The sequence below is a fragment of the Caretta caretta genome, chromosome 14 (assembly GCF_965140235.1).
Source record: "Caretta caretta isolate rCarCar2 chromosome 14, rCarCar1.hap1, whole genome shotgun sequence".
Classification (NCBI taxonomy): Eukaryota; Metazoa; Chordata; order Testudines; family Cheloniidae; genus Caretta; species Caretta caretta.
In genome coordinates this window covers 37893728-37965816 of record NC_134219.1, presented here as the reverse complement: position 1 = coordinate 37965816, position 72089 = coordinate 37893728, and the positions used below count along the sequence as shown (strand labels likewise).

Here is a 72089-nt window from a genome sequence, read left to right as displayed (position 1 = left end):
TGTCTAGTCAGTCCTAATTGCCTTAGACAGCTCTGCTGCATGCAGGGCCCTCTCCTCAGGGCATGTGTCAAGCTATGGTGAGAGGAAGCAGCTACCTCCTACCAATGGGCAGAACTCCTGTGAGGTCACAATGGGAGTGCTGGCTCAGACAGTGGGAGCACGTCAGGGCTTGGCCAGAGGCAGGGGACTGGTGAGAACAGAATCATAGAATAGAATCATAGAATATCAAGGTTGGAAGGGACCTCAGGAGGTCATCTAGTCCAACCCCTGCTCAAAGCAGGACCAATCCCCAATTTTTGCCCCAGATCCCTAAATGGCCCCCTCAAGGATTGAACTCACAACCCTGGGTTTAGCAGGCCAATGCTCAAACCACTGAGCTATCCCTCCCCCTCAGGACTTCACCACTGCGCAAAGGATTTTCCAAGGGCCCTAATGGAGTTACACACCCAAATCCCTGTGAAATGGGAGTTGGGCACTTAAGACCCTTAGACACCTCTGAGAATCTCAGCATGGAAAGCTGCTGGGATTCTGTTACGGTAGGTTCAATCTGTGCATTTCCCTTGGAAACAGAAATGCACTGGACTGATGCGGTACCCCTGCTAAACCTCTGAGAGCCGCTGCTGATGTTGTAGGTGCTGCTGTAGCCACCAATGTTGCAAACATGCTGTTGTACAATTTGGTTCTCAGTGGCTATAATTTGGAACAGCGCACAGCTAGCAATAGGTAAGAAATGTTCTCTAGGGTGACTAGAGATCAGAGGAATGGGAAAGTTGCAGCCCTGATGACCAATGGCCAAAGGATAGCAGCCAAAGTGGAAGGGCAAGAAAGGAGAAATGATGATGCCAAATGACTACCCGAGGGAAGAGGAAAGGGAAGTGAAGCTATATAACACTGTATAAGTGGTGAGGAAAGGGTCCTGAAGAGATAAGGGCCTCTATGCATGTAATGAACTGTGGATAGTAGCAGGTGTTGCGGAGTGAGAAGTGGGCAGTTTTCTAAATGATGGCCAGCAGGTGACAAGAGTCAAGAACTGGAAAGAGGCAGCTACAGAATAATCCATTAGAGGAGAGCAGAGTATCAGTCTGTCATGCTGTTAAATGACCACTAGATGGCAGCAGAGTAGTGGGAATGGGAGGGGATGTCAGAAATATTGACTAGTGACCAATAGATTTCAGTAGCCAACACAATAATGGGAAAATTATACTGTTAAATGTCAGAGGGGTAGCCGTGTTAGTCTGTATCCACAAAAACAATGAGGAGTCCGGTGGCCCCTTAAAAGCTAACAGATTTATTTGGGCATAAGCTTTTGTGGGTGAAATACCACTTATTCAGATGCATGGAGTGAAAATGACAGATCCAAGCATAAATATACTGGCACATGAAGAGAAGAGAGTTATCTTACAAGTGGAGAACCAGTGATGACAAGGCCAATTCAATCAGAGTGGATGTGGTCCACTCCCAATAATTGATGAGGAGGTGTCAATACCCAGAGAGGAAATTTGCTTTTGTAGTGAGCCAGCCACTCCCAGTCCTTGTTTAAGCCCAAATTAATGGTGTTAAATTTGGAAATGAATTGTAGCTCTGCAGTTTCTCATTGAAGTCTGTTTCTGGAGTTTTTTTGTTGCAGGATGGCTACTTTTAAATCTGTTATTGAATGTCTAGCAAGATTGAGGTGTTCTCCTACTGGCTTTTGTATGTTACCATTCCTGACGTCTGATTTGTGTCCATTTATTCTTTTACGTAGAGACTGACTGGTTTGGCCAATGTACATGGCAGAGGGGCATTTTTCGCACATGATGGCATAAATTACATTAATAGATATTCAGGTAAGTGAGCCCCTGATGGTGTGGCTGATGTGGTTGGATCTTATGATGGTGTTGCTAGAGTAGATATGGGGATAGAGTAGGCAACAGGGTTTGTTACAGGGATTGGTTCCTGGGCTGGTGTTTCTGTGGTGTGGTGTGTAGTTGCTGGTGAGTATTTGCTTCAGGTTGGGGGGCTTTCTGTAAGCGAGGACTGGCCTGTCCCCACGTTCTGTGAGAGTGAGGGATCGTTTTCCAGGAGACGTTGTAGATCGTTGATGATGAGCTGGAGAGGTTTTACCTGGGGGCTGTACGTGATGGCCAGTGGTGTTCTGTAATTTCCCTTGTTGGGTCTGTCTTGTAGTTGGTGACTTCTGGGTACCCGTCTCACTCTGTCAGTCTGTTTCTTCACTTCCCCAGGTGGGTATTGCCAGAAGTGAAATACAGCATTTAAGCATCATTGTTAAGCTCCAGTATGTCACTAGATGGGGTATGATAGTAGATAAAGAAATGGTCTGATCTGTCATGTCAGTACTCATCTACCAGAGGAATGGGCTATGGTTACAGTAGTTATTGCTCTGATCACGGCAGAGGGAGGTCTACATGGGTACCAATATCCTGTTCTCAAAGTGAGACTCCTGGCACTTGCTCTGAATTCTACATTTAGCCTTAAAATCAGCCTGTAACCAGAAGAGGAAGGGGAGTTTCTGAATATTTATGCAATTAATCTAGGAGACTTGATTGACTTTTGACTCTATGTTCTTCCAATTAAATTGAACAGTTTCTTTTATTATTCCAAGACTCATCCCATGGCAGACAGAAACTGGAGAAACCAAATGGCTGTCACAGAATTTATCCTTCTGGGATTTGGGGATCTTCCTGACCTGCAAATTCTTCTCTTCCTGATGTTCCTAGTGATCTACATGGCAACCTGGGCCAGGAACACCCTCATTGTGGTGCTCATTGTGACTGATTGGCACCTTCACAGCCCCATGTACTTCTTCCTGGGGAACTTGTCCTGCTTCGAGACCTGATACACCTCGACCATCCTGCCTAGGTTGCTGGCCAGTCCCCTGACTGGGGACAAAACCATCTCAGTCAGTGGCGTTATCACTCAACTGTATTTCTCTCATTCTCTGGTGGCTACAGAATGCTATCTCTTAGCAGTGATGTCTTATGATTGGTATTTAGCAATATGTAAACCCTGCACTATTCAACTCATGAATACCAAGTCTTGCCTCCAGTTGGCTGCTGGGTCCTGGTTAAATGATTGTTTGGCTACTACCAACTTTGTCTTATTCCTATCACAGTTAATATTCTGTGCCCCGAATGAAAATGACCATTTCTATTGTGATGCCATCCTGTTTATGGAATTCTCATGAAGTGACACACACTGGTTAGTATTGTTCCATTTCATACTATCCTGTGTATTCACCCTGCCTCCATTCCTACTAACCCTGACATCCTATGCGTGTATCATTGCCACCATCCTGAGAATCCCTTCCACCACCAGGAGGCAGAAGGCATTTGAAAATGCACAGAGCTGACATTGGTAAGGCACAAAATCCACTATCAGAGTAAATCCCGATGTATATCAAAGAATCATAGAATATTAGGGGTGGAAGAGATGTCAGGTCATCTAGTCCAACCCCCTGCTCAAAGCAGGACCAACACCAACTAAATCATCCCAGCCAGGGCTTGGTCAAGCCAGGCCTTAAAAACTTCTAAGGAAGGCGATTCCACCATCTCCCTAGGTAACCCATTCCAGTGCTTTACCACTCTCCTCGTAAAATAGTATTTCCTAGTATCCAACCTAGACCTCCCCCACTGCAACTTGAGACCACTGCTTCTTGTTCTGTCATCTGCCACCACTGAGAACAGCCGAGCTCCATCCTCTTTGGAACCTCCCCTTCAGGTAATTGAAGGCTGCTATCAAATCCCCCCTCACTCTTCTCTTCTCTTCTGCAGACTAAATAACCCCAGTTCCCTCAGCCGCTCCTCGTAAGTCATGTGCCCCAGCCCCCTACTCATTTTTGTTGCCCTTGGTTGGACTCTCTCCAATTTGTCCACATCCCTTCTACAGTGGGAGGACCCAAACTGGACGCAATACTCCAGGTGTGGCCTCACCAGTGCCAAATAGAGGAGAATAATCACTTCCCTCGATCTGCTTGCAGCGCTCCTACTAATGCAGCCCAATATGCCTTTGACCTTCTTGGCAACAAGGGCACAATGCTGACTCATATCCAGCTTCTCATCCACTATAATCCTCAGGTCCTTTTCTGCAGAACTGCCGCTTAACCAGTCAGTCTCCAGCCTGTAGCAGAGCATGGGATTCTTCCTTCCTAAGTGCAGGACTCTGCACTTGTCCTTGTTGAACCTCATCAGATTTCTTTTGGCCCAATCCTCCAATTTGTCTCGGTAACACTGGACCCTATCCCTACCCTCCAGCATACCTACCTCTCCCCACAGCTTAGTGTCATCTGTGAACTTGCTGAGGGTGCAATTCATCCCACCATCCACATCATTAATAAAGAGGTTGAACAAAACCGGCCCCAGGACCGACCTCTGGGGCACTCCCCTTGACCCCTGTTCATTGTTTCTCTGTTAGATAATAAAGTCTTGTCATCAAATTTAGACAGTCTAATACAAATAAAACACAATGGATGACGTGTTGGTCCCGACAGATCATTTCTTATGCCCCTAAAGACACAGTGGAGAATCCAGGAAGAGCTCAGGCCAGTGTTGTCCATCTAAGTGAAAAGACCAGGGAGGGAAGTTGCCATAACTATGTTCCCATCATACAGTTTCGAAGAGGTGGAGTGGAGACAATTTTTGATCAATTTTTATTTTAATAAAAAAGCCATTTTTGATCAGAATTAATGTTTGGACAATGAAAATACTAACTCCTGGTGCAGCATAGATGGGGACGTAAGCCTGGGAACTATGCCACCCCTGAAATTGTGCTTATTGCCATCCTCACCATATCCCCCTGCAAACCAGCTACCACCATTGCACTAACATACGCCGGATGCAAACAGCCAGGCCCCAGCAATGACCTCTTGACACTTCACCAGGAACAGCTTCATCGCTCTTATCTAGGCTAAGCCCAGCTGTGACCAGCTCCAGCAAAGCACCAGCATCGGGCTCACAGGACCCTTGGAGGCAGGGGGGTTGGGCAGACAAAGAGATAGACTCACAAACCAGGGCCACTGGGACTGTCCAGACCCAGCTGGGGGTTTGCTAAGGCACACGTAGAACGCAGGACATTTCTGGGGTTGGGTCTGTCAAACAGCCAGCGAGGAGGGACTTGGCCTGTGGCCCTCAGGGCAGCAGCTGCTCTGCCGCCACCAACTGCACAGAGCAGTTCAAAGGGAGGGGACCTGTTACAATGAGTGTCCCCAAAACTGACTGTAACAAGTGCCCATCCCGAGAGGGCTAGTTCTCAGGGCACCATGTCCAGCCAGCCTTAGGTACCACAGACAACTCATCTCCACGCAGGGTCCCCTCCTCAGGGAATGAGGCAACCTATGGTGAGAGGAAGTGGCTACCACCTACCAATGGACAGAACTCCTGTCATGCCAAAATGGCAGTGCTGGCTCAGTCAGTGGGAGCACGTCAGGGCTTGGCCAGAGGCAGGGGAGCTGGGCACCGGTGAGCCCGGTAGAATTTCAGCACTGCAGAAAGGATTTTCCAAGGGACCGAATGGAGTTAGGCACCCACATCCCTGTGAAATGGCAGTTGAATGCTGAACTCCCTTATCAGGGGGTAGCTATGTTAGCCTGTATCCACAAAAACATTGAGTCTTTAAGGTACCACCGGACTCCTCATTGTTTAACTCCCTTCGACGCCTCTGAGAATCTCAGCCTGGAGAGCCAGTGAGATTCTGTTATGGTCGGTTCAATCTATGCATTTCCATTGGAAACAGACACCACAGCAACAGAAATGCACTGGACTGATGGGAAACCCCTGCGAAACCTTTGAGAGCGTCCACTGTTGGGTGTGCTGTTGTAGCCAGTAATGTTCCATTCAAGCTGTTCTACGATTTGGTTCTCTGTGGCTCTAATTTGGAACAGCGCACACCTAGCAGTAGGTAAGAAATGAGGAAAGATGTGATTATGCCCTGTAGGGTCACTAGAGGGCAGGGGAATGAAAATGTGCAGCCATGCTGACCAATGGCCAATGGATAGCAGTCAAAGCAGAAGGGCAAGAAAGGAGAAGTTTTGTTGCCAAATGACCATCACAGGGAAGTGGAAAGGGAGGTGAAGCTGTATAATGGCATATAAGTGGTGACGAATGGACCTCTAGGTATGAAATGATAGTAGCAGATGTTGAGGAATGAGAAAGGGGCTGTTATACAGGCAGTCCTTGGACTTAAGACACAATTGGTTCCTGAAAATCACATCTTAAGTCAAATCGTCCTAACTTGGAACCGAGAGTTGTAAAGTCGAAACCAGCATTGTAAAGTGGATTTTATATTTCAATTTATAAATGTCATAAGTGCCCTTTGTCTTAACTCAAAGGTCATAAAGTCGAGGACTGCCTGCACGAAATAATGGCCAGCATGTGACAAGAGTCAAGAACTGGAAAGAGGCAGCTATAGCAAGAAGAATCCACTAGAAGAGAGCAGAATAACAGGCCGTCATGCTGGGAAATGAACACTAGATTGCAGCAGAGTAGAGGAAATGAGGGGAGTGGGGGGTTGCAGAAATATTGACTAATGACCAATAGATTTGAGTAGCCAACACAATAATGGACAAGTTATACTGTAAAGTGGCCACTAGGTGGCAGCATGTTATAAGGGTGAGATATGAGCAGCTATTTTCAGAAGTACCCACTAGATAGCAGCATATATTTAATCTTAATAAAGCTGTGGTCCGAGTCCGAGTGGCCAAGCCATAAGAAATAAGAGCTCATCGCTTCAAGCTTGGGCTGTGCTGTAGTTACAGGTGGTGGAGTACATTATAACAGTCCATCGTCTTGGAAAGGCATCTTCCAAAAATATAAGCTCCTGTTTGTTCATCATCAAAATATTTTCCATATAGGATCATTAGAATTAAATAAAATGCAATTGTACAAGTCACACTGTACAAGTCCCATTGGGCATTGTTAGCCACAAAGCTCTGGAGACACAAAACGAACCGTGTGGGAGAAAAGTTGAAGTGGGACCGTATTAAAAAGGGTGAAGACCGAATACAAATAGGAGGGAGCATTTACACTTTGTAGATCGAAGGGGAAGCTCATTTTTCAAACATAGATCAACTGTACGTGCTCATTCCTTCATGTACCTGCAGGTCTCTTCAGTGAGAAAATCCAGTTTCTGCAGAAAGAGGAGAGACAAGAACCTCAGCTAAGGATTCCGAGTCCGAGTGGCCAAGCCATAAGAAATAAGAGCTCATCGCTTCAAGCTTGGGCTGTGCTGTAGTTACAGGTGAGCACCATCCTCCTGACTGCATTTCTATACCACCACCAAATAGGGTCATGAATGTGCTTTGTGAATATTAGAGGGACAAGGTGGGTGAGGTAATATCTTTTATTGAACCAGCTTCTGTTGGTGAATGAGAGAAGCTTTTGAACTACATAGAGCTCTTCTTCAGATTAATATATGTAGTTTTAGGTTCACTTTCCCACAGCAGTGCCAGTCAGCGTTCACAGCAGCATTTCACAGAGAGGGAGCTTGAGATCCATGTCTTGTGACAAGTCCTCAGTTGGGGATCTGCCCCACTGACACAAATGGAGCTCTCTTGACTGACACCAGCTGGGGATCTGGCTCAGTGTGCCCAAGTGGGTGGCAAGTGATGCTAGAATCTTACTAGCCTGGATCACATGTGCCAGATTGTTTCTAGACTCCGAGTTCAGGGACAGCATCTTTCCCCCCCACATCCACCCCCACCCCCAGTGCCTTTCTTGTTCCTGTATTGTCATCCCACAATCATTATGGAGTGCAGAGGGTCACTCCCCACTTAGGGTTGAACATGAACCTGGTTTTGCCCCTTCCTAAGATCCACCCTCCAAAGAGCTGTATTTTATTACTGCACCAGTCAACATCAGGCAACAGAAAAGGCATTGCCAGTCTCTGACAACATCACCATCACACCCAGAGGAACTAAGGGAGAATTTACGCCACTTCAGAATTTATGGCATAACCTGATCTCTTGTGAGGGGCTGAAAATTATTCCTTCTCCGACAGGGCACTGAAATGCTGAATAGACCAGAATATATGGTTAGACTAATTTCCATTAATTCTAACAGAAGATTGTGCCTAAGGATACTAGACTGCACTGGAAATCTCAGTCCAAAGTATTGGTTGATGTATTTATTGATTTTGACTCTGGTCATTGCCAGAAGCGAAATACAGCATTTAAGCATCATTGTTAAGCTCTAGTATGTTACTAGATGGGATATGACAGTAGATAAAGAAGTGGTCTGATCTGTCTTATCAGTACTCGGCTACCAGAGAAATGGCCTGTTATATTAGTCATTGCTCTGATATGGCAGAAGGAGGTCTACATTAATACCAGTGATGTGTCCTCGGACTGAAACTCCTGGCACTTAGCTTTGAAGTCAACATTTAGTCTAAAACTTTCAGCCTGTAACCAAGAGAGGAAGGTGCATTTCTGAATATTTATGCAATTAATTCACAAAACTTGATTAATTTTTAACTCTATGTTCTTCCAATTCAATTTCACAGTTTGTTTTCTTGTTCCTTGACTCAACCCATGGCAGATAGAGACTGGAAAAATCAAACAGCTGTCACAGAATTCATCTTCCTGGGATTCGGGGATCTCCCTGATCTGAAAATTCTTCTCTTCCTCATGTTCCTAGTGATCTACATCGCAACCGTGACTGGGAACATGCTCATCACTGCACTAGTTGTGACGGATCAGCACCTTCACACCCCCATGTACTTCTTCCTGGGGAACTTGTCCTGCCTGGAGACCTGCTACACCTCAACCATCCTGCCCCGGATGCTGGCCAGTCTCCTGACTGGGGACAGAACCATCTCATTCAGTGGCTGTATCACACAACTGTATTTCTTTTGTGCTCTGGTGGCTACAGAATGCTGTCTCCTAGCAGCAATGTCTTATGATCGGTATTTAGCGATATGTAAACCCCTGCACTATTCAACTATTATGAATACCAGGTTTTGCCTCCAGTTGGCTGCTGGGTCAGGGTTAAATGGTTGTTTGGCTACTGCAATCTTTGTATTATTCATGTCTCATTTAATATTCTGTGGCCCGAATGAAATTGACCATTTCTATTGTGATCTCATCCCATTGATAAAACTTTCCTGCAGTGACACACACCTGATCATATTGCTGGATTTCGTACTGGCCTGTGTATTCACCCTGCCTCCATTCCTACTAACACTGACATCCTATGTGTGTATCCTCACAACCATCCTGAGAATCCCTTCCACCACTGGGAGGCAAAAGGCCTTTTCCACCTGTTCCTCTCACCTCATCGTGGTAACGATTTACTATGGAACCTTAATGATTGTCTACATGCTACCGAAACGCGACACATTAAACATCCTAAAAAAAGTGCTCTCTCTTTGCTACACAGTCCTGACTCCCCTGGTTAACCCACTCATCTACAGCCTGAGAAACAGAGATGTCAAGGAAGCCTTGAGCAAAGCAGTCAGTAAATATGTGGCTTTCACAAAAACAAGCAGAGAATCCAAGATTATAACTTAGCCTAAATCACCCAGGCAGCTTTGAAAACCTCAGGCTATCAGCCTCCACTGAAATTCATTTGAAATCCCCCATTGAAATTCTCACCACTAATGTGAAAAAAATGGAGATGATCTGTATGGAGTCACTGAGACAGTGTTGGCAGTCCCGCACTGTCTCCATGTAACAGAACAGAGAGGAAAGTGAGATTGCGGACAGCTCTGTCACGCTCTCATGTTCACCACTGACACACGCAGAATGATGGTATTTTTCTCCATAGTCTTGTCTTAACATTCACCCTCTGTGAGGAGCGTGTACAGCGTCTGAAACTGCACAGAGCTGACATTGTGTAAGGCACAAAGTCCACTAACGATCAAAGTAAATCCCTGTGTATATCCGCTGTTCATTGTTTCTCTGTGCTAGATACTTAAGTCTTGTAATCAAATTCAGACAGTCTCATACAAACAAAACACAATGGGTGACATCTTCATGTTTCTTGCTGCAGACCGTTTCTTATGCCCCTAAGGACACGATGGAGAATCCAGCTGGAGCTCAGGTCAGTGTGGTCCATCTAAGTGGAAGGACCGGGGGAGAAGTAGCCATAACCATGGTCCCATCACAGAGTTTTTAACTGCGCGACAGACAGAGTGGAGACTGCGCAACAGGCAGAGTGGAGACCCCTATCTTTCTGTCCTTATCTAGGGATTTTACTATTAGGTCATTTCCCCCCATTTCCTTTTCCTGCCCTCCTATTCTTCTTCTGGTTCCAGAGAATCTACGCTTTTCTTTTTCCTTGCTTGCATCCACTCTTCTTCAGTGCTTCCTCTATCCTCACGGTCTAGCCTGGTTTCAGTTCATTTATCTCTTTCATCTCACACTGCCAGCCAGCCAGCAGCTCCTCTGTCAGCCCATGTGATAAATAAAGGTGGGAGGGAGTAGCTTCCTTTGATGGACACCCAGCCAGCCAGTTTGCTGTAAAATCTCTCTTGGTAGCTGTTCTTTACTTGCTTTACCTGTAAAGGGTTAAAAAGTCCCCTAGGTAAAGAAAAAAAAAGTGGGCACCTGACCAAAAGAGCCAATAGGAAGGAAGAGCTTTTTAAAATTGGGAAAGAAACTTTCCCTTTGTCTGTTGTTCTCTGGGCTGGAGGGACAGAGCAGCCATGCAATAAGCAGCATAAGGCAGGTATGATTGCAAATGACCAGATCATGCCCAGAACTACTTACCTGAACTCCAACTCTGTAAGTAGATCAGAATGTTTAGCTAAACGCGATTAGGGTTATTTCTTTAAGTTCTTATTGGCTTGTGAACTTCTCTGTGCTAACCCCAGATGCTTTCGTTTGCTTCTAACCTTTAAGCTGACCCCTCAAGAAAGCTATTTTGGGTACTTGATTTTTGGAATTGCTCTTTTAAAATCTAGCCAAAACCTAAGTTCCAAATGTATTTTCTTTCTTTTTGTTTTTAATAAAATGTACCCTTTTTAAGAACAGGATTGGACTTTTGGTGTCCGAAGAGGTTTGTGCCTGTTGTTTGATTAGCTGGTAGCCACAGCTAATTTCCTTTGTTTTCTTTCTCAGCTCTTCCCCAGAGAGGGGCTGAAAGGGCTTGAGGGTCCCCACAGGGAGGAATTCCCAAGTGCTCCTGCCTGGGTTCCAAGGGGTTGGGTTTTTTTGCATTTGGGTGGTGGCAGCATTTACCAAGCCAAGATCAGAGAAAAGCTGTCACCTTGGGAGTTCAATACAAGCCTGGAGTGGCCAGTATTAATTTTTAAAATCCTTGTGGGCCCCGCTTCTGCACTTGGAGTGACAGAGTTGGGATTCAGCCTTGACAGCCCACAATCACCACTGAGACAACCCCTCTTCAGACCTTAACCACTTCCTGCCACACCCCATGGGCTTATATAGGGTCAAGGAGCCAATCAGGGATTGCTAAAACCACTGTCAGTCAGATCACTTGAGGCGGAACGTGCCATGGTGTTCTACCACTGCAGATTGCGTGCTGTGGGGAGTAATCAAATGACAGGTGGCAACGTTGGTTGCCTGGTCGCCCTATAGACCAGGGTGAAAGTCCCCCCAGGCCTTAGAATCATAGAATCATAGAATATCAGGGATGGAAGGGACCCCAGAAGGTCATCTAGTCCATCCCCCTGCTCGAAGCAGGACCAATTCCCAGTTAAATCATCCCAGCCAGGGCTTTGTCAAGCCTGACCTTAAAAACCTCTAAGGAAGGAGATTCTACCACCTCCCTAGGTAACGCATTCCAGTGTTTCACCACCCTCATAGTGAAAAAGTTTTTCCTTATATCCAATCTAAACCTCCCCCACTGCAACTTGAGACCATTACTCCTCGTTCTGTCATCTGCTACCATTGAGAACAGTCTAGAGCCATCCTCTTTGGAACCCCCTTTCAGGTAGTTGAAAGCAGCTATCAAATCCCCCCCTCATTCTTCTCTTCTGCAGACTAAACAATCCCAGCTCCCTCAGCCTCTCCTCATAAGTCATGTGTTCTAGACCCCTAATCATTTTTGTTGCCCTTCGCTGGACTCTCTCCAATTTATCCACATCCTTCTTGAAGTGTGGGGCCCAAAACTGGACACAGTACTCCAGATGAGGCCTCACCAATGTCGAATAGAGGGGAACGATCACGTCCCTCGATCTGCTCGCTATGCCCCTACTTATACATCCCAAAATGCCATTGGCCTTCTTGGCAACAAGGGCACACTGCTGACTCATATCCAGCTTCTCATCCACTGTCACCCCTAGGTCCTTTTCCGCAGAACTGCTGCCTAGCCATTCGGCCCCTAGTCTGTAGCGGTGCATTGGATTCTTCCATCCTAAGTGCAGGACCCTGCACTTATCCTTATTGAACCTCATCAGATTTCTTTTGGGCCAATCCTCCAATTTGTCTCGGTCCTTCTGTATCCTATCCCTCCCCTCCAGCGTATCTACCACTCCTCCCAGTTTAGTATCATCCGCAAATTTGCTGAGAGTGCAATCTACACCATCCTCCAGATCATTTATGAAGATATTGAACAAAACCGGCCCCAGGACCGACCCCTGGGGCACTCCACTTGACACCGGCTGCCAACTAGACATGGAGCCATTGATCACTACCCGTTGAGCCCGACAATCTAGCCAGCTTTCTACCCACCTTAAAGTGTATTCATCCAGCCCATACTTCCTTAACTTGCTGACAAGAATACTGTGGGAGACCGTGTCAAAAGCTTTGCTAAAGTCAAAAAACAATACATCCACTGCTTTCCCTTCATCCACAGAACCAGTAATCTCATCATAAAAGGCGATTAGATTAGTCAGGCATGACCTTCCCTTGGTGAATCCATGCTGGCTGTTCCTGATCACTTTCCTCTCATGCAAGTGCTTCAGGATTGATTCTTTGAGGACCTGCTCCATGATTTTTCCAGGGACTGAGGTGAGGCTGACTGGCCTGTAGTTCCCAGGATCCTCCTTCTTCCCTTTTTTAAAGATTGGCACTACATTAGCCTTTTTCCAGTCATCCGGGACTTCCCCCGTTCGCCATGAGTTTTCAAAGATAATGGCCAATGGCTCTGCAATCACAGCCGCCAATTCCTTCAGCACTCTCGGATGCAACTCGTCCGGCCCCATGGACTTGTGCACGTCCAGGTTTTCTAAATAGTCCCTAACCACCTCTATCTCCACAGAGGGCTGGACATCTCTTCCCCATTTTGTGATGCCCAGCACAGAAGTCTGGGAGCTGACCTTGTTAGTGAAGACAGAGGCAAAAAAAGCATTGAGTATATTAGCTTTTTCCACATCCTCTGTCACTAGGTTGCCTCCCTCATTCAGTAAGGGGCCCACACTTTCCTTGGCTTTCTTCTTGTTGCCAACATACCTGAAGAAACCCTTCTTGTTACTCTTGACATCTCTTGCTAGCTGCAGCTCCAGGTGCTATTTGGCCCTCCTGATATCATTCCTACATGCCCGAGCAATATTTTTATACTCTTCCCTGGTCATATGTCCAACCTTCCACTTCTTGTAAGCTTCTTTTTTATGTTTAAAATCCGCTAGGATTTCACCATTAAGCCAAGCTGGTTGCCTGCCATATTTACTATTCTTTCGACTCATCGGGATGGTTTCTCCCTGTAACCTCAACAGGGATTCCTTGAAATACAGCCAGCTCTCCTGGACTCCTTTCCCCTTCATGTTAGTCCCCCAGGGGATCCTGGCCATCCATTCCCTGAGGGAGTCGAAGTCTGCTTTCCTGAAGTCCAGGGTCCGTATCCTGCTGCTTACCTTTCTTCCCTGCGTCAGGATCCTGAACTCAACCAACTCATGGTCACTGCCTCCCAGATTCCCATCCACTTTTGCTTCCCCCACTAGTTCTACCTGGTTTGTGAGCAGCAGGTCAAGAAAAGCGCCCCCCCCAGTTGGCTCCTCTAGCACTTGCGCCAGGAAATTGTCCCCTACGCTTTCCAAAAACTTCCTGGATTGTCTATGCACTGCTGTATTGCTCTCCCAGCAGATATCAGGAAAATTAAAGTCACCCATGAGAATCAGGGCATGCGATCTAGTAGCTTCCGTGAGCTGCCGGAAGAAAGCCTCATCTACCTCATCCCCCTGGTCCGGTGGTCTATAGCAGACTCCCACCACTACATCACTCTTGTTGCACACACTTCTAAACTTAACCCAGAGACACTCAGGTTTTTCTACAGTTTCGTACCTGAGCTCTGAGCAGTCATACTGCTCCCTTACATACAGTGCTACTCCCCCACCTTTTCTGCCCTGCCTGTCCTTCCTGAACAGTTTATAACCATCCACGACAGTACTCCAGTCATGTGAGTTATCCCACCAAGTCTCTGTTATTCCAATCACGTCATAGTTCCTTGACATCACCAGGACCTCCAGTTCTCCCTGCTTGTTTCCAAGGCTTTGTGCATTCGTATATAAGCACTTGAGATAACCTGTTGATCGCCCCTCATTCCCAGTATGAGGCAGTATGAGGCCTCATTCCCAGTATGAGGCCTTACATCACCCCTGTTGGCAGTGCTGCCCAGCCAGTTTCTTCAGTAAGGATGATTGTGTGCTTAGCAGATAAGGGAAGCTTGTCTATAAAATCCAACATAATGGCCACCCAGGGCTGAGACAGGGTTTCTGAAGGTGTTAGGGTGCTGAGGGGCTCCTCCTTCCTAACTGAATGAATAAGGGACAGGAGGCCTTGGGGAATAGGACACCTGGTAAATTATGGGGCTTGAGGATGTATGTCAGCTCTGTATGGGTGTGGTAATGGTCAGGGAGGTAGTCCCCTTTTTGGGACAGGGCATTGGTTGCCTTGTTCTGGGCTCCTGGGTGATGGAAAAATAAAAGTGTGTGAACAACGGGGCCTCTTGAAGCTGTCTTTGGTTCAGCGCGTTTGCCCTATGGAGATACTCCATATTTTTATGATCTGTGTATACCTGTATCAGGTGTCAGGCGCCTTCAGGGTGGTGGCACCATTCCCCGAAAGTGGCTTTGATTGCAAGAAGCTCCATATCTAAAATATCATAATTTTGTTCTGCTGGTGTGAGTTTCCGAGAATAATAGGCACAAGGGAGCAGGTGCTGTTGGGGGCCAGATCTTGGGGAAGTATGGTCCCAATTGTAACATTACATGCATCGGTCTCACCGACAAAGGCCCATGTTTGGTCAGGATGGATCAGGACTGGAGCACTGGTGAAGGCCATCTTGAGTTGGTCCAACACCCGTTGAGCCTCTGGAAAGGAGATGAAGGAGGTTGTTTGCGGAGCACTGTCAATGAGGCTATCTGGTCCAAAAACCCAGGCATGAAGTGCCTATAAAAATTAGCGAACCCAAAGAAGCACTGCAGCTCCTTGATGTTCCAGGAAGGCCACCCAGGTCCGAACAGTGTTCACCTTCCTGGGGTCCATCCAAAGGCTCTCAGAGTAACACAAGTACTCCATGGAGTGCTGGTCAAAGCTGCCCCCCTTTTGTTTGCAACATGGGGAGTTCCATCTCTCAACCCATTCAGGTGTACCTCGCACCCCTTGGAACATGCTAGATAGGACCACTGCCTCCATGTCCCACAAGGACAGCCTTCTGCAAGTGTTAGGGGTGGTCCAGACAAACTGTCAGGATCCTGGACAAAGGTAGGCAGGAGTAGTGGCAGGAGCTTGGGGTCCCAGTCAAGCTGAGGGTCAGTGTCAAAGACAGAGTCAGGAATTGGGCTGAAGCTGAATACCAGGTCTTGGTGTCCCACTCTAAGGTTCCAGGGGTCGATCAGGAGTCAGAATCGAAGTCAGAGCAGAGGTCAGTACCGTGCGTTCAGGAACAGAGAGGCAGGGCGATTGTGGCAGATAGCTGGAATCCATGTTGTTCCCTGGACACTTCCTGGTGCGCCCCATGGGCACATATGGGAGTCAAGACCACTGTCAGTCCGATCACTCGAGGTGAAGCTTACTGTGGCACACAACCACTGCAGATTGTGGGCCACAGGGAATAAATTAGGTGCAGCTGCTGGCAGGTGGCTGCGTGGAGCTATTAGTTACCTGGTAACGCTACAGGTTCAAGTCCTGCTGATACTTACAGCCACTTTGGGAGGCTTCCTCAAAGGTAGGTAAGGGTTATATTCTGCAGGAACCCACACGTGGTAGATGTAGACAGATCTCAATGGTGTGGTGCTCAAAAGGACAATCCTAGGCAAAGTCCCTTGGGGGAAATGCATGAACCAATTTACTAGAGAGACAAGATGGGTGAGGTAATATCTTTTATTGAACCAACTTCTGTTAGTGAGAGAGACAAGCTTTTAGCTACTATACTGCATGAACCAGTGTAGTCAGGTTCAGACGCCCTTCTCAACCCCCCAGGGGACCTTTGGGCAGGAACCCTGAACTAAGGGACTTTGAAGTGGATAAAAAAAAACAGCCTGTGGCTCAAAGGGTTAATGTGATGCTTGGATATATAAACAGGGTAATCTAGAGTAAAGAGGCTATTTTACCTCTGTATTTGGCCCTGGTGTGACCACTGCTGGAATTCTGTGTCCAGTTGTGGTGCCCACAATTCATGAAGGATGTTGAAAAACTGGAGAGGGTTCAGCGAAGAGCCATGAGGTTGACTAAAGGATTCAAAAACCTGCCTATTTGTGATTGAACTCCTTGAGTCTATCTGTTCAGCTGAACAAGGAGAAGGTTAAGGGGTGGACTAATCTCGATCTGTAAGCAACCATGTGGGGAACAGAAATGTGATGATGGAGGGCTCTTCAACCTAGCAGAGAAAGGTATAACAAGATCCAATGGCTGGAAATTGAAGCTAGACAATTAATACTAAAATAAGGCACAGTTTTTATCAGTGAGGGTAATTAACCATTGGAACAATTTACCAAAGAGTCATGGTGGATTTCCCATCAGTGGAAATTTTTAAATCTAGATTGGGTATTTTTTTTCTCAAGGGTCTGCTCTAGTTCAAACAGGAATTAATTCAGGGAAGTCTCACAGCCTGTGTTACACAGCGGTTCAGACTAGATGATCCCAGGGACCCTTTCTGGCCTTGGAATTTATGAATCTATGAATAAGTGGGGAGAGATTCTGATTGGGGTGTCAGACTGTCCAGAGGCCGTGACTGCAGGGGGAAATCTGCCTCATTGTTCTTGGGGGTGTACCTGGGTTAAGTGGAACCTGCTTCAACTGGCAAGGAAAGGCAGTGTTTCGATAAGACAATATGTGCATAGGATTTTATTGTTTTAACCCTGTTTCCCTCTGCTAACTATGTTTCTGTGAACCAATTGATCACACCTGTTTTTGAAGAGTCCATCCTGAGTCACTAGAGGTTCACTTTGGTCACAGTGTTCCCGAGAGGATTCCATTGAAGGGAACAAAGCCAATTGTAGCTGCTGAAGATAAATACACCTGGTGAAACAGGGACGCTGTAGCCTGCAGACCCATAGCACCCATTCTATATACGTGGGAGATAGATAGATGGATATACAGCTGATTACTTAAGAAGTAACAGTAACACACATTTGGATAAACTTTGTCATGAGAAGAGACATGAGATGACATGAATCAAACGATGTGTGTCTAAATGGCTGCCCATTAGTGTGGTCTCAGACCCATCAATATAGCAACTGAGTTCCTGGTCTAATTTGAGAGAGGTTGACATATTGTTGAATCTGCTACATAAAACTTATCCATAATATATCCAAAGAGTCAACATGGAAGCCAGCTCTATTCCCGCAACTCCATTATCAGAGCATGGGGTTTCCTTTCCCCCAACTTCTTCTTTGCTGAATTAAAGCTTAAGTCTGTTTTCTCCAGTTATCGCCAAGAAGTGTTTTTCTCTTCTTCAGTTTTTATTCTTCCTAGATACACCCTATGGCAAACACAGAAGAGGGGAATCAAATATCCATCACAGAATTCATCCTCCTGGGATTCGGGGATCTCCCTGAACTGCTGACCCTTCTTTTTCTGCTGTTTCTAGTGATCTACCTTCTGACCTTGGCTGGGAACATCTTCAACATTGCTCTTGTTCTGTCTGATTGGCACTTTCACACCCCCTCGTACTTCTTCCTGGGGAACTTGTCCTGCTTGGAAACCTGCTACTCCTCGACCATCCTGCCCAGGATTCTGGCCAGTCTCCTGATTAGGGACAAAACCATTTCTGTCAGTGGCTGTATGACACAATTTTATTTTGTTAAGTTTTAGTAGATGCAGAATGCTGTCTGCTAGCAGTGATGTCTTATGATCGGTATATAGCGATATGCAAACTGCTTCATTATGCAGCCCTCATGAATGGCAGGTTCTGCCTGCAGCTAGCAGCTGGGTCTTGAATAAATAGATTTCTGGCTATGACCATAGTAATAGTTCTTATGTTACAATTAACTTTCTGTGACCCCAATGAACTTGATCATTTCTACTGTGAATCCACAGAAATAATAAATCACTACTGCAGTGACACCAACCGGACGGAGCTTGCCAATACCATTGTGGCTGCTATATTCACTCTGCCCCCATTTGTTTTAACCGTGACCTCCTACATGTGTATCATCTTCACCATCCTGAGAATCCCTCCACCGTCGGGAGGCAAAAGGCCTTTTCCACCTGCTCCTCTCACCTCATCGTGGTGACAATTTTCTATGGGACCCTAATCATTGTCTACATGCTACCAAAAACCAACACACTAAGAGGCCTAAACAAAGTGTTCTCTGGCTTTTACACAATTCTGACTCCTATGGCCAATCCCTTCATATGCAGCCTGAGAAACAGAGAGGTGAAGGTTTCAGAGTGGTAGCTGTGTTAGTCTGCATCAGCAAAATCAACAAGGAGTCCTTGTGGCACCTTAGAGACTTACATTTGTTAGTGTCTAAGGTGCCACAAGGACTCCTCAGTTTTTTTGGAGAGTTGAAGGAGGCCCTGAGAAAAATTGTCAATATATGTGTAGATTTTACAAGAATTTAGAAATCACAAGGGTGTTTTTTTTTCTTATTGTATTAAGAGAAAATGCTGAAACTCAGGGCTGATTTATTGTGTTACAAAGACAGATTCTGGGTGGTCCCTAGTTCTGGCTAGGTCTTTGGGAATGAGATGCTATAATATTTGTGTATGTGCAAATATCTGAAATGTGAGATCAATCAATACCAGGATCTTTATATTCAGAATAAAATTGAACTGTATTACACTTGGTTTGAGTTAGGCAATCCCATACACTAAGCCCAATTAAGAATATAAAATAAAAAAAAAACAATTTACACTGGGATTATCATAGGATCCTAAGAGGGTTAGGCATCCAAATTTCAATGGGATTGTGTTACCTAACTCCCTTAGGTCCCTTGAAAATCCCAGTTGAATGACAAAATATTTTAAAGTATATATTTATTTTGGGTGCCTCACCCCCCACTTGAGACATCAGGATTTTTCAGAGTACATAGCATTTTCATAATCTGTTGTGTGTTCAATGCTGGGAAATGATCAGTTAACATCATCCTATCTAGGTGTATGACAGGGCTGTCACCAACATATTATCTCAGCACCTCCTGGTCATTAACAATGGGACACCTCAAGAAAGAAGAGTTTGTTGATATGGGGAGAAATTATACCAATTTGAAGAAATATGGACCCTCTTTGTTGATACTTTTGAATAAAGAATGCTGAAATAATGCCTGACTTCCATTCCACAGGACCTCTCTGCTTTCTCCCTCCTACTTCCTGCTCCCGTTCCCAACTTACATTTTTTGCTAATTTGTGTCTTTTTTAAATGCTTGTTACCCCCTTCCTCTCTTGCAATGTTTGTCTGATTTAGTATTGTCTAGTCTTGAATCTCTGGCAAGTTGTAAAGTTGCATAATTGCATTTTTAACTAGCCTGTAAAATATGCACTGTTGGGTAACATGTACAGGTTGAAACACTTGTTCTTGTTAATTTCTTTTTGAAAATTAATAAAAAATGAATCACAAAAATAAAATGACAGGACTCCTCACAATACTCCCAGGAGGTATGGACTTAATATCCCCATATTGCAGAGGCACAAGGCAGATTACGGGATATGCCCAAATCCATGCAGGAAATCTGTGGTTGAGCTGGAAATTGAATGCAGATGTCCCACATCATGCTCCAGGGTCCAATCACTATTCCATCCTTCAGCACCTGAGTGGGTAAAGCCTCCTCATTCCCATTGGTTCACCTCCTGTGCCTTCTACTGGCCACAAAATACTGACCCCACAAGCAGAAGGTAAGGTTTGAGAAACAGGCATTTATTCACTGTAAGAGCCATTGGATAGCAAACAAGGCAACTGATGACAAAGGGGATGCTGTACTGTTTATTCACTTCCGCAGGTAGGTATTGTAGTTGTAAGAATCCTTGATAGAGATCTTGTAGGTGTTTGTCTCTGTCTGAGGGGTTGGAGCAAATGTGGTTGTATCGCAGAGCTTGGCTGTAGACAATGGATCGTGTGGTGTGGTCAGGGTGAAAGCTGGAGGCATGTAGGTAGGAATAGCGGTCAGCAGGTTTCCGGTATATGGTGGTGTTTATATGACCATCGTTTATTAGCACTGTAGTGTCCAGAAAGTGGATCTCTTGTGTGGACTGGACCAGGCTGAGGTTGATGGTGGGATGGAAATTGTTGAAATCATGGGGGAATTCCTCAAGGGCTTCTTTTCCATGGGTCCAGATGATGAAGATGTCATCAATATAGCACAAGTAGAGTAGGGGCGTTAGGGGACGAGAGTTGAGGAAGCGTTGTTCTAAGTCAGCCATAAAAATGTTGGCACACTGTGGGGCCATGCGGGTACCCATAGCAGTGCCACTGATTTGAAGGTATACCTTGTCCCCAAATGTAAAATAGTTATGAGTAAGGACAAAGTCAGAAAGTTCAGCCACCAGGTTAGCCGTGACATTATCGGGGATAGTGTTCTTGACGGCTTGTAGTCCATCTTTGTGTGGAATGTTGGTGTAGAGGGCTTCTACATCCATAGTGGCCAGGATGGTGTTATCAGGAAGATCACTGATGAATTGTAGTTTCCTCAGGAAGTCAGTGTTGTTCGAAGATAGCTGGGAGTGCTGGTAGCGTAGGGCCTGAGGAGGGAGTCTACATAGCCAGACAATCCTGCTATCAGGGTGCCAATGCCTGAGATGATGGGGCGCCCAGGATTTCCAGGTTATGGATCTTGGGTAGTAAATAGAATATCCCAGGTCGGGGTTCCAGGGGTGTGTCTGTGCGGATTTGAACTTGTGCTTTTTCAGGGAGTTTCTTGAGCAAATGCTGTAGTTTCTTTTGGTAACTCTCAGTGGGATCAGAGGGTAATGGCTTGTAGAAAGTGGTGTTGGAGAGCTGCCGAGCAGCTTCTTGTTCATATTCCGACCTATTCATGATGACAACAGCACCTCCTTTGTCCGCCTTTTTGATTATGATGTCAGAATTGTTTCTGAGGCTACTACCCAAGATCCATAAACCTGGAAATCCTGGGCGCCCCATCATCTCAGGCATTGGCACCCTGATAGCAGGATTGTCTGGCTATGTAGACTCCCTCCTCAGGCCTTACGCTACCAGCACTCCCAGCTACCTTCGAGACACCACTGACTTCCTGAGGAAACTACAATCCATCGGTGATCTTCCTGATAACACCATCCTGGCCACTATGGATGTAGAAGCCCTCTACACCAGCATTGCACACAAAGATGGACTACAAGCCGTCAAGAACGCTATCCCCGATAATGTCACGGCTAACCTGGTTGCTGAACTTTCTGACTTTGTCCTTACCCATAACTATTTTACATTTGGGGACAAGGTATACCTTCAAATCAGCGGCACTGCTATGGGTACCCGCATGGCCCCACAGTATGCCCACATTTTTATGGCTGACTTAGAACAACGCTTCCTCAGCTCTCATCCCCTAACGCCTCTACTCTACTTGCACTATATTGGTGACATCTTCATCATCTGGACCCATGGAAAAGAAGCCCTTGAGGAATTCCCCCATGATTTCAACAATTTCCATCCCACCATCAACCTCAGCCTGGTCCAGTCCACACAAGAGATCCACTTCCTGGACACTACAGTGCTAATAAATGATGGTCACATAAACACCACCCTATACCGGAAACCTGCTGACCACTGTTCCTACCTACATGCCTCCAGCTTTCACCCTGACCACACCACACAATCCATTGTCTACAGCCAAGTTCTGCGGTACAACCGCATTTGCTCCAACCCCTCAGACAGAGACAAACACCTACAAGATCTCTATCAAGCATTCTTACAACTACAATACCCACCTGCAGAAGTGAAGAAACAGATTGATAGAGCCAGAAGAGTTCCCAGAAGTCACCTACTACAGGACAGGCCTAACAAAGAAAATAACAGAACACCACTAGCTGTCACCTTCAACCCCCAACTAATACCCCTCCAATGCATTATTAAGGATCTACAACCTATCCTGAAGGATGACCCAACACTCTCACAAATCTTGGGAGACAGGCCAGTCCTTGCTTACAGACAGCCCCCCAACCTGAAGCAAATACTCACCAGCAACCACATACCACACAACAGAACCACTAACCCAGGAACCTATCCTTGCAACAAAGCCCGTTGCCAACTGTGCCCACATATCTATTCAGGGGACACCATCACAGGGCCTAATAACATCAGCCACACTCGCAGAGGCTCGTTCACCTGCACATCCACCAATGTGATCTATGCCATCATGTGCCAGCAATGCCCATCTGCCATGTACATTGGTCAAACTGGACAGTCTCTACGTAAAAGAATAAATGGACACAAATCAGATGTCAAGAATTATAACATTCATAAACCAGATTTCAGAGTAACAGCCGTGTTAGTCTGTATTCGCAAAAAGAAAAAGAGTACTTATGGCACCTTAGAGACTAACCAATTTATTTGAGCATAAGCTTTCGTGAGCTATAGCTCGCTTCATCGGATGCATACTGTGGAAAGCGTAGAAGATCTTATTATATATATATATTATATATATTCATGCTTTGTGTGTGTATAATAAGATCTTCTACACTTTCCACAATATGCATCCAATGAAGTGAGCTGTAGCTCACGAAAGCTTATGCTCAAATAAATTGGTTAGTCTCTAAGGTGCCACAAGTACTCCTTTTCTTTTATTCATAAACCAGTCGGAGAACACTTGAATCTCTCTGGTCACGCGATTACAGACATGAAAGTTGCGATATTACAACAGAAGAACTTCAAATCCAGACTCCAGCGAGAGACTGTTGAATTGGAATTCATTTGCAAATTGGATACAGTTAACTTAGGCTTGAATAGAGACTGGGAGTGGCTAAGTCATTATGCAAGGTAACCTATTTCCCCTTGTTTTTTCCTACCCTCCCTCCCCCCAGACGTTCTTGTAAAACCCTGGGTTTGTGCTGGAAATGGCCCAACTTGATTATCATACACATTGTAAGGAGAGTGATCACTTTAGATAAGCTATTACCAGCAGGAGAGTGGGGTGGGGGGAGAGAAAACCTTTTGTAGTGGTAAACATCCATTTTTTCATGGTTTGTATGTATAAAAAGGTCTTCTGTACTTTCCACAGTATGCATCCGATGAAGTGAGCTGTTAAGCTCACGAAAGCTTATGCTCAAATAAATTGGTTAGTCTCTAAGGTGCCACAAGTACTCCTTTTCTTTTTGCGAATACAGACTAACATGGCTGTTACTCTGAAACCTGATTTACTGTGTAATACTCTGATGCTGTGTGGCCCTTGTTTCTCCCTCCATTTTTGGTGATCTGTGCTTATAACTCTTGAGGATGTATAAACATTTGAAAGTCTAAGAGGAATCAATACCAGTACTGTTAGTCAGAATAAAATTGAACTGTATTTTACTTGCTGAATGTGAGTAAATGATATCTTGGTGAATTCCATACACTGAAATAACTTAGGGCTAGATCCACAAAGGGACTTAAGTGTTGCAATGACTCAACTTTAGCGCCATACCAGCCAGTAGGAACCTCAGCCCTGAGTTTGGCAGCCAGGCTCCCTATACGGTGCATGGGGAGAAGTAGGCGGCTAAGAAAGGGATCCCCAGAGGCCAGCATGCAGAGCAAGGAGCTACCTCATCTAGCCAAGCAGAATAGCCGGTTAGAAGAGAGTTGCCTTACCCCCATCTCTCCCCTGGAGTTAGACATTATCTTTGTTTGCGATTTTCAGCTGGGAACCCTAAAGGGGGTGGGGGGCACTCAACAGGGTGTTGGAGACCCAGGTTCAGTCCCCACCCCCCTCTAATGTGGAGCAGGGATTTGACTGTGGGTCCCACACTGAAATGATTATATTGACTGTACCCAATTGGACAATGAATTGGCTAGTGTGAATGTATAACACTGTCTTCTACAGGACAGAATCTGTACTGTTTGGTTGCTTATCAAACACTCCAGTTGACCAATCAGAGGCCTATAGTTCTGGTACAAGATTATCTAATTTGTACAATTCCTGTGGCACTGAAGATCCACATGATCCTGAAACTTGTCAGGGATTTGGGAAGAACTTGTTTGTACTTTATAATCTCAGGTTATAATCACAATGCTTGGATGCTCTGGGCTTTTCCAAGAAGCCGAAAGTAATTTTCCAAATTCTCACAGGAATTCAGTGGGATTTTGCTGTATATTGTATACATTACCCCCTTTTTAAAATCCCAGCCTAAATATGTAAAGCACCTTGTTCTACCTGCATTTTATCTGAGTTTCAATCGGGTAACATTATGAAAGACACATAAGCTAACATCAAAAGTGACTTAGGAGCCTGTCCTGTTGACTTTCAGTGAGACTTCGGCTGCTAAGCCTTGGTAATTAAGACACTTTTGAAAATAGGATTTAGGCACCTAAATCTCTTAGAGACTTTTGAAAATGTTACCTGAACTGATTATCCAATGTTATTGGAGGGGGACTGGGTACAAGTGTGGCTGCTATTGAAGGCAACAGGAGGTTTCTTTGGAGAAAGTGCAAGCTCAGCTAACTATCTTGAGATTTTCAAAGCTGCTTAAGGGAATTGAATGCGACATTGGTGTCTAAATCACTTAGAAAAGGAGGACTTGTGGCACCTTAGAGACTAACAAATTTATTTGAGCATAAACTTTCGTGAGCTACAGCTCACTTCATCGATGCATCTGATGAAGTGAGCTGTAGCTCACGAAAGTTTATGCTCAAATAAATTTGTTAGTCTCTAAGGTGCCACGAGTACTTCTTTTCTTTTTGCAGATACAGACTAACATGTCTGCTACTCTGGAATAAATCACTTAGGCAGCTCTGGCAATCTCAGCCATGAACTTTATTCCTAAGCCCGTTGCCAACTGTGTCCACATATCTATTCAGGGGACACCATCATAGGGCCTAATCACATCAGCCACACTCGCAGAGGCTCGTTCACCTGCACATCTACCAATGTGATCTATGCCATCATGTGCCAGCAATGCCCCCCCTGCCATGTACATTGGCCAAACTGGACAGTCTCTACGTAAAAGAATAAATGGACACAAATCAGACGTTAAGAATTGTAACATTCAAAAACCAGTCGGAGAACACTTCAATCTCCCTGGTCACTGGATTACAGACCTAAAAGTGGCAATTCTTCAACAAAAAAACTTCAAAAACAGACTCCAACAAGAGACTGCTGAATTGGAATTAATTTGCAAACTGGATACAATTCACTTAGGCTTGAATAAAGACTGGGAGTGGATGTGTCATTACACAAAGTAAAACTATTTCTCCTTGTTTATTTCCCCTCCTACTGTTCTTGTAAAGTGCTGGAAATGGCCCACCTTGATTATCACTACAAAAGGTCCTCCCCACCTCCTCCCACTCTCCTGCTGGTAATAGCTCACCTTTCCTGGTCACTCTTGTTACAGTCTGTATGGTAACATCCTTTGTTTCATGTTCTCTGTGTATATAAAATCTCCCTACTATATTTTCCACTGAATGCATCCGATGAAGTGAGCTGTAGCTCACGAAAGCTTATGCTCTAATAAATTTGTTAGTCTCTAATGGTGCCACAAGTACTCCTTTTCTTTTTGAGGGATACAGACTAACACGGCTGCTACTCTGAAACCTAGAATTAATTAGTTATTACTTCACAATCAAAATAACATTCACTCAGGAAACAGAAATTTGTTTAAGGATGAAAAGTGTTTTCTCTCTCCATGACTTTCCCTTTGAGACTAGAAGTTTGACTTTGCTGACATCGCCTAGAAAAAAATGAAACACTAACTTTTCCTTATCCGTTACGTTCCCCACAGCAGTCGTGCCTCGGGAGACTACACCTTCCCACAAAAGGATATATAATGAATCAGAGAAGACATTCCCCATTTGGCGCAGGCTGTGATGCACAGGACATGTTACCAGACATAACAGAGCCATGGTAGCTGTTCTGGGATATGATGTTCTATGTACTGTGCACATGGAAGTATATGAATGTGGTGGAGAGAGAAGATGGACTGAATAACCTGGATCCTGGTCCCAGAAATGCTGCGTGAGGAGGTGACATCAGTTTCAAGTTTGTGACTCACCCGCCTTAGAGGTAAATCTACCTTTTCCTGCCCACTCCTTGAATCTTGAGGTTTTTGAAGCAATGTAAGTTTGTTGGATTCCCATGAAATTAGTTACCTAAGGGGAATTTCACAATGATCTCTCTTTAAACTCTCTACCCAAAGCAATATGACTGAATTTGGAAAAAGAAAATATCTCTCAGGTCACTGCTATCCTAGCTCCTTGTATGGCCCCCATCACCATGGTATCTGGGCACCTCACTGTTTTTAATGTATCTATCCTCCCATCACCCTGTGAGGTGCTATTATCCCAGCTTTACAGACAGGGACCTTACACCCAGAGGGACAGATTTATAGAGGTGTTTCAGCACCTAAAGACACAGACACCCCTAGTGGGATATTTAATCGATGGGCGTTAGGTACCGCACCTACTCAGGCATCTGTGTGCATTTTTACGTACCTACCGGCGTTTGGAAATCTGGCCTGAAAGTCACACAAGGAGTTTGTGAAGAAGCAGGGAATTGAACCAACATCTCTCAAGTCCAAAGCGAGCTCTTCAAACACTGGCACATCCTTCATTCCTCTTTGAGCTTCCCTCCATACTACATACAGGACTGTGCCCTTGATGGCAGCTCTCCCCTCACTGGGGTGTTGAGAGCATTAGTGAGATGAGGTGGGTAAAGCAGAGCTGATATTTGCTGCTGTGCTCAGAGCTCAGGGTGCAGACATTGGCTATAAGTAGGCTTGGCAGAATTTGCTTTTCTTTTTCTTTTGCCCTTTTGATGATTAATATTGGGATTTTTACCTTTATGATTATTCCCAATTTTTTCACTATTTCAATTATTACAGTTGCAGGAAATGCAGTGGTGGTAGGTTGGGGTCAGGGTTAGGGCAGTGGGGATGCGGGGGGCTCCCAGCAGTGACAGGAGGGATACAGTTCACTTTCTGCCAGCTGAGGGGTTCAAGACACCAAAGTGAGAGGGGCAGGGAAGGCGGCTGCTCTGGCCCAGTGGAGCAGAGATCCATGGCCAGGGCTGCGAGCGTGTCACTCATGTGACAGTTGGGTGCAGAGGGCTCTTGCACAGCTGCGGGGCCAGTGACACCCAACCCTGCAGGTGTAAGGTGCAGCGGGAGGCTGGACTAATGTCGACTGTTACTGATCTTTCCTGTTGTTGATTTCAGTGTCTCAGCTGATATTGACATTTACCAACATCTATTGACTGAAATCAAGTCTTGCTGAGCTATAAGTGACAAAGAAGGCTGAAGGAAATCAATGGGCCCCATCCCTGAAGTCAGTGGAGATTTTATCTTTGACTTCACCGAGAGAAGGCTCAGACTGAACAGAATTATTCCCGATTTGTAAAATTAACTCTGTGCATAGCTGTACGCAGAATCAGGTCCTTACTTAGCAGTTAATAAAGATTAGTAAATTGGTCCAATAAAAGGTATTACCTCACCCACCTTCTTTCTCTAAGGATTAGTAATGGCAAGAGAGATTGTGGCTCTCTCATCTGCCATTCCTAACAAAAAGATGGGGGAGAGAGAGAATTAATATTTTTAACCACTGGTAAAGAAGAAGAGGATAAGAAATAGAGCAGAAATTTTTTTTCAAATGGAATATTTTTGCATCAGAAAATGTCAGTTCATTGAGATCAAAATGTTCCATGGGTACATATCAATTTCTACAAAATTTTGTTTAGGAAAAAAGTTATTGTACATATTTTATAAAATAATATCAAATGAAATAAAATATAAAAATAAACTAATATAAAATAAATTTAAATTATCAAATAGGATTCAAATAAAATACAATAAATATATAAAATAACATAAGTAATATAAAATAAAAATAGTCAAGAAATAAAATTAAAAATAGATAAATACATTTAAAAAAAGACAAAGTTGGAATGAAAACCAACGTTTGAAATCATTGAATTGATGATGAAATGAAAATTTGGGTTCCACACCACTATCATAATATGAAAATAGCAAATTGTATAAAATTAGAAATTGGTAAGGAGAGTTTATTCTTGCAATAGAGGATAAATTTCTACGAAAATGGTGGTTTCTAGCTGGATTTTTGTTTGTTTGTTTGTTTATTTGTAATGAAGTTTGGGTCTCCGTGTAGAGTGTCCCACTGCAGGACAATGAAATATTGTCCTAGGGAACGACAGGTATTTGCCTGTTTAGGATAAAAACTTTCAAAGGGCGTTAATAGCGTTAGACTGTCCATTTCCACTGCAATTCACCTGGAGTTGGCCGCCCAGCCACTGCAGTTCCGAGCCTTATTTGCTTGGTTTGCTTCTTTGTTGTGGCTTCCCCTAAAATATAAAATCCTGACACGTTTCAGCAGTGGAACTCCAGCCTGTCAAAGGACTCTGTTCTGCTTTGATAGACCAGGAAGTGAAATGTATGACTGTTTGAACCAATATCTATCTGTGTTTCTGTACGATTGTACATGAGACCCATCACCACAGTACTTGGGTGTTGGTGTGATCTGTCCAGTAAGTACAAAGGTTTCCAGAGAGATTCACATTTTGTTTAACCTGCAGTCTGATCAGATGTGAAATCTATCCCAGGGGTCAAGTGAGATGGTTTTTTTCCCCATTTCCCATCCCCTAGCCTCCACTCTCTACTTAGCTATTGTTCAATAGCCAGCTGGGGGACAATGAAAACAATGCTAACGTTTTATTGAGTGAATGTTCTTCATTTATATCCCAGAGGGAATTTCTTTCCCGTAGACACAACCTATGATGAATCCAGAACAGGGAAATCAGACGTCCATTGCAGAATTCATCCTCCTGGGATTCGGCACTCTCCCTGAACTGCAAATCCTTCTTTTCCTGCTGTTTCTAGTGATCTACATTGCAACCATGGCTGGGAACATCCTCATTGTGGTGCTTATTGTGGTTTATCGTCACCTTCACAACCCCATGTACTTCTTCCTTGGGAACTTGTCCTGTCTGGAGACCTGCTACACTTCAACCATCCTGCCCAGAATGCTGGACGGTCTCTTGAGTGGGAACAAAACTATTTCATATAGTCGGTGTCTCACACAATATTATTTCTTTTCTTCTCTGGTTGCTACAGAATGCCTTCTCTTATCGGTGATGTCATATGATAGGTATTTAGCAATATGCAATCCAATGCACTATGCAGCCCATATGAGTGGCAGGTCTTGCCTCCAGTTTGTAGGTTGCTCTTGGACAGGTGGCTTCCTATGTACTGGCATAATCATATTGCCGATATCCCAGTTATCTTTCTGTGGCCCCAATGTTATTGACCATTTCTTTTGTGATCCTATCCCCCTGATAAATCTCTCCTGTAATGATCCTCACCTGATGGAAATGTTGGCTTTCACACTCAGCTTGATTTTCTTACTGGTCCCATTCCTAATTACCTTGATGTCCTACATCTGCATCATTGTGATCATCCTGAGAATACCTTCCACCAATGGGAGGCAAAAGGCATTTTCCACCTGCTCCTCCCACCTCATTGTGGTGACCATGTATTATGGAACTCTACTGTTTGCCTATATGTTCCCAACAACCAACACACTGAGAGACTTCAAGAAAGTTCTCTCTGTCGTCTACACTATCCTGACTCCCCTGGTCAATCCCCTCATCTACAGCCTGAGAAACAAAGAGGTCAAGGAGGCCCTGAGGAAAGCTAGCAGTAAATTCATGTTTGGATGATGCTAACCCATCAATTTCCATAGGTTAAAATAAAATAAACATACCATAGGCTGGTTTACGGCCTGAACTGAAGCCTGGTATAGTTCAAGTTCGTGTTTCCATTAGCTCATTAGGCTTCCTGTCATACTCTTACAGAGTCACAGCCATAGGAGAAAGTGGAGACAGATAGGTCCTTAAAAAATGGGGTCACAGGTTTTAAGAGGTCTGTGTAAGATACCACAGGTGAGTACTACTGAGCTGGTGGGAGGTTGGAACTTGTGGCTGCTCTAAGTTCAGACAATGAGGGGCGATTGTGCTCAGTGAGAGGGTGCAGGGATAATGGCCTCACTTGGAATGCTGAGCATTCATTCCTTGTATGATGAGAGACTTATATAAACACACACACACATAAAAATACATGATTCCTTCATTATAAAAATATGGAGTTGAAACATCACCATGGAATGCTAATGTTAGGAAATTGTATAATTAAATGGTGTTCCTCATAGTGTATTTCATCCCCAGGATTCCTTCAAAAAGAATAGAAAAGCAAAAGGAAACCCTCTAACCTGTGCCACAGAACACAGGATGCCCATATAGTGCCCATCTATAAAAAGGGAAGTAAGGACAACTGGGGAATTGCAGACCAGTCAGCTTAACTTCAGTACCCGGAAACATAATGGAGCAAATAATTAAGCAACCAATTTGCAAACACCTAGAAGATAATGAGGTGATAAGTAACAGACAGCATGGATTTGTCAAGTACAAATCATGTCAAACCAACCTGATAGCTTTTGTTGACAGGGTAACAAGCCTTGTGGATGCAGGGAAGTGGTAGATGTGGTATATTTTAACTTTAGTAAGGCTTTTGGTATCATCTCACATGACCTTTTCACAAACAAACTAGGGAAATACAACCTAGATGGAAGTGAGCTGTAGCTCACGAAAGCTTATGCTCTAATAAATTTGTTAGTCTCTAATGGTGCCACAATCCTTTTCTTTTTGCAAATACAGACTAACACGTCTGCTACTCTGAAACCTAGATGGAGATACTATAAGGTGGGTGCATAACTGGTTGGAAAACCATTCTCAGAGAGTAGTTATCAGTGGTCCACAGTCATGCTGGAAAGGGGATAACGGGTGGGGTCCCACAAGGATCGGTTCTGGGTCCTGTTCTGTTCAATATCTTCATCAGTGATTTAGATAATGGCATAGAGAGTACACTTATAAAGTTTGTGGACAATACCAAGCTGGGAGGGGTTGCAAGTGCTTTGGAGGATAGGATTAAAATGATCTGGACAAACTGGAGAAATGGTCTGAAATAAAAAGGATGAAATTCAATAAAGACAAATGCAAAGTACTCCACTTAGGAAGGAACAATCATTTGCACACATGCAAAATGGGAAATGACTGCCTAGGAAGAAGTACTGTGGAAAGAGATCTGGGGGTACTCCCTTGATGATTACTCTCTGGGAAAGGTTTTCCAACCAGTTATGCACCCACCTTACAGTACCTCCATCTAGCCTATATTTCCCTAGTTTGTTTCTGCATTACAATGGAATGCTGATAATCTGTTCTAATCTACCAAGTTAAAAGCAGCCGACTGATGGAAAGAGAGACCAGAGTGACTAATTCACAGTTTAGACACTTGCGGTGCATCTACGCTGTAGCCGGGGTTGGGGCGGGGGGGGGGTGAATGGCAACTTCTGTAGACGTAGCCGCTCTAGCTGTACTCCAGCTAGCTCGCTAAAAATAGAAGCGAGAAAATGGCGGTATCGGCTTCAGTGCCGGCTGCACAAGCAGAATATCCCCTTGGGAAAGGGGCACTGCGGGCAGCAGAGACTGAGGGATGGGAAAGGGGCAGCTCTGCTGTATCATGGATACTAGGGATAGCAGAGGGTGAAGGCTGGGAAAGGGGCGGCTATACTGGAAAATGGGCATCAGGGAAAGTCAAGGTTAATGTGACACATGTTTTATGCATCCTTTCTAATGATCTCTAGATGGCAGCTGTTCATATGGAATGGCAAATAGTCAGTAATTGTTAAATCCATGACTTCAGTTAAAACTATTGCTTAAGTCATTTAGAGTCAATAATCTTGGAATTAAAAATTTAAGCCACAGTGTGTGAAGATTCTGGTCCATCCCTGTCTTAGAGCCAATTTTCCGTTTAGACATGTATCCTTCAAAGTGTTAGTCAATGGGATTTCCTCGCTGTCTTCAATAGTTTTGCTGGAGATTATTTAAAAAAAAAAAAAAAAAAGAAACCTCTTTTTTCCAGAATACAATGATGTGAGCCACAAATGTTCCACATTTGGGCATTATGAACAACAAAGCTTTGTGGACACACAATTATTCACACTGGTGATACATTGGACTGAGACCTTATGACATGGTTAGGGAGCAAATTATGCTAGGAGAGGACTGGGAATAACAATCTGCTAGTTTGTTTTGCTTTCAGAAATAAGTGCATATTTGTATTCTTCTGTAAAGGCTGGAACAAACCTTTCCTTCAGGACAAGAAGCACAGTTTTGTAGTCAAGTTGCAGAATATATTGCAATACACATAACTGAAACGATTATATTGACTGTACCCAGATCGGACCATGAATTGGCTAGTGTCATAAATATAAAGGGAAGGGTAATCACCTTTAAATCCCTCCTGGCCAGAGGAAAAATCCTTTCACCTGGAAAGGGTTAAGAAGCTAAAGGTAACCTCGCTGGCACCTGACCAAAATGACCAATGAGGAGACAAGATACTTTCAAAAGCTGGGAGGAGGGAGAAAAACAAAGGGTCTGGGTCTGTCTGGGTGATGCTTTTGCCAGGGACAGAACAGGAATGGAGTCTTAGAATTTAGTAAGTAATCTAGCTAAGTATGTGTTAGATTATGATTTCTTTAAATGGCTGAGAAAATAGCTGTGCTGAATAGAATGAATATTCCTGTCTGTGTGTCTTTTTTGTAACTTAAGGTTTTGCCTAGAGGGATTCTCTATGTTTTGAATGAAATTACCCTGTAAGGTATTTACCATCCTGATTTTACAGAGGTGATTCTTTTTACTGTTTCTTCTATTAAAATGTTTCTTTTCAAGAACTGAATGCTTTTTTCATTGTTCTAAGATCCAAGGGTTTGGGTTCTGTGGTCACCTATGCAAATTGGTGAGGATTTTTACCAAACCTTCCCCAGGAAGTGGGGTGCAAGGGTTGGGAGGATTTTGGGGGGAAAGGCGTTTCCAAACGACGTTTTCTCGGGAACCCAGATAAAGTTTGGTGGTGGCAGTGGAAGTCCAAGGGCAAGGGGTAAAATAATTTGTACCTTGGGGAAGTTTTAACCTAAACTGGTAAAAGTAAGCTTAGGAGGTTTTCATGCAGGTCCCCACATCTGTATCCTAGAGTTCAGAGAGGGGAAGGAACCTTGACAGCTAGTGTCAACATATAACACTGTCCTCTATAGGACGGAATCTGTACTGTTCAGTTGCTTATCAAACATTCCAACAGACCAATTAGAGGCCTACAGTTCTGGTACAAGATTATCTAATTTGTACAACTGCTGTGGCACTGAAGATCAGTGTAACCCTGAAACTTGTCAGGGTTTTGGGAACAAACTATTTGCACTTTATAATCCCAGGTCTCTAACCTCCATGCTTCAATGGTCTGGGCTTTTTGAAGAAGCCTAATGTAGTTAGGTGCCAAACTCTCATAGCAATTCCCTGGGAGTTGGGTGTTTATTGTGTACATTACCAGCCTTTGAAAATCTCAACCTAAATGTGTAAAACACCTTGTTGAATCTGCATTTTATTTGAGCAGCAGCCAGCACGTCTCGTTTTAGAAATGACTGACCAGTAGCCATTGAAATAAGGGTAACATTTGCAAAAAATCTTCAGCAAACTTGAAAAGTGACATAGGAGCCTAAATCCCATTGCCTTTCAGTGAGATTTAGGCTGGTAAGCCTTCGTAACTAAGACGCTTTGGAAAATGGGATGTAGGCTCCTAAATCACTTAGACTCTTTTTAAAATGTTACCCAAAGAGATTGAATGAGCTTATTGGATGGGGACTGGGTACACGTGTGCTTGCAATGAAGGGCAAGAGGAGGTTTTATTGCAGAAAATGAAAGATCAGCTAATGTTCTGCTGAGATTTTAAAAACTTTCTAAGGGAACTGGATGGGAACTCAGTGTCTAAATCATTTAAGTGGCTCTGAAAATCTCAGGTGTAAATTTTATTTCTAGGGTTAATGCGTTATTTCTTGACAGTCAACGTAGCATTCACCCAATAAAGAGAGAGATTTGTTTTAGCATTAGAAGTTTCTTCCCTCTTCAGGACTTTCCCTTTGAGATTAGAAGTTTGACTCTACTGACATAGTGTTTGGTTTATTTTTAGACAAACCTTTCCTTGCTTGTTACGTTCCCCAGAACAGATGTGCCTTGGGAGACTGCACCTTCCCCAGAAGGATGTATAATGAATCAGAAAAGACTTTCCCCACTTGGCGGAGGGTATGAGGCACAGGGCACGTTACTTGACATGACAATGACACCTCAGTAGCTGTTCTGGGATATGACTTCTATTTACTGGGAACATGGAAGTACGTCAATGAGGTGGGGAAAGAAGATGGACTGAATAACCTGGATCCTGGTCCCTGATATGCTAAGTGAGGAGGTGACAACAGAGACTCCAGCTGCTGATCACAGAATGATGTTTGCTTTTTTTGCAACAGTCTTACACTGTTGACTCATATTTAACTTGTGATCCACTATGACTCCAGATCCCTTTCCGCATTACTCCTTCCTAGGCAGTCCTTTCCCATTGTGTATGTGTGCAACTGATTGTTCCTTCCTAAGTGGAGTACTTTGCATTTGTCCTTCTTGAATTTCAGCCTATTTACTTCAGACCATTTCTCCAGATTGTCCAGATCATTTTGAATTTAAATTCTATCCTCCAAAGCACTTGCAACCCCTCCCAGCTTGGTATCATCGGCAAACTTTGTAAGTGTACTCTCTATGCCATTATCTAAATCACTGATGAAGATATTGAACAAAACCCCAGACCCTGAACCAATCTCTGCAGGATCCCACTTGTGATGCCCCTCCAGCTTGACTGTGAACCACTCATAACTACTCTCTGGGAACTGTTTTCCAACCAGTTATGCATCCACCTTACAGTAGCTCCAGCTAGATTGTATTTTCCTAGTTATAAGATGCCTTTTTAAAAGTTAACATACACCAAAAGCCTTCTTAAAGTTAACATATACCAAATCTACCCCTTCTCTCCATCCACAAGGCTTGTTATCCTATCAACAAAAGCTATCAGGTTGGTTTGACATGATTTGTTCTTGACAAATACATGTTGACTGTTACTTACCACATCATTATCTTCTAGGTGTTTGCAAATTGGTTGCTTAATTATTTGCTCCAATATGTTTCTGGGTACTGAAGTTAAGACGACTGGTCTGTAGTTCCCCAGTTAGTACTTATTCCCCTTTTTAGAGGTTGGCACTATATTTTCCCTTTTCCAGTCCTCCGGAATCTTTCCCGTCTTCCTTGACTTTTCAAATCTCATTGCTAAGGGCCCAGATATCTCCTCAGTCAACTCATTGAGTATTCTAGGATGTATTTCATCAGGACCTGGTGACTTGAAGCATCTAACTTGTCCAAGTAATTTTTCACTTGTTTTTTCCTATTTTAGCCTCAGATCCTACCTCATTTTCACTAGTGTTCACTATGTTAGATGTCCAGTTGCTCCTAAACTTTTTTGTGAAAACAGAAACAAAAACGTTATTTAGCACTTCTGCCATTTCCGCATTTTCTATTATTGTTCATTGAGTAACGGGCCTACCCTGTCCTTGGTCTTCCTCTCACTTCTAGTGTATCTGAAGAATGTTTTCCTGTTACCTTTTATGTCTCCAGACAGTTTAATCTCGTTTTGTTCTTTGGCCTTTCTCATTTTGTCCCTGAATACTTGTGTTATTTGTTTATATTCATCCTTTGTCATTTGACCTAGTTTCCACTGTTGGTAGGACTCTTTTTTGAGTTTCAGATCATTCAAGCTCTCGTGGTTAAGCCAGGGCGGTCTCTTGCCAGACTTCCTATCTTTTCTACACAGTAGGATAGTTTGCTCTTGTGCCATTAATAATGTCTCTTTGAAAAATTGCCACTTGTCTTGAACTGTTTTTCCCCTCAAACTTGCTTCCCATGGGATCTTACCTACCCACTCCCTGAGTTCGCTAACGTCTCCTTTCTTGAGATCTATTATCTTTATTGTATTGTTTCCCTCCTACCTTTACTTAGAATCATGAACTCTGTCATTTCATGATCACTTTCACCCCAGCTGCCTTCCACTTTCAAATTCTCAACCAGTTCCTCTGTATTTGTCAAAATCAAATCTACAACAGTCTCACCCCTAGTAGCTTTCTCCACCTTCTGAAATAAGCAATTGTCTCCAATTTGGCAGTTTGAAAAAATGGCAGATACGACAGCCACAAAAAGAGAGAATTAATATTTTTTAGGCAAATGTAAAGAAAAGAAGAATAAAATGTAGAGCTAATAAAAATGTCTCTTGGAATATTTTCCATCAGAAAATACCAATTCATCAAGATCAAAATGTTACATGGAAACCAATTTATTTCTATAAAATTTTGTTTGGGAAAAAAAGGTTGTTAGATATTTTTTTATAAATGAAATAAAGAACAATAACATTTCAATAATTTTAAAATATACAAATAAAATACAATAAAAATTTAAAAAGCAAGTAATCTAAAATAAAAATAATCTAGAAATAAAATTAATGATAAATGCATTTTAAAAAAGTCAAAATTGGCATGAAAACCATCATCTGAAATCATGGAATTACCCATGAAATGGAAATTTGGGTTCCTCACTGCTCTATTAATATGACAATATAACATTTCTTAAAAATTTCCAATAGAAATAATTTATGCAAGAGAGGGTAATTTTTTAGCAAAATGGGTGGATTCTCGCTTTAAAAGGAGATTGGGTAACTGTATGACCAGCAGTAACATTTCCAACACTGGGGGCTAACTGCAGGGTTTTTCAAATTTCATTCTTCCTTGCATAAGATGGTCACCTGGCTGAGTCTCTGTATGTGGAGCGTCCTACTGCAGGACTATGAACTATTGTCCTAGCAAAGGACAGGTGTTTCTGTCTGTTTAGGAGAACCTTTTCAAAGGACGCTAACAGAGTTAGGCTGCCAATTTCCCCTGCAATTAACTTGCAGTTGGCTGCCCACCCATTGCAACTCCCAGCCCTATTTGCTTGGTTTCTTTCTGTGTTGCAGCTTCCCCTCAAATATAACATTCTGACCCATTTCAGCCGTGGAACTCCAGCCTACTTTTTCTGCTTTTAGACACCAGGCAGTGATATCTGTTACTACTTGGACTGATACCTACCTAATCTGTTTCCTCTATCTGTGTTTCTGTGCGGTGGTGTGTGAGCCCCAACACCATAGTACCTGAGTGCTTGGTGCCATCTGTCAAGGTACTACACAGGTTTCCAGAGAGATTCACATTTTGTTTAACCGGCAGTCTGCTCAGATATGAAATCTGTCCCAGGGATCAAGGGAGATGGCATTTCCCCACCCCTGTCTTCTATTCTCAACTCAGCTATTTTTTCGGTAGCCAGAAGAGGGAGACAAAGAAAACAATGCTGACATTTATTGAGTGAATGTTGTTCATTTATATCACAGAGTTAATTTCTTCCCCATAGGCATGCCTCATGGTGAGCCCGGAACAAGGAAATCAAATGTCCCTCACAGAATTCATCCTCTTGGGATTTGGGACTTTCCCTGAACTGCAAATCCTTCTTTTCCTGCTATTTGTTGTGATCTACATTGCAACCATGGCCGGGAACATCCTCATTGTGACCTTAGTTGTGACTCATCAGCACCTTCACACCCCTATGTACTTCTTCCTGGGAAACTTGTCCTGCTTGGAGACCTTCTACACCTCGACCCTCCTGCCCAGGATGCTGGCCAGTCTCCTGAGATGAGGACAGGACTGTTTCATTTAGTGGGTGTCTCACACAATATTATTTCTTTGGTTCTCTGGCAGGTACAGAATGCCTTCTCTTATTGGTGATGCCTTAGTATCGGTATTTAGCGATATGCAATCCAATGCACTATGCAGCCAGTATGAGTGGCAGGGCCTGGATCCAGCTCGCAGGTGCTTCTTGGATAGGTGGCTTCCTAGGTAATGGCATAACAACGTTCTCAATATCACAGTTAACTTTCTGTGGCCCCAATGATATTAACCATTTCTTTTGCGATCTTATTCCCCTGATAAATCTCTCCTGTAATGATCCTCACCTGATGGAAATGTTGGCTTTCACACTCATCTTGATTTTCTCACTGCTCCCATTTCTATTTACCTCGATGTCCTACATCTGTATCATTGCGACCATCCTGAGAATCCCTTCCACCACTGGGAGGCAAAAGGCCTTTTCCACCTGCTCTTCCCACCTCATTGTGGTGACCATTTTTTATGGAACTCTGCTAACTGTCTATATGTTCCCAACGACCAACACACTGAGTGACTTCAAGAAAGTTCTCTCTGTCTTCTACACTGTCCTGACTCCCCTGGTCAATCCCATCATTTACAGCCTGAGAAATAAAGAGGTCAAAGAGGCCCTGATGAAAACTTGGAGGAAATGCAGTTTCTGACAATGTTAGCTGATCTGTTTCCTTAGGTTACAATGAAATTGATATAACATGGCGTGATTTGGGGTCAGTATCAAAGCCTACTAAAGTACAAGGTCACGTTTCCATTTGCTTCCATTGGTTTCTTGTCATGCTTTTGCAGAGTCACAGCCCTGGGAGAAATGGAGGTACATAGACCTTTTAAAAACCCATGACCCCATTCTTTTTCAGACCAATATCAGATGCCATTGGTGGGTACTACTGGGCTGGTGGGAAACTTGAACTGGTGACTGATTGAAGTTCAGACAATGGGGGGAGATTGTGCTCAGGGAGAAGGTGCAGGGTAAATGGATGCAGTTGGAATGCTGAGCATCCATCCCTTGTAGGGTGAGAGATACACCCAGACACATACAACACCTACATTATAAAAACACACACAACACCTACATTCCCATCTTTAAAAAAGGGAAGAAGGAGGATCAGGGGAACTACAGGCCAGTCAGCCTCACCTCAGTCCCTGGAAAAATTGTGGAGCAGGTTCTCAAGGAATCAATTCTAAAGCACTTTGAGGAGAGGAAAGTGATCAGAAACAGTCAGCATGCATTCACCAAGGGCAAGTCATGCCTGACTAATCTAATTGCCTTCTATGATGAGATAACTGGCTCCGTGGATGAGGGGAAATCAGTGGACATGTTATTCCTTGACTTTAGCAAAGTTTTTGACATGGTCTCTGTCATAAATATAAAGGGAAGGGTAAACAGCTTTTAAACCCCTCCTGGCTAGAGGAAAAACCCTTTCACCTGTAAAGGGTTAAGAAGCTAGGATAACCTCGCTGGCACCTGACCAAAATGACCAGTGAGGAGACAAGATACTTTCAAAGCTGGATGGGGGGAGGAGAAACAAAGGTTCTCTCTGTCTGTGTGATGCTTTTTCCGGGAACAGAAAAGGAATGGAGTCTTAGAACTTAGTAAGTAATCTAGCTAGATATGCGTTAGACTCTGTTTTGTTCAAATGGCTGAGAAAATAAGCTGTGCTGGATGGAATGTATATTCATGGTTTTGTGTCTTTTTGTAACTTAAGGTTTTGCCTAGAGGGATTCTCTATGTTTTGAATCTGATTACCCTGTAAGGTATTTGCCATCCTGATTTTACAGAGGTGGTTCTTTTACTTTTTCTTCAATTAAAATTCTTCTTTTAGGAACCTGATTGCTTTTTTCCTTGTTCTTAAGATCCAAGGGTTTGGGTCTGTGTTCACCTATGCAAATTGGTGAGGATTTTTATCAAACCTTCCCCAGGAAAGGGGGTGTAGGGTTTGGGGAGGATTTTGGGGGGAAAGACGTTTCCAAGCGGGCTCTTTTCCCGATTATATATTTGTTAGATACTTGATGGTGGCAGCAAAAAAGTCCAAGGGCAAAAGGTAAAATAGTTTGTACTTTGGGAAAGTTTTAACCTTAGCTGGTAAAAATAAGCTTAGGAGGTTTTTATGCAGGTCCCCACATCTGTACCCTAGAGTTCTGAGTGGGAAAGGAACCTTGACAGTCTCCCACAGTATTCTTGCCAGCAAGTTAAAGACGTATGGGTTGGATGAATGGAATAGAAGGTGGCTAGAAAGCTGGCTAGATCATCGGGCTCAGTAGGTAGTGATCAATGGCTCCATGTCTAGTTGACAGCAGAGTGCCCCAAGGGTCAGTCCTGGGGACGGTTTTGTTCAATAGCTTGCCTTTGAACCCTATGCTGCCACCACCAAGCGTGTTAAAGAACAGGGAAGGAGCCCACTTGGAGACGTCTTCCCCCAAAATATCCCCACAAGCCCTACACCCCTTTTCCTGGGGAAGGCTTGATAAAAATCCTCAGCAATTTGTACAGGTGAACACAGACCCAAACCCTTAGATCTTAAGAACAATGAAAAAGCAATCAGGTTCTTAAAAGAAGAATTTTAATGAAAGAAAAAGTAAAAGAATCACCTCTGTAAAATCAGAATGGTAACTACCTTACAGAGTAACCAGATTCTAAACATAGAGAGTCCCTCTAGGCAAAACCTTAAGTTACAAAAAGACACACAACCAGGAATATACATTCCATCCAGCACAGCCTATTTTACCAGCCATTAAAAAAAAAGGAAATCTAACACATTTCTAGCTAGATTAATTACTAACTTAAGGAGTTCTGAAGAGCATTCCTGATCTGTTCCCAGCAAAAGCATCACACAGACAGACAGACCCTTTGTTTCCCCGCCCTCCAGCTTTGAAAGTATCTTGCCTCCTCATTGGTCATTTTGGTCAGGTGCCAGCGAGGTTATCTTAGCTTCTTAACCCTTTACAGGTGAAAGGGTTTTGCCTCTGGCCAGGAGGGATTTATAGTTCTGTATACAGAAAGGTGGTTACCCTTCCCTTTATATTGATGACACAGGTCTACTCTGGAAAAGTTTTGCTGGTATAGCAATACAAATAAACTGTCCTAATGTAAATGTACTAGTAGTTTTGGTGGTATTGCTTACACTCGTGCTCTGAGAGAAACAAGCCACATTGCAGAAGCATCTGTAAGCTGGTTTGACCATGTTTACACTAGGGGTTTTACGGGTATAGAAATGTGGCAAAAAAAATCCCGCTTCCAATCTGACATTGCTGTGATGGTGAAAGTTTCTAGTGTCAATCTGGCTTATGTGTTTCTTTTTGTGAGATTACATTGGAAATGCAATGTACTGAGACATTGCTTTCAGTGTGCATTTGCTAGTCAAGTACATTGCTCACATGTGTGTTGTTGTCAGTGTACATTATTGTGAGTGTACACCTGAGTTGAAATCAGTGTGCAGGTGAGTTTTCTATTCCTGTGTGTGTCCTTGAGAACAGACATGATGTGAATGTACAATATCATGTGTTTATTACTGAAAAATATTGTGTAACTTTTGTGTGTGTTGTCAGTGCTTCTTCTGGCATGCAAGTGTGCATTATTGTTGTGTTTTTGAACATACAATATTGTGTGTTTATTAGTGAAAAATATTGTGTGACTACATGTGTGTTGTGACTGTGGATTATCGTGTGGGTGTTTCTACGTGTACATAACTGTGTATTTATGGGTAACTATTATTTTGTGCATGTGTATTTTTGGAAGTGACCATTAATAAGGACTTACCGCTGAACCTGGGATAAAAATCTAAAGCTGCTGTCTTCCTGCAGCTCCTCAGCTAGTGAGATTTTAGTCCATTCAAATGTGATGCCTACAATGAATCATTTCCTCCCATGCCAAGTCTAGCTCATTTCAGGAGTCCTTCGACATTTGTATTTGCTGTCTTGTTAATTTTAAAACAAAATTTGCAAGAATCGTTTTGAGCCACATTTTCAAATGTCACTTTTATTCTGCATCCTGAAAGGACTCCAGAATGGTGCAAAAAAATACGTATTTGGGCTTTTATTTTCAAGGGAGTCTAAGGAAGTTTGTGCAGTCCTCCAAGGTATTATGCACCCAGCTCTCATGGGACGTGGTTTTTGGTTTTGCCACTGACATACTTGGTGGCTCTGGGCAATAGCCAATACTTGGTGCTTCACAGCAGGTGAAAAATCAACTCATCCAGTGCTGAACGTGGAATGTAACTTATTCCTTATGCCCGGAGGCCAGCTCAGAAGAACTCAGTTCCCATTCAGGCATCAAATTAAATGGTGCCCATGGATGATTTTAATCTGAGAATGACATCGGCTTCATGATAGCCTCGAATGGAAGGACCTGTCATAACTCAACTCTAGAGATGATCAGGAAAAAAAGTCCCATTATTCACTGCTCTGTCTATCTAAAGTGTCCATATGGCTGCCATGACTGCAGTATCTGAGCCAGGTGTGCTCAAAAATATTCCATCACAAAGTTTTCCAGTGTATACATTACAGGGTTAAGCAAACAAAATTTGCACAGAAAGTCCTCACTTTCCTTGAACTTTTTCTGTTTTTCGTTTAAAGAAATGAAAACTGGGAAAACAAATAGTTTTGGCTGAAAAATGTATTTTTAATTTAATTTAATGGTTTTTGACAGTTTTCAGACAAAAATGTTCAGTTTTGAGAAATGTTGGGGATTTTCTTTGACAAAAAAACCCCAAAAAATTTCATGAGGAAACAAAATTTTCTACCATCTCTGGTTTAACCACTAACTCTTTAATATATTTATCCTCCCCCCAACCCTACAAGGCAGGGCAGTACTATTATATCCATGTTAGAGATGGGAACTGTTGTCCGGACAGAATGACGTGCTCAAGATCACACAGGAAACCCATGGCAAAACAGGTAGCTGAGCTGGGTCTCTCAGGTTCCAGGTTAGCGTCCAGACCACCTGGACCATTCCTCCTCAGTCACTGCTGTCACACTATCTGGAACGGCTCACAACCATGAGTGCCAATCTCAGGTCAGATGGTCAGAACACAGGGCTAACACCCCAAACTGGTGCTATATTCGATAATTAGATTTCACCAAGCCAATAATAAATGTGAACTCCTGGATGACTATATTAGAATTACCATGGAGCCACAGACAGTCCCCTAGGATCTCCAGCCAATCTTACCAACCAGATAAACTGGACTTTGTGATAAAAGGTTCTTAAAACAAAGAATCACATTCTATTGGGTTACTCCCAACCCCAAAGGGTCAGTCACTTATCCAAGGTCAATGGATACTCTTGATCTCACATCAAAGGCGATGCTGGCAGCAAATTTCTCTAGTAAACTAACTAAAGGTTTATTAGCTAAGAAAAGAAATGAAAGTTATTGAAAGGTTAAAGCAGGTAAAATACATGAACAGGTTTGGACAGTCCAAGTTTGTCAGTGCAAAGTGACAGCAGAGATGTGGTATCTGCTAGTTTTCCATAAGTCTCTCAGGGTTACCCAAGATAACTTTGGGGATCTCTGTCTTGCATCTGGAATGTTTCCTGAAAGTGTCCAAACAGCTCAGAGAGACAGAACCATTCCCTGGATCCATTCTTACAGCTGTCTTCCCCGGAAAGCAGTCTGGCAAGTTTTTCCATCACAGCATGGTTATTTTCTCTGTTGACTAAATGCAGACTGGGTCTATGGATTTCCCTTTGTCTAACACAATGACCCGTGCTTTGAAGTTAGCATGTTCTTCATTTACATTTCCAAGGCTCCAATTTCATTTGATGGGCAAATGTAATTACTGGGATACATGTGATGTAAATTGCAATGTAACAGCATACAACAATCCTTCCTTAGTTTTCATGAAGTTCACACGTCAAGTAAATTCACACTTTTGATCTAGGGTTAATTAAGTACAGGGATAGCATACAACGGGTTACAGATAAGTGAAGGCAATATCCCGTTTCCTTTGAACTAAATTAACACTTGAGTGAATTAGTACACTTAACATTTCTTTGATAGTCACACGTTAGTGATGGTAATATAGCATGTAGTTCTGTTTATTTGCCTGAGATAGAACTTGGGGTTTTGTTTGCCCACTTGAATTTTGAGGTTTTTAAAATAGAATTGTGTGTGTCTCATACCCATATCAACAGATGTGAACAAAGGGGGGCGGGACACACTGTGTGTTGCTTCTGCCTACAGCCAGATGGGATATTTTAGTACAAAGAGAAAAGATACAAAATAGAGTTCAAGTCTTGCTGGATATGGCGCTGGAGGATCAAAAGCATCACACTTTGGGAAAAATTCCACAAAGACCAACAGACTTTGTTTTTGCTTTCAATTTTACATGTGTCACCAATTGTCGCCATCCCCAAATCCATGGCCAGTTCCATCACAAACACCAGATCTTATTCTGATTCTGGATGTGTTGCCCAAATCTTTCTCGTCTTCTTCTTGGCTTCAGCAGATTTTGCCTTACTGACCATCATGGTACTATGAGTCACTGATGAACAGGACAGCTTGTGTCCAAATGGCAGCCAGTGCCTGGATCAGTGGTATTCTCAACTCTGCACTGCACACTGGGATCACCTTTGAAATCTCCTTCTGTGCAGGCAATGTGGTGGATCAGTTCTCCTGTGAAATCCCCCAGCTCCTCAAGCTCGCGTGCTCTGACTCGTACCTCATTGAAGTTGGGTTTCTCATCTTTAGGGGGTCTTTCATGCAGGTCCCCACATCTGTACCCTAGAGTTCAGAGTGGGGAAGGAACCTTGACAATATGTTAGTCATCTTTTTATTATTTTAACCTAAATGAGTATACATCATAGAATATTAGGGTTGGAAGAGACCTCAGGAGGTCATCTAGTCCAATCCCCTGCTCAAAGCAGGACCAACGCCGACTAAATCATCCCAATCAAGGCTTTGTCAAGCCAGGCCTTAAAAACCTCTAAGGATGGAGATTCCACCACCTCCCTAGGTAACCCTCCTAGTGAAATAGTGTTTCCTAATATCCAACCTAGACCTCCCCGACAGTAACTTGAGACCACTGCTCCTTGTTCTGTCATCTGCCACTACTGAGAACAGCCTAGATCCATCCTCTTTGGAACCCCCCTTCAGGTCGTTGAAGGCTGCTATCAAATTCCCCCTCACTCTTCTCTTCTGCAGACTAAATAAACCCAGTTCCCTCAGTCTCTCCTCATAAGTCATGTGCCCCAGCCCACTAATCATTTTCGTTGCTCTCCACTGGACTCTCTCCAATTTGTCCACATCCGTTCTGTTGTGGGGATGTAAAAACAGTGTCATTCTTGCTATGGTGGAAAGACTGTTTTAAAGAAAAACTTTTCCAGAGTTTCCAAAATAAAATCTGACTTGGACTAAGGAGGCCAAATCTGGATTCCATAGAAGTGATTGGGTTTAGCTCCCCACTTCAAAGAGATCAGGATTTGGCCAATAGACTATCTACACAAGGATCCAGATTTGGCTGACAGCACCCTGGAGAAAGCGAGTGTGACAGAGAGGTCAGGGTCAGATTTCCCAACTCAGCTAGATCAGCACCAATGCAGAGTAGACCCAATGACATCACTAGTTGACTCCTGGTGAGGTTTTGGCCCAAAGTCTCTGGGCTACACACAGTAGTGACATGAACACTGGTATAAGTTTCTTGTCTGGGGTCATTTTGTTCTAGCCCTGGTGTAAGTGGTCAAGTGCCATCACGTGCACTGATCTGGTCTTCCATACGCCTTCCCATGTAGATATACTCACACCCAAGCTGAGAAAGGATCTCAGAAGTTGGCCTGTTGGTAGTATTAGAATATCATCTTTGTGCATGGTTGTGTACACTACATATATGACAGACAAAAGCAGAGTATGTGATTAGCTAGAGAGACAGACAGACAGGACCATTCCTTGTCCTAACCCACAACCTCATTTAGTGATAATGATCGATTTCTATTTGATTGTGAATTACATGAGCTAGCTAGCTAGTGTGACAAAGTTTCTCCTCTACCTTGGTGGGTCTTGCACTTATTGGTGGATTTGCTTGCCTTGGAGCTTCACGACAGCCCTCAGTTTGGCCATTTTTGTGAACCCACAGTCCAGGTCAACTCCTCCTGTGTCTGACCAGGAGTTGGGAGGTTTGGGGAGAACCCGGGCCCGCCCTTGACTCCAGGTTCCAGCCCAGGGCCCTGTGGAATGAAGCTGTCTAGAGTGACTCCTGAAACAGCTGTGCGACAGCTACAACTCCCTGGGCTACTTCCCCATGGCCTCCTCCCAACACCTTCTTTATCCTCACCATAGGATCTTCCTCCTTGTGTCTGATAATGCTTGTATTCCTCAGTCCTCCAACGGTCCACGTTCTCACTCCTAGCACCTCTTGCTCCCAGCTCCTTACACGTGCACCACAAACTGAAGTGAGCTCCTTTTTAAACCCAGGTGCCCTGATTAGCCTGCCTTAATTGATTCTAGCAGCTTCTTGATTAGAACACCTGCAGCCAATCAGCCTGTCTGTCTTAATGGTCTCAAGAAGGTTTCTGATTGTTCTGGAACCTTCCCTGCTACCTTACCCAGGGAAAAGGGACCTACTTAATCTGGGGCTAATATATCTGCCTTCTACTACTCTCCTGTAGCCATCTGGCCTTTCCCTGTCACACTAGATAATGAATAATCTATGGAAATTATTGTGCAAATTATTGTGCTGCTTTTCCTGTTAATGATTGTCTATGTCCAGATCATGATTTTCTTATAAGTATTCCTTATTACACATTATTTAGCAAAGATTTTGTATGATGATATCTTACTCCATCACTCATTTACAAAGAGCTCATCCTAACGCACTTAGTGTTTGAACTTTGAGCTGTTTTGACCGGATACATTTTTAACATGCTCTGGTTTGCTTCTCTGAACAAATGGAAGAATCACAGACAGGTTAGAAGAGACCTCAGGAGGCCATCAAGTCCAATCCCCTGCTCAAAGCAGGACCAACACCAACTAAATCATCCCAGACAAGGCTTAGTCAAGCCGGGCCTTAGGCCAATGCTCAGCTGATTTAAATTGTCATAGCTCTATTGAAGTCAACAGATCTCTGAGAATTTACACTAGCTGGGGATCTGCTCCAAACACTCATGATTATGAATCTAAAACACATGTCCTTTGAATAATCTGTACAATGGTCCTGATTCCGCAGCCACTTCAGCACGTTCATATGAGTTGCCCCATTGAAGGTTTAAAGGTAAACTCATGTTAAAGTCCCTGTTGAATATGGGTTAGGCCTATGGATAGGGCTTAAGCCTAACTCCAAACCAGTGCCAGACTCTGACACTCTTTCCATTTCTCTCCTTTCCCAGTCAAATAAAGTCCTGCAATTGGTGCATTGGAATTACTCTCCCCGTCTGGCGTCTTTCAAAAATTAGGATTGTGGGACCTGACGTGTCAGTGACTTTCGGCACCACACCGATGAATGGAGTAGAGAGAGAGAGAGCAACATTGACAAGGACTTGCACAGAGAAAGGACGCAGTGCCACTGTCCATGTCATCAGTGTTAGGCGTATTCTGATGTGAGGCTCCCACAGTCATGCCAGTTGAAGCTGTTCCAGTCTGGAAAAATAATTAAAGAGTTGGTGGAGCAGGGGGTCTGGACACTGGGTCTCCCAGGTGAGTGCTTTGACCACCAGGCTACAGGGTAATTCTCATGTGCTCTCTCTCCCTCTCTGACCAATGATTCTTTAATTATTTAATTCAAAGTGGAACAGCTTGAACAGGAGAGGTTGAGGGAGCCCCACATCGGAATATCCCACAACCAAGTGATTAGGACACTCACCCAAAAGTGGCAGATCCCCCTTCAAATCCCTTCTCCTCCTCAGGCTGAGGGGGGACTTGAACTGGGGGTTTCCCCATGGCCAGGTAAGTACCCTAACCACCGGGCTAAAAGTTAAACAGGAGGGCCTTCTCCTTCTCACACAAAACACCAGAGGTGCCTGATGCAAGGAGAGGGTTCCCACTTATGCATCACAAGCAGGGATAGGCGCCACCCAACAGTTCTACATAGGCAACTATCTCTGTGAGGGGGCGGAGCCTGGCACATCCGTATCTAGTCATCATCTCCCAGTGGTCAGGTAGGCACCTCCCCACCACCTGCTGGCAACTGTGGATCCCATTTAGGTGTTTACCTCTCCCCATTCATTGAACAGGGAGACTGGGCTCCGAACACAGGCTTTAGGAGTCATGGGGATTTTCTAAGTGCCTAAATGTTAGGTGCTGCAACGCTCATCGTTAGAATATCTAAAGGCAAAATTTTTAAAGGTATTTAGGTGCCTGGTGGGATTTTCAAAAGCATTTAGGTACCTAAATCCAATTGAAATCAAAGGGTGTTTTGAAAGTCCTACTAGACGCTTAAATACCTTAAAAAATCAGGTCCTAATTCCTTCTGTGAATCTAGCCCTGAGTGTCTGATATCCCCTAAGAGGCTTTAACAATATCATCCCAGAAGACTGAAGACAGATCCAAAAACAATATTTTTGAGCCCTTCCTGACACTGAAGGGCTTTGTAAACTGCAGCCATATCCAGACATGGGTTCTACAAATGGCCCTGTCCCTTTAAAATGAGCCAGACACAGACCCCAGGACCAAACACTCATGAGTTTGAGCTTTTAAAATATAAGGCTGCTCCCTTCTCAACTGAGATAGGGACCACCTCACCTCTAGATCATGCAGAACAATCTGGTCCCAGCAGGGTACACGAGAAAGGCTGATATTCATTGGATAGCTGACAGTCAGTGGTAGCTGGGCAGCTTTGAAAATGAGACCTCTTTGAAAATGCCAGCTGAGGGCTTTGTCAAGTGGAAAATTATCTATTGTCAGATTTTACAAATGACCCCTCTCTTCATCATTGGCCAAACAGAAACATCCATCCCTGAGCTTTGCAGTGTTCAACATCCAGCCTTGCCTTCATCACTGCCTAGGGGTGCACAGGGACCATTCCCCCGCCAGGCCGCTAGTGACTATGTTGGCATAAGCATCAAAGTTTGTGCCTTGTGATGGCTTCATGGTGGCCTTAAGAAATGGACTGGGGGTCTTTGTGCGGTTTCTAGAAGACGTGTCCCCAACACACAAACGTAGGCATCACTGGAAATAGATTTGCACTCTTTTGCTCCATTACAATAGAGAGGTCCAGAAGTATGCAGAAAGGAATCCTCTGTCCTATATAGCAAGGGTCCCTCCAAGGCAGGGGAGAAGCACACAAGCGGGGAGTGGGGAGTGAGGGAAAATTGCACAGCTGCCACCTGGGCTTCTATATATACTACTGAAAAATGTCAGACTTCAGAACCTTGGGCTAATCATCTGGCTGCTCAGGGTTAGGGTGGTGCAAAGAAAATTAGGATACAAGGGGACAAGACAGGAATCTCTGTATATTAAGTCTGGGATATTCAAAGGGGTCTAAGGACGTTTGAGAGGGGCTGAGGTCTCAGTTCACGCCCCATTTCCATGTGGATGCTACAAATATTGTCGAGCAGGATGGGACAGGCTGGCTCGGGAGATAAGAGATGAAGTTGCTGCTTTCACCTCTAAGTCACCTGTCCAAACCCAGCCCCACTGAGCAGGAGCCGAGGGCTAAATGCGCAAAAGCATTTAGGTGCCGAAGTCCAAAATTTACATCCTCTAAACCTCTGCTCAGCTGCTGGCTAACCCTGTAAGCACCTACATTTCCCTGGATAAAGTCCACTGTGGTCGCTATTGCAGAGGTATGCAGATGGTGGTGTATCAGTTGTGGAAACCCAAGGTTTGCTCCAATAGGCTCTTTTGCAAATGATAGGTGTAATGTTTCTGAAGTTCAAGTGAAGCCCAGGACTTAGAACTTGAGAAGATAGACACAGCGTTAGGATTATAAAGGGATTTAGGCACCTACCTATTCTAATAGGTGCCCAGTGGGATTTACAAGAGCACCTAAGCAGGTTAGGTGCCTCACTCCCATTGAACGTCCATGGGATTTAGCCACCTGGCTTACTTAGGAGCTTTGATTAATCTCCCTAGGTGCCTGTCTCCATCGGTAGGTGCCTAAATGGCTTGAGCAGTGCAAGACGGTATATTCCTGAGGTACAAGGCTGGGAGCTGGGGGGAGCTGTCTGGTGCCTTTCTTTGGGGGATTCATGAGTGGCTCTGGGAGCATTCATGTAATCTAGCTGGGTGTGTGGCTTCACATGCTTCTGGACTGAGTGATAACAGTACCTGGAGGGGGTTGCTGTTAGTCACTAGGAGAGCATTGTGAAAGACACCCCAGGCTAGTGAATTCAGGATCCACAGCAGTCCCACAGTCCCAGGTTGCACCCTGGGGAACATCATCACACACTCCCACTCTGCCTAGGCACACAGCATGATGGGAATGCTTTGCTCAAATGGTGACTTTTGGCTGGTGTTGGATCACAAGTCACTTTGTTATTGGGGGAGGGGTAATAAAGGGTTATGTATCCTTCTTGTGTGAATCAAGGGCAGCAGAACTGTGCTTGACATACCCCAATTGAGGATCTCACCCTCAACTAAACTGCACTTGCTAAGCAGGGGACATGGGTGCCAAAGGCCAGGGGAGTTATGGGGGTGTGTGTACCTGCTTGCCTGCCTGCTTGCCTGCCTACTAGCGTGGATCCTTCGTAAGGGGTTTTGGACATGGTTTGTTTCTTTCTCTCTCCACTGTGTAATAACAGAGCTGATTAAGATTCATTTGAGAGTCCTGTTGCAGACCAATAGAACTAAAACTGCTAATAAGCAGGTCTAAGCATGAGTCCTGCTTTAGGACAGTGTCTCTGATGCATAAGGCTCGCCCAATAACAGCTGAAATCACTGAGAGCTGTGTTATGTGGTGGGACCTCACAACATCCCAGAAGGTGCAGGATGGCTGGCGCAGCAGAGCAGCAGGGGCCAGAGCCACTACCTTTACATCGGAGAGAGCAAGGTGCCTTTCTTTCCATCCACCAGGGTGGGTACTGAACTCCACAGATGCACCTCTGAACTCTGGGCCTTTACTGACCAAGGACAGCAGCTGTGAGTGGGGTGCGGTGAAGGGATGGGCACCTTACAGAAACTTTTGGTTGTGGGACTTAAGAACCTGAGGCAAAAGGACACTGCCCAACATATTCTGGGGTGGGTGTTTTGCTCATGGTTTATGTTATGAATCCTGCTTGCAGTGTTTTCCCAAGTTAATGCCAGGTTCCTTTCCCCTTTTTTATTGTAAGCAGAGTCAGGATGAGCTCCACCCTGACATCGAGTGGTGAGTTGTGGCAAGTTGTGGAAAAGAACTTCAGGGGCTGATCTCATTTGCATAGGTACACACACCCCGCCTAGCATGAGCCCATAGCTGCCCAAATGGTCACTTTGGCTGGTGTGGGCTCCCCAGTGTCTCTGTTATTGGGGCAGGAAGAATAAATTGTTATTATCCTGATTATGTGAATCAAGGACAGTGGAACTGCACTTGGCCTTTTGTTATGATGGAGGGGCTTGCCATCAACTAAGTAGCACTCGCTAGACAAGGGACATTGGTTCCAAAATTCAGTGAATTGAGAGAGGTGTTAGTACTTGGTGTTATGGGTTCTTTTGGGGGAGGCTTTGAAACATCAGTTGTGCATTCTTCTTTCTCTAGTGTGAAATATCAGAGTTAATTTTGGGTTTATTAGGAGTCTAGCTACAGGTGCTGAGCTGAATTTGTTTTGGGCTTATGGTGGACTAGCACTGAGGTTCCTACTACTACAAGATGAAATTGCTAAAATTACTGAGCACTGTATTAAGCAGTGGGGAACCTGACAATATATTGCTGAGTGGAGTAGGATGGTGGGAACTGCTTGCAGGATGGCTGGTAGAGCAGAGCAAAGCCCTATGGAGCGCTGGGGCAGTCTACTTAGGATCATGTAAGGTGCCCCTTACCACACACACACACACACACACACACCCCAGACTGGGGAGTAACACTCTGCAGATGAACTTTTGAACTCTGGCGCTGGGCTTTTGGGTTCTGGGACTTTGGGTGATCTTTGGGTTGCTGGACTCAAGAGATATTTGGGTTGTTAGACTCAAGAACCAGAGGGAAAGGACATGGCCCAATCTGCTGGGGTGGGTCTTTGCTCATGGTTTGGTTGATGAACCCTAGTTGTGGTGTTTTCCCAATTTAATGCTGATGTCGTTTACCTCATGTTATTAAAGATTTTCTGCTCCACCGAGAATCTGTGCTTACAAGAGGGGAAGTATTGTCTCTTTGAGGCACCCAGAGTTGTGTGTAAGATTTTCCCAGGTCACTGGGTGGGGTCTTGAGCTGGTTTTGCATTTGCTTTGTTGAGAGGGAACCCCTGTGTAGTGAACCCGGCCCTTGCTGCTACCAACTCGGCCTGGCAGAAGGGTTACATTATTAAAAGTTTCTTTTCTACACTCGGACTCTGTGCTTGTGAGAGGGGAAGTGTTGCCTCTAGAGGCGCCCAATGGGGGATGTGTAATTTTCCCAGGTTACTAGCTGGGGGATCAAGCCAGTTTTGTGTTGTATTATTGAAAAGGAACCCCTAGATATTGAACCCGGCCCTTGTTGCTGCCAACTCCAACTGGCAGAAGGGTTACACAGGTTTCTTAAAAGTGAAGGGGCAGGTTCTCAGTTGGTCTAAATCATTATAGCTGGGTAGGTGCGACCGCGTGGTACTGCCGGCTGGGATTGCTGCCTGAGGCAGAAGCCTCCAGCTCGCATGATATTCCAGGCAGGACTGAATCTCCATGAAACGAAACATAAAGAAGAGAATTATCTGGAGTCTCTGACTCCCATTTGGTGCTCTAAGAGGAGAATGGCCATGTCTGTCCAGCTGCCCCGATCGACCTCACCAAGGTCTGCCAGGAGCACCCAGGAGGCATGCGCCAGCTATCAGCCCTACTGCACCGTCTGCTGTGAAGGCAAGGAGCTGCTGCTGTGTAGCAATGCAGTACCGCGTCTGCGAGCAGCACCCAGGAGACGTACAGTGAGCTGAGCGGGCTCCAGGCTTGCCGTGGTATGGTGTTTGCACAGATAACCCAGGAAAAAAGGCAAGAAACGATTGTCTGCCGTTGCTTTCACAGAGGGAGGGAGGAACGGAGGGATGGGGGGCCTGATGACATGTACCCAAAATCAACCGTAACAACGTTTTTGCCCTATCAGGCATTGGAAGCTTAACCCAGAATTTCAATGGGCAGCGGAGACTGCGGGAACTGTGGGACAGCTACTCACAATGCACCGGTCTGTAAGTCGATGCAAGCCACGGTATTGAGGACGCACTCCGCCGACTTAATGCACTTAGTGTGGACATACGCGATCAACTGTAAAAAATCGGTTTCTAAAAATTGACTTCGATAAAATCGACCTAATTTCGTAGTGTAGACATACCCTAAGGCAGTTAAGCATCTAACTCCCATTGTGCAGACAATGGGCTTTGGGCACCTGTTTTCCTGAAACCACTCTGAAAATCCCTGTCATATCCCACACCTTGGAGCAAGTGTCCACTGTCTGCAGCACCCACACCCCCTTGGTTCTGCTCTAATTACACAGGATGCTGCAGAGTCAGTTACAGGTCCCCTGCAGAGGGCCAAGCCCATTCCTGGGGCCTCTCCATAGAAATCAGGAATTAGTACCCGGGATACATGGTGCCCATTCTGTTGAGCTGTTTTCTACTCACTACCCTGATATTTTTTTTCCTTTGACTACAGGGGTGTGAAAGGGACAATTCACCTTGGAGGTCCCTTGAATATGTGCCAACTACTTATGCCAAACTATTTGTTCTACCTTGTATTTAGTTGTGACACTCTGAATTCCTTTCCCACACCTGAGAAAGAGCTCTGTGTAGTTGGAAAGCTTGTTTCTCTCATCAACAGAAATAGGTTGGGTCAATAAAAGATATTACCTCATCCACCTTGTCTCTCTGTTCCCCGAAACAGCATCTTTAGAGAGCAGGACAGTCCCTGGTCTTAGCTTCCAGCACTAGACGTATGAAAGGAGAGGAAGTCTCAATTCCACCCCATGTCCACATGAATGCTATAGCCATCTCGGCGCAGGATGGGACGTGCTGGCTTGGGAGATAACAGATGAAGCGGCTGCTTTCATGTCTAGGTCACCTATTCAACCCAGCCCCGGTGAGCAGTGCCCCAGTGTCCTCCCGTTCTGAGCTCTGTGAAAAATTGCCTCATCTCCTTGGACACGTCATGAAAGCACGCACCAAACATCTCATCCATCCAAACTAGGATGCGTTAATCCCCTGTGAGGAGCCTCAGCAGAGACCATGGACCAGCGCGGACCTGAAGAGATCATCTCAAAATGGGAGAGGGTAGATCAGGCTCCCAGTCCCCTACACTACATGGTCTCTCCATGGAGATTGCGATAGCCATCAAAGGAGCCAATTGTTGCCAGTCAAAGTAAAGGTGGGTTCTGTAGGGATGGGCTTTAGTGTGGAACCAGAACCTCAGATCTTAAGCCCCCTCACCTGAGCTTTGGGGAAGTGAGGATCCCAAGAAGGAGCCCAGTGTCTGAGCTGGGCCCATCTCAAATTAAGTTGCAATTTCCTGATAGAAATAGTTTTCTTCTGTCAGCCACACAACCCTCAGCTCTGACATAGCAGGGAAGGCCCGGTCCTGATCCCACTGCAGTCACTAGCAATGCTCCCACTGACTTCAGCAGTTCCAGGGGTGGATCATAGAGGTGCGCGCCGTGTGTTCATTAGAGCATATTTCTCCAAGGAAATTTCTTCATTTCACAAGTTTTTTGTTTCATTTTCCCCCATTCCATACAGAGGTGGCCACATCAAGCAAAGGACATTTGTTTGGATGGAAATGTAGGTGGGAAAGGAAATGAAGTGATCTAGTCCAGGGTTGCACAGTTAAGAATGGAGAGAGCTACAAACATGGGCTGGGGCTTCCAAGCTGACTTACCCCAGTTCAAAGAGAGAGACGTTAATGGCATCCCTGTGTGTTCCCACACTGGTCATTGGTGCTGATATGCTCCCCCCATGGAAACCAGGAGTGATTCCACTGGATTCAGTGAGACTCGTTCTTCTCGCCCTCAGCCTGGTGTAAATAAAGAGTAACTCTAGTCGAGGAAATGGAGCTGTTTCTCCCCTTACTCACCCAGTGAGTGACTCAACAGAGTCAGGCCATTTCGACACTATGGACCTTACAGCTTTTACCTTTACCGCTGTGTCTACCCTTCGGATCTTACTACCTTTACCGCTTGTGTCTGTAAAACTTTTGTCGGTCGGGGTGGTTTTTTCACATCCCGACTGACAAAACTGGTAGTGTAGACAAAGCTTAAGGTGGGGGCTTTTGGTTAATTTATTGTTAGTTATGTTAATTGAAGGATGAATTCACAGCCGTCGATCTCAATGAAGTCTGTGATTGATCCCGTCATTCGTACCTCGCAGTTTAACAATACAAGGCAGCAGAAGGAAACTGGAAGTTATGGAGGGGCTTATAACTCCGGAAGCCCTTGGTCAAATGACAACAAATTTGGAACTCGAATGCTACCCAGGCCTGCCTGAGGCACCCAAATTTCAAAGCTATCTGAGTAACCATTCAGCTTCTAGTGCACTTCCAGAAACTGAGCTTTAAACCATACGAAATGGCGGGAATGGAAATCCTCTAGCCCTCCTTCTGCATTGGCACAAGCGCACAATCCAACACGCAGACTTTCTTAAATTCCATTCTCATTTCGGGTCTCCCAAGATTTAGTGGGGGCCGTGCACTACCTTGGGTAAAATGAGACAGATTGAGACCAGTTTGACCTGCCTCACGTCAATAGTTTGATCTCTAGCTTTGAGCAAAATAAACAAAACCTAGAAACTTGTAACTGGGCTCATATCTCCACAACCCTTCACTCAAATGACCCCACATTTAGGTCACTAATCCTACCCTGCACCCTCCTAAGGCACATTAAATTTCAAAAGAATCTGACTAAGCTTGTCTTCTGTTTTTTCCTTTTTTTTAAAAGAAAGGAGGACCTTTAAACAGAAGTCATGGTGCAACCTTAACTAGAAGGGCGTTGCTGTGATGGTAATAATATTCATCAGTTCATTTACTGGTTGGGTACCCATCTTGCAGCTTTCTATGAACCCTGCTATTGGAATATTCCAGGAGCATTGAGATGGGATTGTGATGTTCAGCAATGAGAATCTCAGAGACAGGAACAAAGAAAAAACTAGACATCATGGCACAGATATTTAACTCATGTAACCTGGCCAAGTTCCATAGCACTCTGCCAATTTACATTGGCTGAGGAACTGGTCTAACTGACTTCAGTGGGGCTGGGGCTGATTTACACAACAGCTGTTTGGGGATCTGGACTCTTTGAGTCCAAGGCAGCTAGAGGTGATTTACAAAAACTGGGGCATTGACCCATTCACTCCAGTGGAGCTACCCTGATTTGAACTTGCTGAGGATCGGAACCACAGATTCCAATAGGTCTCGGGCTGATTTCTACTCTCTGGCTCTTTGTATTTCATCAGTTTCTCTAACATGAATGTCTCGTGTAAATTACACATTTTTAAACAGTGCATCTACAGCCAAAGGAGCTTTTTATTTTAATGTTGTCTGCCGAAAGGAAAAAAATGTTACTACTGAGAAAGCAAGAAAGCAAGCAAGAAAGAAAGCAAGAAAGAAAGAAAGAAAAGGAAAGACCTGGGCTATTCATCCCAATAAAAGTTGAAGATCAGATGCAGAAAATCTCCACAACACTGTCCCCAGTTCTGTCCCAAGTGGGAATGAATCGCTCTGTCACCCTTACAAGTTATACTTGTAATTCATCCCAGTGGACAAAGAGCTGGGAAAGAGGAGACTGGTTACGAATGTTTGATTCTTCTTTGGTTCAGTTTCACAGGCAAAGGATGTGGGTTGGAAACTGTGTAATGAGCCAGATCCCCAGCTGGTGTAAACGGATGTAGCTCCCTGGAAGTCAATGAGTCAGATCCCCAAGTCGTGTAAATAGCCCACGCTACTCTGAAGTCAGTGAAAGTGTGTCAGTTTACATCAGTTCAGGACCTGGTCCTTAATTTTTAGTGTTTGTCTCTCAGTGAGGAACTTCAAGCAGCCAGGGCAGCCTGAGCTGTGGGTTCCTCTGGTGGCTGCATCCCAAGAGCTGCTGGTGCAATGCAGGAGAAAAACACCTCTGCTCCCCTAGAGGTGACTATGTGGAGCTAATGAAGGAAAAGGCTATTCCAGGCCAGCTGAGACTCTGGTGCCAAGAGGCTCTTAGCTATTGTAGAGCCCATGTCTGTGCTACAAATATATGTTTTATTTTGCCATCCTGTGGGGACCCCCTTTGTGATCCAGCCCTGCCTTATTTTTAGCTAAAGGTCCTTCAAGAGATGCTGTCATCATGTGAGATGCAGGGCAGGTGCTGTTCCCCCTCTGGGGGGTTAGGGTCAACTAGGGCAGATTGTCAGGATGCTTTGCTCCTGAGGTGAGAGCAGAGCTGGGCTCACAGCCCTGGAGATCAGATTCAGCTATTTAGCTCCAGAGCAGGGATATCTTGGGCTGTGACCTTGTCTGAAGCTGGCACAAACCAGGATCAGCTCTAGAGCTGGGAGTGTCTTTCAGTCCCTGATCCCATTTAGTCCATCACCTTTCACCCAAGCCTGCCCTAGGAGGGAAGCAGGGAGGACCCATCTGTGCTAGGAACTGCAGAGAGACCCCCTGCAACTCAGGACATCCAGCGAAGCGATGCGACAACAGCTGGTGGATAATACAGTGGTGGTGCATGAGAGAGAGAGAGAGAACCAAACAATCCTGGCAGTGGGTGAATAGATAGAAAGATTAGATTAGATTAGATAATGACCAATGATTCCTAACACAGTTAGATCAAATGCATCGCAAATTGGAATAAAGACCAACAAAGTAAGTTTTCTATTTCAATTAAATATGTTAGAGTATTAATATATGGGGCAAATTTAATATCAGAAATATGAATTGCAATTAGAACTCTTGAAGACTTTTACTATCAAATTATGCAGACATCTAGAGATGATCCGATTTTTTTTTCCACCAGACTTTTCATTGAGGTTGTGAGAACCAAATAGTTTCAGCCAAAAACTGTTGGAACCTGAAAATTTTTAGGCATAATCAAAAAAAGTTTTGATTTTTTTATGGATATCGGAGACTTTCCATGTAAATATATTCAACTGAAAACTGAATTTTCCTTTGAAATAAAGTGGAAATTGTCTGACTTCTCCTAACTGGAAACTTAGCTTTAAGCCAGGGTGGGGAACATGAATATTGCCCAATAACACCATAATTTCCAACCCCATTCCCTCTATTGCAACCGTGTTTGTCTGTTTCAAAGGGGTAGCTGCAGGATGGTAAAACTGAATAAGTAGCAAAGTTGGTAGCCCAGAGAATGTGTTTTAAACATACTAACCTCTCTAAACTAAAGTCCTGAGAGTCGAAACTCCCAGACAAAGCCCGTCTATTTTGATCCTACCCAAGGACAGTCAGGAGGTTGATGGAACAAGAACCCAGATCTCCACTTCTACCATCATAACCTCTGTTCCTCACTGTTGCCTGCTAAACAAAAATACTGTCAACATGTGCACAGAACATGCACATAGGAAGACACAATCCATCCCCAAAAGAGTTCACATTCAAAGTACACAAGACAGACAAAGGGAAGGGGAGGAAAGAGAGGCAACAGTGACTGCTCCATGGTCACAAAGTGAAAGAGGCAAGACTAGAACCGAAGTCTCCTGACTCACACAGCACAGAAATAAAGTCACAGAGGGGAACCACACAACCAAGCAGCAACTGAGCGATTCGACCAGCCCATTGTCACCCAGCAATGGGAGTGCAGCTGGGATCTGGTGCCATAAATCAATGTGTAAGTAGGCATCAGGCGGCATGTGGGATGTTGGGGTGGAATCATCACAGAAAAGCTGCCATGCGGGAAGCTGGGTGATTCTGTGCTGTATTTCTGTTAAGTGGGAATCAGACTGTGCTGGCATTTCAGTATTTTAGTTGAGTTGGCCAAGTTGTGAGCCTGCTGTCTGTAGCAATAGGGGCATAATTTTGGCTCAGATTGTTGGATTTGGGTTGTACTTTGTTCCATCTTTCATCCTGCATTTGATCAAGCCACATCTTGGCCCAGATCCTCAGATGGTGTAAAACTGACCCAGCTCCAGTGACTTTAAGGGAGCGATGCCAATTTACACTCCTGTGATAACGCACCAGAGTAGTGCTCTGTTTGTGAGCGGTGAGGAGCCCTCACTACTCCAGTCAATGGAAGTGACAAGTGCTGTGCCCCTTTGACATTCACATCATGAGAAATCATGGAGAGAGGAATCAGAGTCATTCCCTCTCTCACTATAACCCTGACCATTGCTCTTGTCCTTCCCTCCACAGCCATCACACAATGAACTAGGAAAGAAAATGTCCAACCAAACCACCGTGACCGAGTTCCTTCTCCTGGGATTCTCTGATGTTCGAGAGCTGCAGATTTTGCACTTCATGGTGTTTCTAGTGCTTTACCTGGCAGCCCTGACAGGGAACCTTCTCATCATCATAGCCATAGCTCTTGACCACCACCTTCACATCCCCATGTACTTCTTCCTGATGAGTTTGTCCATCCTAGACCTCGGCTCCATCTCTGTCACCATCCCCAAATCTATGGCCAATTCCCTTATGAACACCAGGTCCATTTCCTATTCTGGATGTGTCGCCCAAGTCTTTTTCCTCATCTTCTTTGCTGAAGCCGACTTTGTCTTACTCACCATCATGGCGTACGATCGATATGTCGCCATCTGCAAACCACTGCACTATGAGACTATAATGAACAGGAGAGCTTGTGTCCAAATGGCAGCCAGTGTCTGGATCAGTGTAATTCTCTTTGCTTCATTGCATACCGGGAACACGTTTTCGATAACCTTCTGTGGAGGCAACATGGTGGATCAGTTCTTCTGTGAAATCCCCCAGCTACTCAAGCTCGCCTGCTCTAACTCGTACCTCAGTGAAGTTGGGGTTATTGGATTTGGTGTGTGTTTAACCGTAAGTTGCTTTGTTTTTATAATTGTGACATATGTTCAGATCTTGACCATGGTATTGAGAATCCCCTCTGAGCAGGGCCGACATAAAACCTTCTCCACATGCCTTCCTCACCTCATCGTAATTTCCATGTTTGTTTCTACTGGTGTCTTTGCCTACATGAAACCCATCTCCAGCTCTCCGTCAGCTCTGGATCTCGTGGTGGCTGTTCTCTATTCCGTGCTGCCTCCAGTGATGAATCCGATCATCTACAGCATAAGGAACAAGGAAATCAAAGCTTCCCTGAGGAAACTGACTGGGTGGAGGTTATTCAACAAGAATAAAATGTCTGTGTTTCTCTGATGAACATGGTTTTATCTGTGTTTTTTTTTTCCAAATACAATGAACTGATGACATTATTGTCCCCATAAAAATATGGTGTGTGATTTTTTTTTATGCAGAATGCTGTATGTATAGTGGTAAGTCCACACTAACTCCACTAAGTCAGTGGACAGGTTTCAGAGTAAATGCCGTGTTAGTCTGTATTCGCAAAAAGAAAAGGAGTACTTGTGGCACCTTAGAGACTAACCAATTTATTTGAGCATGAGCTTTCGTGAGCTACAGCTCACTTCATCGGATGCATACCGTGGAAACTGCAGCAGATATTATATACACACAGAGATCATGAAACAATACCTCCTCCCACCCCACTGTCCTGCTGGTAATAGCTTATCTAAAGTGATCATCAAGTTGGGCCATTTCCAGCACAAATCCAGGTTTTCTCACCCTCCACCCTCCTACACACAAACTCACTCTCCTGCTACAGCTGTAAAAAAACATTAAAAAACAGCTGTAGCAGGAGAGTGAGTTTGTGTGTAGGAGGGTGGAGGGTGAGAAAACCTGGATTTGTGCTGGAAATGGCCCAACTTGATGATCACTTTAGATAAGCTATTACCAGCAGGACAGTGGGGTGGGAGGAGGTATTGTTTCATGATCTCTGTGTGTATATAATATCTGCTGCAGTTTCCACGGTATGCATCCGATGAAGTGAGCTGTAGCTCACGAAAGCTCATGCTCAAATAAATTGGTTAGTCTCTCAGGTGCCACAAGTACTCCTTTTCTTTAAGTCAGTGGAGTTCTTCTTGGTTTATACCTGTATAAGTAAGATGAAAATCTATCTATCTCATGCTTTTATACTGCCACCCCTCACCATGTTATCTGAGTACCTTCCACATAAAATTAGTAGCCATTAGAAAGTACCCAGTGGACTTCATGGAGTCTCTGGTTCTTCTCCTTTTTTGGGGTCAAAACTTTGCTTTGGGGTATGATGGCTTTTGGGTTTCGGTTTGCTGGTGTGACAGCGCGGGATATGACAGCATCAGATCATAAACTCTGTGTTTTGCTATCTGGGTAAATATTGACATGGTGACTGCAGAAGTCTGGACTTGCTCAATAGCCGTCTATCGCTCTTTGTTCATGGCAGCACTCTTACCTGAGAAAGGTGCCTGTTACTTTGCTGAAGGACTATCTCTCAGAGAAATCAAGACTGAAGTCTGGGGACTTTGATTTTTGTTGCCTTTCACCTACAGGCACCTACAGTTGTTTGGTTCCTGATTCTTTCTCAGATTTTTTTATTTTATTTTAGCGGGTTTTTTTTGTTTTTTTTAAATGGTGGATTGATTTGTTTCTTTATGAGGTGGGTGTGCCTTGGAACAGGAGCGCCGGAAGCTCCCTATAAGTGGGGGGGCCACTGACACCTGAACCCAGGCCCCACCTCCACACGGCCTCTTCCCCCAAGGCCCCGCCCTCATGCTGCCTCTTCCCCCGAGGCCCTTCCCCCCACTTGCTCCTCTCTGCCCCCTCCCCACCATCGCTCACCCTTAAGGCCAGTAAAAAATGGGAGAACATCGCCCTCCCACTTTTAAAAGTGATGGGGCCTGGAGAAAGTGAATGCAACAGAGACGTAAGGGTGAGATTCCCATCTCAGATAGACAAGTGCTAGCACAGAGTTGCTCCATTGATATCATCAGTTTAATACTGACGAGGTCTTGGCCGAAAGACACTGGACTAAGTTCAATAGTTACATAAACACTGGTGCAAGTTATTTGTCTGGGGTCATTTTGTTATAATTTGTGTAAATGGCAAAATGCCATCGCATGCACTGATCTGGTATTCCATATGCCATCCAGTGTAAATCTAGTCACCTCCAAACTGAGAAAGGATCTCAGAAGTTGGCCTATTAGTAGTAGAATATTATCTTTGTGCATGGTTGTGTACACTACACATACAATAGACAAAGGCAGGGTCTGAGATTAGATAGACAGACAGAGAGAGAGGACCATTCCTTGTCCTAACACACAACTTCATTGTGTCATAATGATAGATTTCTATTTGACTGTGAATAGATAGATAGATAATGAAGAATTTATGCACATTATTGTGACTCATTTCCTATTGAAGACTATGTACAGATCATGATTTTCTTATAAACATTAATTATTAAACATTATTTCCCAAAGAATTTCTCTGACATTGTCTTACTCCACAGCTCATCTACAAACAGCTCATCCTAAGTACTTGACATTTGAACTTTGAGCTGTTGTGACTGGATATATTTTTAACATTCTCTGTTTCCCTTTCCTGAGTAGATCAGTTGAATTGTCACACTCAGGTTCCTTAAAAAGGAAGGGGCCAGTCCTCAGCTGGCGTAAATTGTTATATCTCCATTGAAGTCAAGAGAGTTCTGAGAATTTAAACCACCTGAGGATGTGTTCCAAACACTCCTAGTTGTGAATTCAAAAGTCCCCTCCTTTGAATATTCTGCACTAAGGCCCTTGTCCAGCAAACCACTTCACCACGTGCTTAACTTTAAACACACGAGAAGTCCAATTGGAAGCTGGAAGTTAATCTCATGTTTAAGTGTTTTGTTGGAGTAGGGTTAGGGCCAACCTGTGCCAGACCCTGCCACTGCCTCAGTTTCTCCCCTTCCCCAATTAAACAAACTGCTACCATTGGTGCATTTGAATTTCTCTCCGCTTCTGGGGTCTGGTTATTGACATAATATAAAAGTTTGTCTCAAAGCCAGACTCTTGGAGCTGCCTTCTCCAGACTCACCAGGCCCTTACAGCCCCGTGGGCTCCTAGTTTTGTCACTCTAGCCAGGTCTCCCCTAGAATCATAGAAGCATAGAATATCAGGGTTGGAAGGGACCTCAGGAGGTCATCAAGTCCAACCCCCTGTTCAAAGCAGGACCAATCGCCAACTAAAGCATCCCAGCCAGGGCTTTGTCAAGCCTGACCTTAAAACACTCTAAGGCAGGAGATTCCACCACCTCCCTAGGTAACCCATTCCAGTGCTTCACCACTCTCCTAGTGAAACAATATTTCCTAATATCCAACCTAAACCTCCCCCACTGCAACTTGAGACCATCACTCCTTGTTCTGTCATCTGCTACCACTGGGAACAGCTGAGCTCCATCCTCTTTGGAACCCCCTTTCAGGAAGTTAAAAGCAGCTATCAAATCCTCCCTCATTCTTCTCTTCTGCAGACTAAACAATCCCAGTTCCCTCAGCCTTTCCTCATAACTCATGTGTTCCAGTCCCCTACTCATTTGTGTTGCCCTCCGCTGGATGCTTTCCAATTTTTTCACATCCTTCTTGTAGTGTGGGGCCCAAAACTAGATACAGTATTCCAGATGTTGAATAGAGGGGAATGATCACGTCCCTCAATCTGCTGGCAATGCCCCTACTTATACAGCCCACACAGCCTCTGGCTGCTACGGAGAGCTTCTTCCCAAGTCCTCTCTGACCCTGGGTCCCATCTGGATCCCCTGCAGGAGACTCCCTGTGCCCTGAAATTCTTCTTGTCTTTACCTTGGATCAGGGCACCAGGACCAGCTCTTTCTGCTCCTCAGATCTTGCTGAGCAGTGGCGCTCTGCCAGGCCCATTCCAGACTATGGACTTCTCCAGAGAGACTTCCCCTGCATCTGTCCTACCCACTGGTCTGCCTTGCTCTGATGGATCAGGCTCCCTCCTGTGATACCTGGTCACCTGACCTACCCACAGCTCCAAACTCAAACCCATCACCTGGGATTGATATCAGGACACAGGTATGGATGAGCCCATCTCCCCTTAAAGGGCCAGTCCACCCTGAGAAACTGGGATTTTCAACTGGGCCTAAGATATATAGACATCCAACTCCTATTGACTTACAATGGGAGTTCTGCCCATTATTCCCTTAGGCCCCTTTGAAAATCCCATCTCATTGCTTAAATGTCACTGATTCCATCAACTTTTCTGTCTGCATTGCCGGAATATTCACACAGGGGTCATGAACTCAGCTGAATCAAATTCCCTGAAAAAGTAACATTACGAGTCACCCAGGGATGACTTTTCTCTATTCAGTCAGTTCTTCCAATGATACAAGGGTGGTGCTCATTCCAGCTTCTGATGGACACAATAACATGTAGTTCACGTGTAGAGCTGGATGGAAAATTTTCCAATGAAACTGAGTTTTGTCCAATAATGAGGATTCGTAGAACTCAAAGAGTCATAGAACTCATGAACTTTTGAGTTCCATGAACCTTCAGTGAAGCAAAAGGCAGGTTGGCCACCGAGCCCTGCCTGCCTACCAAGCTGGGGAGCCCAGTCTCTCAGTATCCATGTCTCCAGGGCAGCCCTGCCATGCCAGGGCTTCCAGCCTCCCTACCACAGAGCCGGGAGACTGAAAGCCCTGGGATCCCCATCTCTAATTGTGGCTCAGAAGCATGGAGCCTGGGAACTCTGAGAACCTGTCTTGAGCCAGGGCTCTCAGGACTTCTGGGCCACTAACTCAGGCTTTGTGAATACCGGTGATTTTAGAACACTGAAGGGACAGATTTTTAAAGGTTTGTAGGTGTCCTGTAGGATTCTCAAAAGCAGGAGTTTGGGGGATTGAAAGTGTAGGGCTGCTCCCACAGCAGCTGAGATAGGGACCCTCTTACCTTTAGTTCACACAGATCAATTTGTTCCTAGCTGGGTATCAGTTAAAGGTTATTCCATTCACTGGATATCTGACAGTCCACCGTAGCTGGGCAGCTTTGAAAATGAGGCTCCTTTGAAAATACCAGCTGAAGGCTTTGGGAAGTGTGCGTCACTATTTTTTTTTTCAGCTCACGGGCCACCTCAATAGAGAGATTATCTTGTGAACACTTCCCTCTCATTCATGATCACACCACCTGCCTCAACACCCAGGCACAGTTAAGGGGACCATGTCCCTTGCCCATTCAAGTTCATATAACATGCCGGAATAAGCTACAACAATTGTGGGTATGGAAAAGTTATATTAGGAAAGCATCTGGGGATGGATTAAGGTCTAAACACTATCGGCCAATCTCCAGGGCCCGGCTCTCGGAGTCATGGCATTGCAGCAGAATCTCAGCTTTTATTTTCCAAGCAATAGTAATTTTCTAGTCCTAGTGCCTGGCAAGGAAAGCTTGAAAGTGTTATCCAAGCCTCAGACAACAGCCAAGCATAACCCTCAAAGCAATGTCCACCTGAGTCTGCAGAGAACCTGAACCAATTGCTCTGAGAGGGAGGAGTTGCCCTGAGTCAAACAATGCAACAATGCCTGTCTGAGTCTGCAAAGAGCCTGAGCCGATAGCTCTGAAAGCAGAGGTCTGCCCTGAGTGTAACCAACACAATGACTCCAGCTTGACTCAGTAGAGAGTCTGGGAGGGTGGTGTTAAGCAATGAGAATCTCAGCTACAGAACAAACACAAAATGAAGCATCAATGCAGAGATACACAGCTCTTGGAAAATGGCATAGCTCTTTAGAACTCTGCCAATTTACACCAACGGGGGATCAAGCCCCATTGACTTCAGTAAAATTAAGGCTGATAAACACCAGATAGGGATCTGGCCCTTCAAATCTTTTGAGTCTCTCTGACATACCTACAACCTGTGTGAATTAAACATTTTAAAAATGTCATGCAGCATTGCACCTGCTGCTTGATGAGCCATTGTCTGAGGTAAGAAAAAAATGTAATTACAGAGAAAGAAAGAAAGAAAGAAAGAAAGAAAGAAAGAAAGAAAGAAAGAAAGAAAGAAAGAAAGAGGAGAGTTGAACCATTCATCGCAATAGAAGTTGAAAATCAGATGCAGAAAATCTTAGCAACACTGAATTCCTCCAAAGTTGTGTCCCCAGTGGGAATGACTCACTCTGAAACCATAAAAAGTTACACTTCTAATTAACCTCCAAGGCAAAGGACTAAGAAAGTGCAGACCAGTTAGAAACTTGTGACTTGTCTTCAGTGCAGATTCACAGGCACTGAATATGGATTTGAAACTGTGTAATGGGACAGAATCCCAGCTGGTGTAAATTGACACAGCTCCACTGGAGAGAGTGGGCCAGATCCCAGCCTGTGTAAATCAGCATAACCGCATTAAACACATAGAAACGACCGTGGGCTAATACAATGATGGGTGCCTGATAGGTAGATAGACAAATAGTTAACTAAACAATCCTGATGGTTGAGAATCAAATGAATCACAGGTTGAGACAAACTTCACAGACCAGCACAGTAAATTTGCTATTTCAATTAAATACCTTTTTGAGGACTAATATTCAGGGGATATTTAAGAACATAAATGTGAAATTACAATTTGAACTCTTTTAGACTTTTAGTATCAATTTAATGAAATATCTGTAGCTGGTCAGAATTTTCATTCCCCTCTGCAAAAATCTGAATTTTCACCAGAACCCCAAAATATAACTTTTATGTATGTATTTATTTTTCACTTTTTGGCAGTGAAAATTTCAGCTGAAAAATGCAAATTTTAAACTGAAAACCAATTTTTTGTTTGTGTTCAGGGTTCCAAAAATAATCATTTTTTTTCAAGAAAAGAGTCCGAGAAAAATGTTGTTTAGCCGAAAACCCAATTTTCCATAAACCAAACCAACCAACCAACCAAACAATACAGCCACACGTAGCTTAACAAAGAGACGGTTCACAGTACTTGCATGGAGAGAAAAAACTGTGGGCCAGGCTCTAACTGAGACTTCATTGTGAGTTATGTATTCACTCTCAGTGATTAAGCCCCATGTTATGCCTGGAGAAACTGAGGCAGAGAGAATTGAGCTAACCTAGTGTCTTGATCACCTCTCTAGCCATTGTTGCCTGGTTGTACTTCTTATTTTAGGCTGAGATGTTGAAGGGAGTCTAAGGGAGTTAGGTGCACAAGGTATTGATGTACAAACCTGCCTTAGACCCTGAAGGTACGTACTCAAGGTCAATGGGACCAGAATACAGACCTCCTGGTCTAGCACCATATTGATTGCGCGGTACAGCTGCCAGCTGAGCACAAATTGCAGAAAACGTGTGCACAAAACATACACTGTGTTGTTTTTATATTTTAGTTTCATGGCAACATTTTTAGTCTATTGACAGAACTGGAGACCTTTTTTGCTAGGTCTGTTGAGCTTGGGCTCTATTTTTTTCTATTTTTTTAATTCATTTGATCAAGCGACATCATGGCCCATATCCTCAAATGATGTAAAATCATACAGATCCATTGACTATAAAAGAGCTATTCCAATGGACACTAGTGGGACAAAGCATAGGACTAGTGCTTTGATGGTCAGCAGTGAGGTGCACACACCATTCCTGGTCAATAGAAGTGGCAAGGTCTATGGTCCCTTGACATTCACCTCATGAGATATTACGAAGAGGGGAATCAGGGTCATTCTCTCTGTCACTCTAATCCTGACCATTGAAGCTGGTGAAGCTGTTCCACAGTATGAATATTTAGTCACTGGACTTAGCGTAAAACTGAGAGATGCTATGGCCTGGAGGTTAGAGCACTCAGCCAGAACGTGGGAGACTCAGAATCCGGTCCCCCTTCTCCAATGATTCATAAATAGTTATACACAGTGGAACAGCTTCTACAGGACAGATGGAGAAGGACCCGCCTCAGAATACCCCAGTGATTAGGGTAGTTGCCTAAGAAGTGAGATCCCTTTAGGCAGAGGAGGGAATTGTCTCCCGCATCCTAGGAGAATACCCGAACCACTGGGCTATAAGTTATGAGGGTGGCTCCCTCCTTCTCTCCTCCCCCACCCCAGCTTCTCGCAAAAAAATATTGTAGGCGCCTAACTCCAAGAGAGGGCCTGCAGCTTACAAATCCCTTTGGGAGCTTTGAGAAGCTCAGCCTAGACTGGTAGGTAAAGTTAGGATGTGTCATAGCTCATATTGCTCTCCATGTGTCAGCACAGACGAGTTTCCTCTCCTTTGTCTTGCTCCTAGTGCTTTTCAGAAATAGACCTGGAAATAGTTTCTCCTACGGGAAATTTAGGCATTTCATAGAAAAACGGAAAACCTGAAAACTACTTTTTTATATGAAAAATTTCTGTTTTCAGGATTTCTGTTTTCGAGTGAAAAATCAAAATTTTTTGAGGAAAATCAGGCATTTCCCGACAATATTTTTCATTTAGTGAAAAGCCCAATTTTACAACAAAAATGTTTTGATGGAAAATGTTTAACCAGTCATAGATGCTACGGCTTTTCAGGTACTCTCAGTTCTCTTGACTGAGCACTGAGCGTGAATAGTGTACAGAGGACACTCCTGCTCTAAAAACTGATGCTGTGAAAATGTATTCTTTCTTATATATTCACCGACAGAGTCTGTCACCCTTATTCATGTTGAGTATTTCCTTTTCCCCTCATGTAAAGTAATGTAAAGTAGTCCCACTGAAATCCATAGAACTTCTTATAGTAACATCGACTCAACATGACGAAAGGTGGTAAAATCTGGCCCAAAGTGTATACTCAGTGTCATTCACATCTAGTGAATTTTACTCCCCTTAGTTCTGCAGAAACAACACAACCCTGGACAGTCGGGGGGGTGGGGGAGAGGAATAAACATGGGGAAATAGTTTTACTTTGTGTAATGACCCATCCACTCCCAGTCTTTATTCAAGCCTAAATTAATTGTATCCAGTTTGCAAATTAATTCCAATTCAGCAGTCTCTCGTTGGAGTCTGTTTTTGAAGTCTTTTTGTTGTAATATTGCAACTTTTAGGTCTGTAATAGAGTGACCAGAGAGATTGAAGTGTTCTCCGACTGGTTTATGAAAGTTATAATTCTTGACATCTGATTTGTGTCCATTTATTCTTTTACGTAGAGACTGTCCAGTTTGAGCAATGTACATGGCAGAGGGGCATTGCTGGTACATGATGGCATAGATCACATTGGTAGATGTGCAGGTGAATGAGCCTCTGATAGTGTGGCTGATGAGATTAGGTCCTATGACAGTGTCCCCTGAATAGATATGTGGACAGAGTTGGTAACGGGCTTTGTTGCAAGGATAGGTTCCTGGGTTAGTGGTTCTGTTGTGTGGTATGTGGTTGCTGGTGAGTATTTGCTTCAGGTTGGGCGGCTGTCTGTAAGCAAGGACTGGCCTGTCTCCCAAGATCTGTGAGAGTGAAGAGTCCGGTCTGTTGTTTCGACCTTCAGAAGGAGTCCTCCCAGAATCCTTCTTTTTGTAGTGTTGGTAGGAAGGTCTCTGTAGATTAGTATGTTGTTCAGAGGTGTGTTGGAAATATCCCTTGAGTCGGAGATGTCGAAAATAGGATTCTAGGTCACCCCAGAACTGTATCATGTTCATGGGGGTGGAGGGGCAGAAGGAGAGGCCCCGAGATAGCACAGATTCTTCTGCTGTGCTAAGAGTATAGTTGGATAGATTAACAATATTGCTGGGTGGGTTAAGGGAACCATTGCTGTGGCCCCTTGTGGCATGTAGTAGTTTAGATAGTTTAGTGTCCTTTTCCTTTTGTAGAGAAGCAAAGTGTGTGTTGTCTAGTTTTTGTAAAGTCCAGCCACGAGCATGTTTGTGCGGAAGGTTGTTTTTTTATGAGCGTAAACAGCTTTGAGAGCTCATTCTTAAGCTTTCCCTGTTTGCTGTAGAGGATGTTGATCAGGTGGTTCCGCAGTTTCTTTGAGAGCATGTGGCACAAGCTGTCAGCATAGTCTGTGTGGAATGTAGATTGTAATGGATTTTTTACCTTCAGTCCTTTCGGTATGATTTCCATCTGTTTGCATTTGGAAAGGAAGATGATGTCTGTTTGTATCTGTACGAGTTTTTTCATGAAGTTGATAGATTTCCACTCCATACGGCTAAATGCAGTGCCTTCCATAATGACAGGTTAATAGTTTTACTTTGTGTAATGACCCATCCACTCCCAGCCTTTATTCAAGCCTAATTTAATGGTGCCCAGTTTCTAAATTAATTCCAATTCAGCAGCCTCTCGTTGGAGTCTGTTTTTGAAATTTTTTTGTTGTAATATTGCGACCTTTAGATCTGTAATTGAGTGACCAGAGAGATTGAAGTGTTCTCCGACTGGTTTTTGAATGTTATCATTCTTGACATCTGATTTGTGTCCATTTATTCTTTTACAAAGAGACTGTCCAGTTTGTTCACTGTACATGGCAGAGGGGCATTGCTGGCACATGATGGCATATATTACATTAATAGATATTCAGGTAAATGAGCCTGTCAGGGTTCCTTCCCCACTCTGAACTCTAGTATACGGTTGTGGGTACCTGCATGAAAACCTCCTAAGCTTACTTTTACCGGCTTAGGTTAAAACTTCCCCAAGGTACAAATTATTTTACCCTTTGCCCTTGGATTTCCACTGCCACCACCAAACTTTATCTGGGTTCCTGAAAAAATGGAGTTTGGACACGTCTTTCCCCCCAAAACCCTCCCACCCCTTGCACCCCACTTCCTGGGGAAGGTTTGGTAAAAATCCTCACCAATTTGCATAGGTGACCACAGACCCAAACCCTTGGATCTTAGAACAATGAAAAAGTATTCAGTTTCCTTACAAGAAGACTTTTAATAGAAGTAAAAAGAAAAGAATCACCTCTGTAAAATCAGGATGGTGAATACCTTACAGGGTAATTTGATTCAAAACATAGAGAATCCCTCTAGGCAAAACCTTAAGTGACAAAAAAGACACACAGACAGGAATATTCATTCTATTCAGCACAGCTATTTTCTCAGCCATTTACAGAAATCATAATCTAACAAATACCTAGCTAGATTACTTACTAAGTTCTAAGACTCCATCCCTGTTCTGTCTCCGGCAAAAGCATCACACAGACACAGACCTTTTGTTTTTCTCCCTCCTCCCAGCTTTTGAAAGTATCTTGTCTCCTCATTGGTCATTTTGGTCAGGTGCCAGTGAGGTTACCTTTAGCTTCTTAACCCTTTACAGGTGAGAGGATTTTTCCTCTGGCTAGGAGGGATTTTAAAGGGGTTACCCTTCCCTTTATATTTATGACAGAGCCCCTGATGGTGCAGCTGATGTGGTTGGATCTTATGATGGTGTTGCTAGAGTAGATATGGGAACAGAGCAGGCAACAGGGTTTGTTACGGGGATTGGTTCCTGGGTTAGTGTTTCTGTGGTGTGGTGTGTAGTTGCTGGTGAGTATTTGCTTCAGGTTGGGGGGCTTTCTGTAAGTGAGGACTGGCCTGTCTCCCAAGGTCTGTGAGAGTGAGGGATCATTTTCCAGGAGATGTTGTAGATCGTTGATGATGTGCTGGAGAGGTTTTAGCTGGGGGCTGTACGTGATGGCCAGTGGTGTTCTGTTATTTCCCTTGTTATTTCCCTTGTCTGTCTTGTAGTTGGTGACTTCTGGGTACCCGTCTCACTCTGTCAATCTGTTTCTTCACTTCCCCAGGTGGGTATTGTAGTTATAAGAATGCTTGATAAAGATCTTGCAGGTGTTTGTCTCTGTCTGAGGGATTGGAGCAAATGCGATTGCATCTTAGGGCTTGGCTGTAGACAATGCATCTTGTGATGTGTCATGGGTGGAAGCTGAAGGCATGTAGGCAAGAATAGCAGTCAGTAGGTTTCCGGTATAGGGTGGTGTTTATGTGACCATCACTTATTTGTACTGTAGTGTCCAGGAAGTGGATCTCTTGTGTGGGCTGGTCCAGGCTCAAGTTGATGGTGGGGTGGAAATTGTTGA

The 72089-nt window shown here is 44.2% G+C and overlaps 4 protein-coding genes and 1 pseudogene across 4 annotated transcripts; all 5 read left to right on the top strand.

Moving 5' to 3' along the window:
• The first annotated feature begins 8465 nt into the window (after window positions 1–8465).
• LOC142068934 (olfactory receptor 6B1-like) lies at window positions 8466–9496 on the top strand. Its single transcript, XM_075119047.1, is given in 2 exon segments — window positions 8466–8486; window positions 8489–9496. Coding segments are annotated over 2 exon segments (1029 nt in total).
• An 8313-nt stretch (window positions 9497–17809) lies between these two features.
• Window positions 17810–18725, top strand: LOC125621466 (olfactory receptor 5M5-like; annotated as a pseudogene).
• Window positions 18726–29184: 10459 nt separating this feature from the next.
• LOC125621826 (olfactory receptor 11A1-like) lies at window positions 29185–30129 on the top strand. Its single transcript, XM_048819178.2, has one exon. It carries the CDS (start codon window positions 29185–29187, stop codon window positions 30127–30129), a length of 945 nt encoding a protein of 314 aa, XP_048675135.2.
• Window positions 30130–37830: 7701 nt separating this feature from the next.
• LOC125621468 (olfactory receptor 10A3-like) lies at window positions 37831–38773 on the top strand. Its single transcript, XM_048818320.2, has 2 exons — window positions 37831–38099; window positions 38386–38773. The coding sequence occupies exons 1-2, from the start codon at window positions 37831–37833 to the stop codon at window positions 38771–38773; spliced, it is 657 nt and encodes a 218-aa protein (XP_048674277.2).
• Window positions 38774–59488: 20715 nt separating this feature from the next.
• LOC142068933 (olfactory receptor 14A16-like) lies at window positions 59489–60442 on the top strand. The gene has a single exon (XM_075119046.1). It carries the CDS (start codon window positions 59489–59491, stop codon window positions 60440–60442), a length of 954 nt encoding a protein of 317 aa, XP_074975147.1.
• Window positions 60443–72089: the final 11647 nt, after the last annotated feature.

Bases quoted from the DNA above. Each gene is read 5' to 3' on its own strand.
- LOC125621826 (XM_048819178.2), top strand. From the start codon at position 29,185: ATGATGAATCCAGAACAGGGAAATCAGACGTCCATTGCAGAATTCATC.
- LOC125621468 (XM_048818320.2), top strand. From the start codon at position 37,831: ATGGTGAGCCCGGAACAAGGAAATCAAATGTCCCTCACAGAATTCATC. The intron at 38,100-38,385 runs ATGAGGACAGGA...TTGCGATCTTAT, and splicing joins ATGCTGGCCAGTCTCCTGAG to TCCCCTGATAAATCTCTCCT.
- LOC142068933 (XM_075119046.1), top strand. From the start codon at position 59,489: ATGTCCAACCAAACCACCGTGACCGAGTTCCTTCTCCTGGGATTCTCT.